At 36.0% G+C, this 59,700-nt stretch overlaps 2 protein-coding genes across 3 annotated transcripts; both read right to left on the bottom strand.

The window, feature by feature from the left end:
- Positions 1 to 4,157: 4,157 nt before the first annotated feature.
- On the bottom strand, positions 4,158 to 18,389 carry itih3a.1 (inter-alpha-trypsin inhibitor heavy chain 3a, tandem duplicate 1). 2 transcript variants are annotated; one of them, XM_016520350.1, is made up of 22 exons: positions 18,242 to 18,389; positions 17,158 to 17,190; positions 16,473 to 16,496; positions 15,547 to 15,701; positions 15,352 to 15,456; positions 15,102 to 15,264; positions 14,106 to 14,216; positions 13,827 to 13,955; positions 13,517 to 13,633; positions 13,250 to 13,418; positions 12,809 to 12,934; positions 11,345 to 11,526; positions 10,607 to 10,795; positions 10,046 to 10,185; positions 9,686 to 9,843; positions 9,539 to 9,565; positions 9,011 to 9,064; positions 8,800 to 8,913; positions 6,529 to 6,730; positions 6,226 to 6,398; positions 4,746 to 4,857; positions 4,158 to 4,670 (listed from the first exon to the last, which is right to left on the bottom strand). In XM_016520350.1, exons 1-22 carry the CDS (start codon positions 18,335 to 18,337, stop codon positions 4,532 to 4,534), a joined length of 2,718 nt encoding a protein of 905 aa, XP_016375836.1. In that variant the 5' UTR covers positions 18,338 to 18,389; the 3' UTR covers positions 4,158 to 4,531. The 2 variants fall into 2 exon arrangements, with proteins under 2 accessions (XP_016375836.1, XP_016375837.1); XM_016520351.1 differs by lacking the exons at positions 16,473 to 16,496; positions 17,158 to 17,190.
- Positions 18,390 to 18,608: 219 nt separating this feature from the next.
- Positions 18,609 to 31,525, bottom strand: itih3a.2 (inter-alpha-trypsin inhibitor heavy chain 3a, tandem duplicate 2). The gene is made up of 20 exons (XM_016520352.1): positions 31,332 to 31,525; positions 27,547 to 27,713; positions 27,326 to 27,430; positions 27,046 to 27,208; positions 26,832 to 26,942; positions 25,739 to 25,867; positions 25,539 to 25,655; positions 25,293 to 25,461; positions 24,985 to 25,101; positions 23,634 to 23,815; positions 23,353 to 23,538; positions 23,132 to 23,271; positions 22,896 to 23,053; positions 21,444 to 21,470; positions 21,233 to 21,325; positions 21,015 to 21,128; positions 20,714 to 20,915; positions 20,398 to 20,570; positions 19,046 to 19,157; positions 18,609 to 18,949 (listed from the first exon to the last, which is right to left on the bottom strand). The coding sequence occupies exons 1-20, from the start codon at positions 31,443 to 31,445 to the stop codon at positions 18,811 to 18,813; spliced, it is 2,718 nt and encodes a 905-aa protein (XP_016375838.1). The 5' UTR covers positions 31,446 to 31,525; the 3' UTR covers positions 18,609 to 18,810.
- Between the last annotated feature and the right edge of the window lie 28,175 nt (positions 31,526 to 59,700).

The following is a 59,700-nucleotide window of genomic DNA, read 5'->3' as shown; positions in this document are numbered from 1 at the left end:
GCATTTTGAGAATCCTGGACGAAATCACTTGCCTGTGATCAAAGATAGTGAGATCTGATGTTGTGGAATATAGCCAAATTCGTGATAAATTACTATTGATGCAGTCAAAAACTCTCCAGCTGCTTTGCAACCAGAAGCTTTAACTTCACTTTGGCTCCCAGAAACTAAGCAAAGTACTAGCGATGTTACAACAATGGGTAAATCTGATAAAAGACAGACAAATTCATCCAAATAAAATAAAATGTTTTATATATTTATATTTTATATATTTTATGTTTTATATATTGGCCCCAAACAAGCCAATTGAACATCAGTGCTCAATGTACATACTGTACACATACAGTAGGATTGCAGAACTTGCCCTAAGCATGTAGGCCTATGTCAAGCTGTGTGTGTGTGTGTGTGAGAGAGAGAGTACACATTTCAGCTTATGAATGTTTTTTTTTCTGTCTGTTGTAAGTGTTTGTTGCACATTTTGATGCCTGGATGACAGGGGTAGAGGGCTCCCACTTAAAGCACTGTGGCTTCCCCACTCAAATGTAGATGCAGAGAGTGTTCTCCATGGTGGGTTTGAACAAAACCAAAGCTAGGAACAGTTTGGCTCTGGACAGAACGCTATCATCTATCATGACTGTGAAAATGGCTGGCTTAGACAGACAGTGCTTTAAGTGGGACCCCCCTACCCCCGTCATCAAGACGTCAAAATGTGCAACAAACACTTACAACAGAAAAAAAAAACATTCATAAGCTAAAATGTGCTCTCTCTCTCTCTCTCTCTCTCTCTCACACACACACACACACACACACACACACACACACACAGCTTAACATACATCCGCAGGGCAAGTTCTGCAACCCTACTGTATGTGTACAGTACGTACATTGAATACTGCTATTCAGCTGGCTCGTTTGTGGCCAAATTACTTTTTATTTTTGATACATTTGTATTTTTAAAATACATAAACCTATTTATTTTATTTGGATGAATTTTTCTTTTTTTTTTTTTAATCAGATTTACCAGTTGTTATCATTTCTATTTGTTCAGGTCAATTATGAACAATAGGTAAAATTGAACTGTTAGCGAAAACTTGAGAGAATTGGCTGCTGCAAATATTTGAATGGCCCCTCCCCTAATGTAACAGTCATTATATAGATCAGTGGTTCAGACAGGTTTTTGTTTTCAGACACAATTTGGTTTGCTAATTTGTATTTTATCTTCCAAAAAATAAAATAAAATAAAATAAAATAAATGCACGGAGTGGAATATACAGTATTGAAAACCTTCGAAACATCGAATTCTGATGACACCCGCTGGTCAAAGATATCGAGGATGCATTGAGTGCAGACCTCGAGCCGTTAGAAATCCCAGAAGACACTGCGGCCGGCCGGTGTACGGAAGCCTGCAATCTATAAAATCGCTCTCGCAAATTCTTGACGGCTCTTGAAAGTAAACATTTATCGTTTTGTTTTGCTTAATTTTAATAAAGTTATTAGATCCGGAGAAAGTCTGCAGTATTTTTATTGGCATATTAAAATGAATCTTAACATAGTCATAGTTAAACATATAACGCTGTAAAATAGCATTTGTTTGTAATGTTATGTTATATTTATTGTTCATTGGCCGCTGCTTATGCTGTGACTATGCGGTCAGTTAAGCAAGAACGCAGCACATCTCAATTCTCATAAGGGTGCGTTCTGTGTCCTCGCGAGTTCGTTCTTCCAAGGAAGTTTGGCAAGACCGGTCTCCACGAGAACGCAAGTCCGTTCTTTGCATTCTCGAAATTGAGAAACAGCCAATATCTCTGTCTATCGTCGACACATGATACGACGCAACCCAGCATGGGGAGGTTATCGCGGGGCCCCCCAACACGCGGGCCCCCCCAGCAGTGCGTGCCCGTCCGCTACTCCACTGCCACCAGACAGGATAGGAAATAATTTTGGGTGTCAAAGATTAAAATCTATGCAAATAGTTCAGTAGATTTATTAATAGACTTGTATTTAAAAAAAAAAAAATCTGCATTTAGGAATTCATTGTTTTTGTTTCCTAAAGTTTAATCAGTTTACAAAGAAATCTGTGGTCTACGAAACACTTGAAGATACACCCTAATGATATTTTGGAACCATATTTGTCAAGTTTCAAGACATGGCTGGATGTATAGCTGTCCAATTAAATTAAGATTTAAATGAATATTATAATTAATAGAATACAAATAATACTTCCCCACAGACACACTTAATAACTCTAATGAATGACTATATTTACTTAGTTGTCAGATTTATTAATAGACTTGCATTTAAAAAAAAAAAATCTGCATTTAGGAATTCATTGTTTTTGTTTCCTAAAGTTTAATCAGTTTACAAAGAAATCTGTGGTCTACGAAACACTTGAAGATACACCCTAATGATATTTTGGAACCATATTTGTCAAGTTTCAAGACATGGCTGGATGTGTAGCTGTCCAATTAAATTAAGATTTAAAGCCAATATCTCTGTCTATCGTCGACACATGATACGACGCAACCCAGCATGGGGAGGTTATCGCGGGGCCCCCCAACACGCGGGCCCCCCCAGCAGTGCGTGCCCGTCCGCTACTCCACTGCCACCAGACAGGATAGGAAATAATTTTGGGTGTCAAAGATTAAAATCTATGCAAATAGTTCAGTAGATTTATTAATAGACTTTATATTTAAAAAAAAAAAATCTGCATTTAGGAATTCATTGTTTTTGTTTCCTAAAGTTTAATCAGTTTACAAAGAAATCTGTGGTCTACAAAACACTTGAAGATACACCCTAATGATATTTTGGAACCATATTTGTCAAGTTTCAAGACATGGCTGGATGTATAGCTGTCCAATTAAATTAAGATTTAAATGAATATTATAATTAATAGAATACAAATAATACTTCCCCACAGACACACTTAATAACTCTAATGAATGACTATATTTACTTAGTTGTCACACCACAGAATTATGTCAAATGAAATTGTGAAGGCAATAAAAGGTGTCCAGCTGTTCATGTTTAAATGGCTGTACTCATGGGCTGTGTGCTGTTCTGACTGTATCTAATGAGAAGCTGTGGTCACTGTGAGCACAGGGAGCCACTGACTGCAAGTTTGTAAAGCTGAGAGAATGATCCGCTTCACTGACGACACACAGATCAAGCACTCACTTACATGAACATCTGCTCCTTAATTTGGCCAAGAACATGTTTACTGAGATCTGACGTTTGTGAGAGAAGTGTTTCTTATACACCATTCAGACTTAGTTTTCTTTGAATCATTTGCCACAGTTTAGTCATCATTTTAGTTTGAGTTAGTGGCTAGATTAGTGTTGTCTTCAAAGTGTTTTTTTTTTTTGTTCATTTTGTATTTATGTTAGTTCTGTGTGTGCGAGTGACTGTCAGGTGTCTTTGTAAGGTATCATGTTTATTTGTGGTAAAGGTTTTTTTATGCTAGCTTTAAGGGCTTTGTTAGCTTTGAGTTATGTGATCTTCCCTGGAAAAATCTGTCAACTGCAGTCATACAAAATGAGCCAAATGTATTTTTATTATAAAAATTGTGAGGATTGTTGATGAGGACTAGCACCAGCAATATAAACATTGCACAAGTTTTCCTTTCTCTATTGATGATAGTTTTTAATATTTTAGTTTTAATTGATTTTGAATAGTATAGAATTTTATATTTGACATTATTATTATTATTAACTCTGTATTGACATTAATGCTCTACTTCCAAATTCATAAAGGAAATGACAAAAGTATCCAGTACAGGGTCATTTAATTTCACATTGCATTTATATTTCAATCTTTTGTTTGCTAATTTAATCATTTTCAGTTTCATGTTTAAATGTATATCTGCAATTGCATGTTTTAAGTTTCAAGCAGTGTTGTCATTACTCTAGTATTTCTGACTTAGAAAATTCTTGAAAATTCAAAACCATTTAAAAATAAAATCAGTATCTTCTCATATATCCTTATGTCTGCTCTGAGGTAAGTTATATAATAATAACAATAATATTTCTAAGACTCAGAAATATATCACTATTGTAATAAAACAAGTAGTATTATGTATTTACTGTACTCATTATTTTTCTTTACACTCTGTATTAAAATTACAATACTTATGTTTAATAATTACCTTCACTTGAAAGAGTTAGACCTTCAAGCTTTTATTTGGGTGGAAAGTTTATACAAATCTATAGTGCAATGCTGTAATAATCTCTTCACAAATTGTTGGAAATTATGCGAATGTGACAAAGCATAAGTGGCGCACGTTGAAAATGCTTGTTAAACTCACTGCACATTCAGAGATTGAGTGTCCTGCATTTACCTGCAAGCCACTGTATTGATGCATTGAGTATTTAAAATCAATATTTGGACAACACTAGTTCTATGTAAAGACTAATGGCTTGATCATTTTGATGATGACATGTTCATATTTTCATCTCTCAAGTCTTTCTTTTATTAACTGTTTGATTACAACTGTATTAGTCATTACAGTCATTGTTTTGTCTGGCTTTCAGGCTCATTGTTAGATTGTCTTGAAGAGACCGGAGACGATGTAGTCTGTGTGAACTCCATCGAGGAGCCCGGTGCCGTTATTGTGAATGAACCAGCAGGGCACTTTTTCTCCGTTCTTCACATCCTGTCTGAAATCTTTCTGCCAACCCCTGTTGACACAGAAGAACGCAGTTTAAGGTAACATCGACCTTTCATGTGCAAACTGTGTAGTGTCTTAAATTCACCTGGTAACTACAAGCTCGTGTTCCTTCACAAACATTATGGCATCTGGTTTGTTTGGATCCTTTCCTGGAAACGGTTCACTTACTTCAAACTCCAATCCATGGTAGAACTGACCTAAAGAGAGTTGAACACAGTTCAGAGCACAACTATCACAGACTGTGCTGATTAATAATAATAATCCATAAAAGCAATATTTCAAACTCATCAAGAGTTACGTTGACAGCATTTGTGACTTAATGTTGATAACCACAAAAACGTTTCCACTTGTCCATCCTTTGGGTTACGGTGGGAGACACATTGACCAATTTGTAAACGTTAAAATACTCCGTTTCTGATGTAAAAAACATGAGAAAAAAAATCACTTAATCTTTTCTGTGTAAAGTTATATCCAGTTTTATAGATGTGTTGCCATGGGAACCAAACCCTACAATACCATAAAGCCTAAAACAACTGCAAAACCAATTAAACAGCATTAGAACTCAAATAATAAACATGCTTTAACAGAACAAACAATGTAAGTGCTTTTATAAAATTATAAGCTTCATATTTGTGATTTTTAAATCTTCCAAAAATCGGCCCAATTCACTTCCATTGTAAGTGCTTCGCTGTAGCCTTGATTTAGATTTTTGTTTTTAAAGAAGAGAAGGGATGTGTTGATCTTCTGAATTTTCTATTCATCAAAGAAACCTGAAAAAAAAATTCTACTCCGCTGTTTTCAACATAATAATAATAATTATAATAAATGTTTTTGAGCAGAAAGTCAGAATATTAGAATGATTTCTAAAGGATCATGTGACTGGAGTAATGATGCTAAAAATTCAGCTTTGAAATCACAGGAATAAATTACAATTTAAAGCATATTCAAATAGAAAACAGCTATTTTAAATAGTAAAAATATTTCACAATTGTACTGTTTTTGCTGTACTTTGGATCAAATAAATGTAGGCTTGGTGAGCAGAAAACACTTCTTTAAAAACATCTGGTAACACTTTATTTAAGGGTCTCTTAACTAGTTGGTTATTATTAGCATGCATATTACTAGAATATATTAGTCATTTATTAGTACTAATTAAGCACAAATTAATGCCTTATTCTACATGACCTTATTCTACAACCCTAATCCTACCCAATACCTAAACTTAACAACTACCTTACTAACTATTAATAAGCAGCAAATTAGGAATTTATTGAGGGAAAGTTGTAGTTAATAGTGAATAAGTGTTCCCTACTCTAAAGTGTTACCAAACATATTAATCTTACTGTGCAAAAAACGTTTGACTGGTAGTGTAAATATTGCATAGTATCATAAAATCCCCTCAAAAATTCTAAATAATAATCAAAAAAGAAAAAAAAAAAGTTACATTTCAAGGCTTCAGTCACTTTTGACTGCAAAGGTACCAAGTGTGACCCAAAAAATGAAGAGGCCCAGAGGGTTAACATTACATAATGTATATAGTGTGGTAAGTTCTTCAGACATTTTACCAAGCAGGCCGTGGACATTGCTTGAAAAGAGGTGACTGTCCAAGGTGTAGAACCCGAGGTAGTCTTGATGATACGGGTGTTTCTGCCAGACTTTGTGCAGGATAATAAGAAACTTGACTGAGTTCCTTAGGGTCACGGTTAAACTGCGATCTTTGACCACCTGCAGATCCATGCTGGAGAAAGAAGGACAATGTTCTGTCAGGACGATGAGTCTTTCCCCTGTTCCCTTTTGAAATGGTTATTTCAGTTAGCTCATAATGATGTAATAGGAATAAAGTGAAACAATGATATCCTGCATCTTACTTGGGCCCTTTAACTGTTGCAGTATCAGTCCAGAAGAATTTTGCCTGTTTTCCCTTTTCAGAGACTAAGATCTCCTTTGTGCTCACCATCAATCTGATACCAAACTTCTCATGAATAATCCCAAAGCGGCCAAAATAGGTGTGCATCTTGTTTCCTGGGATGACTTTCTTATCTCCAATGGTTTGGCCATTGACCACAATACCTGTGGAACACCACCATATGTGTGATTTCAAATACAAGTCATTATAAGCCATTTATAAGCTATTTATAAGTTGGTTTCTCTGAAATGTTTAGGCACAACATTCCAAAATTCTTGTTTCAATAGAAATGGGAATCTTATTTCCAATTGAAATGTGAAAAACACATATAAAATATAAAAACTACTTACAAAGCCAGCAAACTGATCTACTATTTAAGCTTCTTCTTTTTCTTCTGAGGCTAAATTTGGATTTCCTCCTAGAGTTTTCAAGCTATAACCACCAAAAGTGGATCAGACCTGCAGACCGGTCTGATTCGGGTTGCTGTATCTTTTCTAACTGATCTGACCTATGGTTTTCACTCACTCTAAACTGTAGTAGAAGGGCTAATATCATAAGAATGCACAAAACTTTACTGTGAAGGATAGAATGATTATCTCCCTGCTTTGCTTTATAAGAAATATTTCAGTGTTTAGAGTTCCGAATGTCCTGTATTGTCAAATTCTGTATAGTACTACTACTCATAATTTTAACACCAGGCATGCATCAAAAGGATGTTTTTTACTTCCTGTTCCCTGCAAAGCAATGGACTGTGATGTATAGAGGAATACAAATATGGAATGGTTTGTCATAGGATATGACACATTTTTTAACACATAAAATGAGTTTTAAAAAATCTTTGAAAAAAATATTTAATGGCACAATATATTGTAAATTGTTGATTTGGATATTTTGAATGAATTTTGGGTTTGTATGTTTTATTGTTGTTGATTAATATAGTTTTGTATTTTTTACTTGGGACCCCAAAAAGAGTAGCCACTACCTAGGTAGTGGCTAATGAGGATACAAATAAACAAATGTTAGCAACATGCTAAATCGTGTTAAAACATGTTCGCAATGTGTTAAAACATGCTAACAATGTGCTAAATCATGCTAGCAACATGCTAAAACATGTTAAAACATGGAAGCAATGTGATAAATAATCATGTTATAACATGGTGGCAACATGCTAAATCACATTAACAATATGGTAAAACATGTTAAAACATGGTAGCAATGTGATAAATCATACTAACCACATGGTAAAACATGCTTAATCATGCTAGCATCATGATAAAACATGTTAAAACATGGTAGCAATGGGATAAATCATGTTAACAACATGGTAAAGCATTCTAAAACATGGTAGTAATGTCATAAATCATGCTAGCAACATGCTAAAACATGTTAAAACATGGAAGCAATGTGATAAATAATCATGTTATAACATGGTGGCAACATGCTAAATCACGCTAACAATATGGTAAAACATGTTAAAACATGGAAGCAATGTGATAAATAATCATGTTATAACATGGTGGCAACATGCTAAATCACGCTAACAATATGGTAAAACATGTTAAAACATGGAAGCAATGTGATAAATAATCATGTTATAACATGGTGGCAACATGCTAAATCACGCTAACAATATGGTAAAACATGTTAAAACATGGTAGAAATGTGATAAATCATACTAACCACATGTTAAAATATGCTAAATCATGCTAGCATTATGATAAAACATGTTTAAACATGGTACCAATGTGATAAATCATGTTAACAACATGGTAAAACATGCTAAAACGTGGCAGTAATGTAATAAATCATGCTGACAACATGCTAAAACATGCTTAATCATGCTAATAACATTATAAAACATGTTAAAATGTGGTAGCAACGTGATAAATCATGCCAACAACATGGTAAAATATGTTCAAACATGCTGACGTGTTAAATCATACTAACAACCTCTTAAAACATTCTAGCAATGTGCTAATCATTCTAATTTTCAGGCTTCAAGCATTTCAAAGTTATTTCAAACTTTTAAACAAGGCTTTGTCAAGCCAACATCAAAGTTTGTTTACAAACTTTACTCATCTAGTTAAATCTGTCATCCTGTTGGATTGAATGAATCTGCTATGTCAGTAGGGGCAACCGTTATTTTCATGTTTGCCTATGTTCTTGTGAAGCTATGCCTATAATGTTGAATACCACTGGACCTTTCTGATGAAATATAGCAAGTTGTTCTCACCTGTAAGTGGGTCTCTAACAAGGTTGAAGATGGTACCAGGTTTGTCATCAATGTTGAAGCACAGAGCATCATTCTGATCGGGCAGCTCAATGATGAAGTGTGGATCTCCATCAACTGTTACATTGGCAAATTGTTAGAACAGCACTGCTGATGTGACTTATGAAGCTTTACCTACCTTTCACATTGCTAGTGCAGAGAGTTTTATATTTACCATAATATATGGGTGCAGAGTACATCGGGTAGCTGGCCGCTATGGCTGTGTAACCTGCAAATAAGACAATGATTGAACTAAAATAAATGCAACGGAATAGCTCATTTGGTTTGACATAATGTCAAATATGAAAAAAGTAAATGAAACTCTCATTCACATTACTTCGTTAAGTCGTGACGTATCAAATACTGTTTCCAGGTACAAATCTCAAGTAGGAATTCTACCTCAACAGCCATTCATGAGCACTATTCATTTATAGTGCACCTTAAAGCTAAGCTACATTCTCCCTGGGCCACGGCGTCAAGGACACTACTATTTTAACGATTTATAATACGTTAATCACTGTCTGGCCAACTAAGATTTTGTTATGAAGATAAAGATTGGGATCATGAGTTTTGGTAATAGTACAGCGGCGTGTTCATGAATTAGCAAATTTATCGTTTGCTTTTGGATCTTAGGAGCAAAAACTGGGACCTGTGACTTCACACTTTAATAACCAGATTAATACGTGCCAGTGTAACGGCTTACCATATTTTTGGACTTTTCCTCGTTCCTCTGTGAATCAATGTTGATAAAAAGAGTGAGTGTCATATAGCTGGTTAAACGTAAAGTTTTTTTAATTTTTTTTTTATTTTCCATTTCCATGAGCTCTTGCAAACTTCAGTTTAGACATACCTTCAGTCAGCTTGTCAGCAATAAACATGTCATTTTTGGTCTCATCTTCAGGTTTAGTGACGACCATGGAGGTAAGCGGTGTAACAAAGTTGTACTTTAACGAAAGGCGCAGAGCTTCGTCAGTGGCATTTCCTTTCTCCTCTGGTGTACCCTTGTCTCTGTCAGAAAATATTTTGTATTATAATTGGATTTGATTCAAATCTTTTGGTTAAAAGAATATGAATGAATTCAGACCCAATTAAAATCAGTCAAATTAATTCAGGCAAATTATATTTATACTAGTCATTTTCACATTGAATTAAAACTATGTAGAGGACTATTTATCCTTGAAAGTTTTAGATCAAGCTTTTTCAAACAGACTTCTTATCCAGTAGCTCCTGGATGGTCAGATACGCCCAGAGACGCTCAGTAAAGTCCCCAAAGATATACTCTTCATCAGGAAATATGGTTTCCCACTTCTGAGTATTTGCTTGACCTTTCAGCTCAAAGTTATTTTCGAACTGTTTCGAAACAAACAAAGTGGGATTAGATTTACAAGTCCCCAAAACCAATGATGTAAATTCACTAAGAATGATTTTACACAACTGAACAATATTAATGGATTCACTGGTGATGTAATTTTTCTATTGTTAAAATACTCTCTCTTATCCAGCTTAACATGCAGCAGCAACTGGAAGTAAGGCTGATATGGCAACAATGCCTCAACCAATGGTGTGAGTTTGGGGCAGAGCTATCTGTTTGACCAACCAATGGCTAGAGGCACAGAAATGACACTAAATTATTTGTAATCCTAAAGGCATTTTATTTATTTAATTAAAAAAAATTTTCTTTCACACTGACCAATGTCCACATTTATAATTGCTTATCAATACTGGAGCTATGAACTATGATTATGTGTGACATGATAGAGTATTTACTCACCCCTTGTGCGAACACTTCAATTGCGAAGTTGTCTATTTCATTTAAGTCATTAAGTCGGCCAGCGACCATGATCTCAGAGCCATTGAATAGCTGTTTAAAGTGGCTTCTTGTCAGTGAGTTAACCGTGTTGTCTGGATAGTGAAACTGCACGTCTGAGAGTAGAGGACTTGACACTTCTTCATAAAATCCCTTGGTAACAAACCATTAGCAAACCATTAGCAGTATTTTCTTGAAAGACAGCATTACTAAAAAGATCAACATATTATTTAAAGTATAATCACAATTACACTAGATCATTACCAGGATTGGTTATGGATGTACATTTCCCAATTCAATTCCAATTCACAAGGTTTTGAGTTGATTTAATCATTTAATTTAATTTAATCATTACACCTGGGTATATTTCTATGGAAGTTTGTTTCCTCCATGGGATTTATCAAATTTTTTTTCTCACAATTGTGAGGAAAAAAAGCAGAGTTGCGCTATGTTAACTCGCAGTTGCAGGTTTATAACTTTTTTTTCTCAGAATAGTGAGGGAAAAAGTCACAATTACCCTATTTTGTTCATTGTGTGTGTGCTTTTTATCCCACAGCTGAAACAGGCTTCTATATTTCAGTTATAATGTCCATTTTGTTTTTTGAAATTCTCTGTCAGCTATTCTGTAAATTATTACTATAAATAAATTACTTCGCTCATTTACAAGGAATCAATATTTTGCAAAGACCTCAGTTTCGCTACCTTTAGCTGAAGTGGGGCATCCGAGTCCTCATAAATCCTGCGAACCAAGCCATTGTTCTGCTTGCTCAAAGTATCCAAAAACCCATAGTTTGCATCGTTACCAAAAGCCAAACTGAACAAAGTGATATTCCCATCAATGGTGTGACGAATGTTCTCTTGGATCTCAGGAAGAGTTCTCGGATCTAAAAATGAATAAGATTTATGATTCCATCACAGACAACAACAAAAAGTACAACAGCCATGAATAACTGATAGATTAATCAAGTCTGCTCTTGAGCTAAACCTTTCTGAGTTCTCGTTGCTGTTCTTTAATAAGATAATGGAAATGACACTAGGGCTGTTTCCTGCATGTTTCTTTAGGGATACTTCTAGGCAATGTTTTTCCTTAAAGGGGTCATATGATGCCCATTTTCCACAAGTTGATATGATTCTTTAGGGTCTTAATGAAAAGTCTGTAACATAGTTTGGTTAAAATTTCTCAATGGTAGTGTAAAAACGTGTAAAAAATTGTAGTTTTTTTACCCTGTCAAAAACAGCTCTTTTCAGATCAAGCCGTTTTTGTAGCATTTTCCTTTAAATGTTAATGAGCTCTGCTGACCCCGCCCCTCTCTTCCGAGCTGCTCTCTGAGGGACTGTTTACTTTAGCCGCATTCATCGTGAAACTTGCTAATTAGCACATTATTAGGAAAGGCGATTTGCAAAGATTCATTACAAAACATTATACTCACTTCTTCTGTAGATGAGGCTGGATCATGAATGATTCGCGCGAACATAGACGCATTTAGGCAGATCGGGGGCGCATTCCCTTCAGAAACAAACGAAACCCACTGCGAGTTCAGCGGCTCAGATGTCAGGAGTAAATGACAACTGCTATGTTCATTATTACATCCAAGAACAGAACACTTCAATCGCTTGTTAGGAGTCATTCTTGTCTACATCTGCTTCGGCAGTGAAACAATGGCGGACTGATGACAACTCACTCAGGGCGGGTCTAAGGTAAGACGCCAGTCCAGTCTGTGCTGAAACGCTACTGTCAAACAAACTCTCGTGGGAGTAGCCTGTCTGTGTGACATCATATACTCACTTCTTCTGTAGATGAGGCTGGATCATGAATGATTCGCGCGAACATAAGACGCATTTAGGCAGATCGGGGGAGCATTCCCTTTAGAAACAAATGTAAGCCATTGTGAGTTCAGCAGCTCAGATGTCAGAAGTAAATGACAACTGCTGTGACATCACACAGACAAGCATCTGAGATCGGCTCGATTTGAGAAAGGGGAAAACATTTAACCAGATTAAAAAAAAAACACTGGGTGGATTTTTATCATTATAGGGTGGTTGTGTACACACACTGCCAACACACATTTCAGTTCAAACAACTTGTAAAAGTGCATGTAGCATCCTATGACCCCTTTAAGGAAAATCATGCAAAGTATAAAGTTGTTGGTACATGCATATACATACAAGTGTTTGGTTCCCCATCGGTCAGCAAAATGATCATCAGTACCATGTTCTTTGGGGCTGTATTGTTACGCTGCTCTTCATACAACATCTTCACACCATGCATGACAGCATCATGCAATTCAGTACCTGAGGCAAAAACAAAAGTGCTCATGTGACAATTTTTGGTATTTGATTACTGATAAATTAAAAAAAAGTTATTTTGTCATAACTTGCTAGTAAACACGTTATGTCTGCTTAATGTAAACTACACTGAGTGACTTTTGCTGTGCTCATTGCATAGGAGCTTTGGGGATTCTTTCACCAATTTTTAAAGGAGGAATTCATGTGCTTTGTACTGTTTTGCTTTATATAATATTATATATTTATATACTATACAGTTAATCATTTATAATTTGTTCAGTGATAAATTCACTTCCTTGTATATTTCATATTCATACTTACCAGCAATAACTTCAATTGTTTTGACATATTCCTGGGCTGCTTTCACATTTTCTGGTGTTGCTTTGCTTAAATGTGGCCGCCATACAACAAAGGTGGTTGAAAATACAATGATGGCAAAGTAGTCCTCCTCTGGGAGTTCACCCAGAATGGTCACTAGAGCCTCTTTAGTCTCATTTCAACAACAAACACAGACCAAAGTATGTCCAAAGTACTGACAATATGAAATTGAAAACAGTCTTTTCTCATTTAACAGACATCATAACTCACCTGTGCCATTTTATTTCCCACCATAGAGTAGCTGTTGTCTATCACAAAAACGACCATTTTTGGTACTCTTGGAAGATTAGCCGGTGCGAAAAAATGCACAAAGTATCCGTTTACAATCTGTAGATGATAAAAATTTTATTTACGTCGTACTCTTTGTGCTTTTCCAATAAATAATTTGTAGAATGGTTGAACAAATTCAAACGTTAACATATAGCATGTTAACTAGCAGGCCACAGAAAAGCATTCTTTTCATTTGTTCATTTGTCATGTCTTTATCAGGCATGTCTTTATCATCCTAATGATATCTGACCTGGATATCGCCTATGTCATGAGCACGGTTGACATCATACTTAATGAAGAAATCTCCATCAATGAGTGTCCCGTCACACTCGGTGCATTTCCTCTGTTGATCCAGTGTTGGAGAGAAGGACACATGAGCCTGAACAAAGATCAAATTGTTATCATTATCATCACCATTATTATTCTCTAACGGAGATCCTTCTTAGTTACTAGCATTATTTAGCATACTAATAGTGCTTTATACTGGTATATTGTAAGTGGTATCCGTCCATGCAAAGAAAACTGTCACCTTCTTGTCAGTGACAGTTTTCTCCACTAGAGGAAGCAGTTCATTGGTGATGAATGTACCGTAGGCCTCCACAAACGCAATTCCCTGAGGTTCATAAATGTCTGCTACAATCTGTGGGTGGGAGACAAGACAGATTATGGTTATTTTATTTACTTTTTTTTTTTCATTTAATATGCACAATATGAATTCAAGCCAACAAGTAATTCATTGTTTTGATAAGAGGTGTTCATAGTATGAGAGTAATTATTACTGTTAAAATTCTAAATATTGTTATATTTTTTATTGAGGAAAGATGTTTTAACAAAGACATGCATTACAGATCTACACAGTAACATTGTAAATGTTTAAATTTTGAAAGGAATAGTTCACCCCAAAAAATGAAAATTTGCTGAAAATTCTCAGCCTCAGACCATCCAAGATGTAGATGAGTTTGTTTCTTCATCAGAACAGATTTGGAGAAATTCAGCATTGCATCACTTGCTCACCAATGGATCCTCTGCAGTGAATGGGTGCCGTCAGAATGAGAGTCCAAACAGCTGAAATCAATTTACGTATCGTGAGGAGAAAAGCTGCTTGTTTCTAATAAATAAATCCATCAAGAGGTTTTTTAACTTCAGACCATTGCTTCTGGCTAAAATACTGTCCATAATATTGCTTTCTCAAGTGTATCAGCTGTTTGGACTCTCATTCTGACGGCACCCATTCACTGCAGAGGATCCATTGGTGAGCAAATGATGCAATGCTGAATTTGTCCAAATCTGTTCCAATGACGAAACAAACAAACACAACATCTTGGATGGCCTGACGGAGATTAAATAGTTAAATTATGGGTGAACTATTCTTTTACCATAAAGATTTTAAGTTGAAATTTTAATGTAAAAATTAAAATACCACCATTAGTTTTTCACCTTTTTCACTTATTGACAAATGATTTTTTGTATTAAATGTGGCTTCTCAATTATGATGTTATAAAATCTGCTGTGGTTAATAATGAACCTCAAAGTGCTGGATCAGCTGTTTGGGTTTGACTCTGATCATGAGCTCATATTTGCCAAAATGTCGCTCAAGAAGTTCCTCATGGGTGAGAATAAATATGACACTGCTGTCTGCTGCGACATTCACAGTAACAGAAAACTTCTCCATTTTTCTACCCGAAGCCCTGGAACACCAGAACACCAGATAGTTAGTAGTACATTAACAACAAACTGTTTAAAGTTCACTTGACTTCCTGTTTTCCTCTTCTCACTTGACTAAACCAGCAGTCTGGCCAGATGACACGGCCTTCTGATACTGCTGCTTGGCCTGCTCTTTTTCTTTCACCACACCTGTGTATGTCTTGCCATCAATCTCCCTGAAAATCCAAAAAAAAAAAAAGTCACAACATGCTGCAATCATTTCCGCAACTTGACTTTTAAACTCAATCAGATGGAAAAGGACTGACATGCTGAAGTTGGTGATGAAGGAGGTCTTGGGTAACTCCACCTCAAAAGACACTTCCTGTGAGACGTTGGCCTTATTGAGAGCTTTAGTGGTCATGACAGTGTGGGCGAAACGTGATGTCACCTTGCAGTCCACCTTCATGCTCTGCACCTCAATCTGAAAGACAGAGAGAATAAAAACATACAGAGGCAAATAAAGAGTGTCACTGATCTATTGCTGTCTAAATGATATATAAAAATTTGGTTACACTTTACATTAAGGTGTCCTTGTTACAGTGTAATTATACATTTAAGTACTAATTAATATTAATGAACTACACGTTCTATATGGTTAAGATTAGGGTTTGGCTTAGGGTTACTTGCATGTAATTATGCATAATTTATTGTTATTATAATAGTAAGTACATGTCAAATATGTAACAAGAACACCTTAAAATAAAGTGTTACCAAAACTTCTTGTAACAAAATCATTTTCAAACCTTTTCAAAACCTGCAAAGTTTTGGAACGCTCAAGCTCAATAAATCATTAATCCTCCACAACAGGTGAAAGGGTAAAATATGACAAACATTTTGCAGCCGTGATTACTTCTATTGACTGTGGTCATTTCAGGACAGATGTTGAGCTTGTTAAGATCAGCGTCAAATACAGTACGTCAAACAACCAATAATTTAAATTAACTCATTTTATTCAGGTAAAATATATTAATATGAATTAAAACACATTTAAATGTGTTTACATTTATAATACATATATTTAATAAAATAAAAAAAAATATGTTTAAATGAACTAAATCGTTAGCCAACAAGTTTTTTAAGGATCAGATAAGGTAAAACTAACCCAAGAATCGCCCATATTAATTTCTAATAAACTTTTAAATCACAACGTCTTGACAGACAAACTTGTGTGAAATGTAACTAGAGTTCCCACCTCACCACTGCTCACACTTCGCTTCTGTAAGGAAACAATGAAAGATTTTTTTAGATGGCGACAAGATTTAGATGTAAAAAGATTGTGTGTATTAAAGCTAACCGACAAAAATAGCCCGTGTTGCATATTATTTGACACTTTTCTAATTCTTAAATATAATTTCAATACTGTTCATCAGTGATTTTCAACCATTTTGACTTGAAAGGTCTCCGTGTGAGTTATTTTTTTTTACATAAATATATTAACCTAAAGGGATAGTTCACCCAAAAATGGAATTTTGTCATCATTTACTCACCCTCATGTTGTTCCAAACCTATATAAGTTTCTTTCTTATGTTGAACATAAAAGAAGATATTTTGAAGAGTGCTGGTAATCAAACAATTGATGGTCCCCATGATATTTTTTTTTTTACCTACTATGGAAGTCAATGGAGACCAACATCTGTTTGGTTCTTCAAAATTCTTCTTTTGTGTTTAGCATAAGTTAACTTATACAGGTTTGGAACAATATGAGGGTGAGTAAATGATGGCAAACGTTTCATTTTTGGGTGAACCATTCCTTTAAGTATCAGGCCCCCTTGGAAGTTTGCTGAGGCCCCCCAGAGGGCCCTGGCCCCCTTGGTTGAGAACCACTGCTTTACATAATCAATTGGCATAGCAGACTTTTAGCAACATTGTTGCAATACCTTTAAGATTCTGGTCATGCTGGTATCACTGACCTGGAGGGACATAAGAGGATGCATTACTGTATTAAGACACATGCACAGATACACCCAAAAGGGGTGCTTTTGGCCTGCTTTTGGACTGGATAAGTGCCCTTTTTGCAAGATATTTATTTATTTTATACTTTAGTTTTTATTTAAATTTGGCCCGTGGCATAAATTCTCAACTATGGTGTGTCTGACACAACTGCATGTATGTTCGAATTCTGCAAGACTGTACAAGATTAGGTAATAGCCTTCCATTAAGCAAACAACAACAAATATCAGCAGGATTGCAAATGTGATATACATTTTATACAACAGCTGAAATAAACAATAGGTTTATTATATTAACTGACCATTTCTAGACACAACACTGTCAATCTTGACTATTCTTGCGCTATTTTATCAAATAAAATAGTTCCAAACAAAGCAGAAAATTTGTGTCTCCTTGAAACACATAGTGGTGTTTTGTTCTTGGATGAATTGGGTGAGTCAATGTTTCAGTGACTCATTTATAAATTACGTGGTTACTTTGATCTTGAATGAATCAGTCGGTTTGAACAAATCGTTTGAATAAATGATTCTGCGATTCACTTATTCAGTTGGCGATTTTAGTTTACATGTAATATAATTCATTTTTCTCAATATGTTATATTTAAACATTACTCTCATAACATTATGCAGTTGTAATTGCAGTGTAATTAGATTTTGATAAATGTAAAACACCGATTTCATTTTAATGGTATAACAGCCTCATAGTTTATAGTGTCAACTGGTGTAAGTAGGTGTAAAAGTTTAACAGTATATAACTTTAGATTTATAAATAATTATGAGAGGGCTGTTTTTTTTACTTGAATACCTGCCCCCAAAATGTATGTGCAAGGCCCTGACTGTAACGATAAATCTATGATGGTTAAACTATGATGGATATTTTCCTATTTTTGATATTGTATTGACAATGAAGACATACTGTAGCTCAGAATGTTAGTGATCACTGAGTTAATGCCTATAAGCCACTTCATTAGTGCAGCAAAACATGAGTAAATGACAACAAAACCAGACCTACCCATTGCTCATTTCCCTTTGAGACGACCAGGGTCTCAAAAGACCCTGAAGGAAAACATATGCACACAAATACGCAGAATATCCACCCTGCAGACATGATGCACCGTCTACTCTATCACACTCAGGACTTTTGAACACTCTAAAACCACTGTACACTTTGTAACAGAGCAAATATTTATTTGAGTGGGAGTGGGGATTTGTGATCTTTGTTCCTAAATTATTGATCAGTACTGAACATTTGCACCATCGTATTTTTTGTGCATATATTGTTCTTGCTCAACTCATTTTTTTTTTTATCGATGAATTATTGTTCATGTTGGTCTTTGGATGTAAAGATGGAGGATGGAAACACAAGACATTTTTGGACAGGCAGTTTATTTTGTAGTCACTGAATGCCAGTATAGATATATATGTAAAAAACCTACTATCATTAACAGCTTTTTAAACCAGCTTTGTCAGATTTCGCATTATATCCAAATAAACCCATCACATCTTATATACTTAAGACTAAATGAAAGCTAACATGTACTTTGTGTGTAGTGCAAAGGTCGGTTGAGTGACAGAGGTTGTCTATATTGTTTTGAAGAGACCAGAGACGATGTAGTCTGTGTGAACTCCATCGAGGAGCCCGGTGCCGTTATTGTGAATGAACCAGCAGGGCACTTTTTCTCCATTCTTCACGTCCTGTCTGAAATCTCTCTTCCAGCCCCTGGAGTTGTGTGGGATTTAATTAAAATCTGAATGAATTTTCTGTCTCTCTTGAGGTGCGAATTCAGCAATGCATTTTATGTTCGTCTTCATTCACCTGGTAACCGTGAGCTTGTTTCCTTTCACAAACATGTTGGCATCTTGTTTATCAGGGTCCTTTCCTGGAAACAAGTCACTGACCTCAAAGTTCACGCCATGGTAGAACTGACCTGCAGTAAAAAAAAGAGTCCAAATTAAAGAGATAGTTCACCCAAAGATGGAAATTTGCTGTTAATTTGATTACCCTCAGGCCATCAAAGATGTAGTTTTTTTTTAGCTGAAATCATGGTCCTTGGTGATTGATGAGTCAAAAAAAAAAAAAAAGTAACACAAGCAACACAAAATTAATACCTGTGGATCCTAATGATATATTGAAGTCTTATGAAGTGAGATGATCTGTCTGTGCAAGAAACTGAACATAATCTACTACGTTATTACCTGTAATCTATAACCTCAGGTAAACCAGGAACCAGTTCTTTTAAGTGAAAGAATTCACCCAACCGAATTGAAACGTGCAATATATCATCTAGAGCCGAAGTGACGGTAGCCTTTGATTTGCAGTTTATGAATCACCAAGGACAACGGTTTCAGCTATAAATCTTCTTTACTGTTCTACTGATGAAAAAGAGTCACCTGAGTCACTCTGATGGACTGAGGGTGAGTAAATGATGATTTTTGGGTGATCTATCCCTTTAAAGTCAGGATAACAGTAAATGAGCTGGGTGGTGTGAAAGTGGTGTGAGGTTGCAGGATTTTTGAAAGTTCCAAGTTCTTATACATTCAAACTTCACTCTGATACCGGTTCATCATAAACATTTTCCCAACTTTTACATTTCGATTATCTTTGCTGTCATCTGACACTAGAATTTAATCTTTAAATATGCTAATAATTTAAGTGTTCCATATAAACTATTTCAAATCTCAACTTGAATATTTTCATACTGTACAATATAATGTTGAGGTTTCCAAATTTATTTAGACAAGATAATAGAGAATTTTAATATTGGCCATTTATCAGTTATTGGTCATAGTTATTGGGTAGCATTGGTATTGCTCCCGGAAAGTTACTGTCCTGCAAACGTCAGTTCCAACTCTGCTCCAACAAACTGCCTGTAATTATCAAGTAACCCTGAACACCTTGATGAACTGATTCAGTTGTGTTTGATTGGGGTTGGAGCTGAAATCTGCAGGACGGTACAGTAAGCTCTCTTCAGGAACAGGTTTTGTAGAGAGTACATAGTGCACATGTATAGTACGTCATTTGTCACACAACTAACGAGTTGTGAAATGTTTGGAAAGACAAACAAACTTGAATGTGGGGATGATCAAAGATTCATATAGGATAATTAAAAAAGTCATAACAAAGTTGTATCTATGTACAGTTTTTCTGCTAAGAACATCTCATTTTACCAAGCAGGCCGTGGACATTGCTTGAAAAGAGGTGACTGTCCAAGGTGTAGAACCCGAGGTAGTCTTGATGATACGGGTGCATCTTCCATATTTTGTGCAGGATAATAAGAAACTTGACTGAGTTCCTTAGGGTCACCGTTAAACTGCGATCTTTGATCACCTGCAGATCCATGCTGGAGAAAGCAAAATATGGAGGATTGTGCTACAAATCGAATTCTCATAGAAGAAGGTGAATTAAAATTCTGCCATAATTTCTTTTCTAAACCCATATGCTAAACTAAGCACTGTTTAATATAAATGTATTTATTTCACTTACTTCAGTCCTTCTAAAGTCTTGTTGTTAGTCCATGAGAAGTTTGCATGTTTTCCCCTTTCAGACACTAAGATCTCCTTTGTGCTCACCATCAATCTGATACCAAACTTCTCATTAACAATCCCAAAGCGCCCAAAATAGGTGTGCATCTTGTTTCCTGGAATGATCTTCTTATCTCCAATGATCTGGCCATTCACTACAATGCCTGAATATGATTAAATATGAGAAGAAAGAGAATAAACCTAGTCACAATTACCCGCATCTAAACTTTTTTTCTTGTTTTTTTTTTGACAGAATGAATCACCTGTAGGTGGGTCTCTAACAAGGTTGAAGATGGTACCAGGTTTGTGATCAATGTTGAAGCACAGAGCATCGTTCTGATCTGGCAGCTCAATGATGAAGTGTGGATCTCCATCAACTCCAAGACAACAAGAGACAAACTCATGAGTAACATCAGACATTTTTCTTTACTTTAAAAGTTCTCTTTAAAATTTATTCAAATTACAAAAAATCTCTTCTCACCAAAATAGGAAGAGATCAAATTTTGGGGTTTTAGTCCTTGGACTTGGTAAACACTGCCAGCCTTTTGAGGTGGAGCATAGAGGGCACTTAAATCTTCAAGTAGTTGTGAGATAGCGATACAGAGTGTTCATTCCAGAGATTTTGTAACACAAGTAAGATAAGACACTTCTTAATGTTCACAATGATGATGCACCAGTCAAATTCCTCTTACCAGGTTCTGTTGTGTCCTCTCGCTGATCTGTGAATCAAAAGAACACGTGTCACATGTGTGTTAATGTGTCACATTAGCCCCTCTTCAGTTGGTCACATTTTTGGGCCATCAGCATAATAATTATAAAATTAAAGTCCAAAGAACTCATAATTTGAATATTGCTTTTTACATTGAATTATATTGTCATTGGCTTCTACAAAATACAATGGATGTGCAGTTCAACTTGTGGGAGTTGAAGGTGTATCGGTTTTTATCAGCCCACGAGGAAACAAAGGTAGGTTTACTAGGTACTAGGCTGGTACATTGAAAAGGTTCTAGAAAGAATTAGTTTCTGGATTTGTTGAAGTTGGTGAGATTTGTCGAGGGCAAATTTGGAAATGACTGTGTCATCAAATTTTGATTTACCTACCTGTGAGCTGCATATACTTGTCTAAAGTTTAGAACACCTCCATTTTCTGAATTAGAAAAAGAGGCGAATCACCGTCAGTGGACTACTGGAAAAGGGACTTTTAAAAAGTTCTAATTGTTTATGTGTTGTATGCTTTATTTCAAAGTACACTGAGACATTAAACTGCATAATTCGAATCCGAGTGTGTGACAGATGCATGAGGTCAAAATTCCCCTGCATGGATTTCACATCAGATTCAAGTATGTAAATCTTTGAAGGTAAACACACCAATAAACCTGCTTAGTTTGAAAGTGACCTCTAGTAACTAGTGCTTCATGAATCTCTACATCATTGATAATGGACAATGGACCTCCACTGCCCTTTGTAGTGCAACCGTGACCTCCCTAGTAAAAAAGTATATTTAAAATACATTATTACATACTAAGTATAGTTCAAATCTATTAACATATTTACTGACATGTTGCTCAAGACTTACTGATATAAAAATCATAATGAAACTTTATTTGGAGTACTACTTGTGCACAATGCACATTTCTAAATATTAAGCCTAAAATGTGTTTTAATGTCACTATTGATGATGATTGCATGATCTTTGAATGATATCTGTCTTTAAATGCAAGACATTTAAAGTGTACCTGAAGTATACTTGCAATAGTTCCACTTTAGCACAATCAAATATACTTCAGTATATCTTTAGTTGGACGTTAGCTCTACTTCCACACAATTAAACTGCATTAAGTACAAAATTAGTTGTAGATTTAAGTATGCCAGTTTAGTATACCAAAAGTACAATTGCAGGGTATTTTTATTAAGTACATAAATACGTAAATGTATTTGTAGTAGATTTAGCATGAAACAAATGTATTTCAAATACATTTTAGTATATTTATTTTTCAGGTCTGGCTTTGTGAGACAGTCTTATCAGGTTAATATCTTTACGTAAAAAAGCAGAAGAAAGAAAGTCATACAGGTTTGAAACAAAATGAGGGTAAGTAAATGATGACAGAATTTTCATCTCTTTAAAATGTAAAAACTACAAGTACCTTCAGTCAGCTTGTCAGCAATGAGTGTTTCATCTTCATCTTCGGTCTCTGGTTTGGTGACCACCATGGAGGTAAGCGGCGTGACAAAGTTATATCTTAGAGAAAGGTCTAGAGCTTGAGCTGTGGTGTTCTCCTTGTCTTCTGGTGAGCATTTCTCTCTGTTAACACGTTATTGGAAACTGTATTCTTTTTGTCATTCTCAGGTAATATTAGAAATATTGGAGTGCATGTTTGACCTTTTATCCAAGAGCTGCTGGATGGTCAGGTATGCCCACAGTCGCTCTATGAAATCCCCAAAGATGTACTCCTGATCAGGAAACACACTGTCCCACTCTTCAGCAATCGCTACACCCTCAAACACAAACTGGTCTCCCAACTGAAATCAGGTGTATGCCACTAATGAAACAGTACAATCAAACTGATTTTTATTTAATAACTAATAGTTTGCTTTGCTTACCCCATTTGCTGATACTTCAGTCTGAAAGGTGTTGGTCTCAAGTTCTTGTAGACGTCCAGCTACAACAATCTCAGAGCCTTTGAAGAACTGTCTAAAGTGACTTTGTGTCAAGTCAGTTACAGCATTGCCAGGATAATTGAGATTCACCTCTAAGAGAAGTGGGGTAGCCACCTCATCATAAAAACCCTGTAGAGATAGAAAATCATTCAGGACCTGGATGCAATCTGGATCAGGTTACATTTATTAAATATATACCAGTATATTTTATTGTCTGAGAATACCTGTAGTTGAAGGGCAGCATCGGAGGCCTCATAGACTCTTCGAGCGAGTCCATCGTTCTGCTTGGCCAATGTGTCAAGAAGGCTGTAGTCCACATCATAGCCAAAGCCCAAACAAAAGAGACTCATGCTTCCATTAATAGCATTCTGGACATTTTCTTGGATTTTGGATAGATCTCGCTGGCCTTAAACACACATTATTCATTGCAGATTGTTAAATCAGTATAAATTAAGGTTTGGGATGGATTTTATAAAGCAGAAGTTTTCAAACTTTTTATTGCCATGGACCTGCAATATAATGATCCCCTTATAAGGGATACCTTTCTTAAAATAAAAAAGGCAATTATAAATTGTCTTAAACGGTTTAAAAAAGTTACTAAACATGATGTTGTAAAGGAACATTATAACCTTTTTATTAGTGCTTAGATGACCTGATTTTATATTACAACATTTAGCTGGTGACTTTATATGTATAGTACTTATTTTTTATGCATTTAGCATTTTATATACTTTGGCTCTCAGAGTCCAGGATGTTGATTTCTGTTTGACTAGTTAAAGGGATAGTTCACCCAAAAATGAAAAATCATTTACTTCCCTTTAGTTGTTCCAAACCTGCAAGGGTTTGTTTGTTCTGTTGAACACAGAACAAATATATTTTGAAGAATGTAACCAAACAGTTTCTGGTCCCCAATGACTTCCATAGTATTTTATTTTTTATTTTTTCTGTACTGTGAATGTCAATGGGGACCTGAAATAGCTTGGTTACCCACATTCTTCAAAACATCTGCCATTATGTTTAACAGAAGAAAGAAACTCATAAAGGTTTGGAACAACTAGGGTGAGTAAATGATGACAGAATTTTAATTTCTCAACAGCTTACAATGTAAAAAAAAATGAAATAAATTAAAACAATGGTGTGTAGCCAAATATTTTTCAACTAAATAGCTTTTAAAAATACACATATTGAAGAATAAAAACAAATTTCAAGCAAAAAACAAATTGTGTCTTCAATATGTAACTGCAGAAGGCTTAAGTTTTAAGAGAAGCAAACAGTGTTTCTCTTTTTTTTAACATTACTACTAATCACATAATAAGCATTAATGATATTATAAACAGTGCTAGGTCTGTTTAGGCTGCATTTAGACTTTTATTATTACATATTAGATGTTTAGTCCTGTCTGCTTACAATGCCTTAAAAAATTTGCATCACACAAGTATCATGTAAATTTATTTCGCAAAGGTGTATTCTAAAGCATATTGAATGCCCAGCGAAGACAACATTAAATGATTAATAATTATTACCAAAGAAGAAGTATTTTAAAACAGTTTTGTTTTCTGCAAAGCCAATACACACCAGAACTGGGTCGCCCATCAGTGAGTAGAATGATCATGGACATGTCTGGGAAAGAGTGACTTTTTTCTGTGGTAAGCATGTCCACCGCAAACAAAAGGCCCTTGTTTATATCAGTCACTAATGGAAAATATGAGAGAATGTTTAATACAGAATCAGTAAAACATAGAACCAGTAATTTACTGCAAAACAAAGACTCGTTGTGGTTTATTTGAGAACAATGGCTCAATATGTCAGAGTGCTTACAGCTAGGCTATGATTTCAACCTTGTGCCGGGTTTAGAGTCCTTTTGTTTCACTTCATATACTTACTGTGTCTCGCTTCAATAGTCTTGACAAATTCTTTCGCTTCTGTCACATTCTCTGGTGTAGCTTTGCTAAGAAATGGTCTCCACGACTCTATAGTGTCATCAAACGTGACTAGCCCAAAGTAATCATCTTCATGCAGTTCACTTAATATAGTCATCAGAGCTTCTCGAGTCTACCAACAGATAATCAGCAGATGATTGAAATGTACAAACTAGGAGGAGAGTATAGGAAGGTGTTTATCTGACTCACTTGTTTCATCTTCTCTCCCTCCATGGAGCCACTTCGGTCTATCACAAATACCACATTTTTAGGCATTTGTGGCAAATCATCTGGGGCAAAAAAGTGTACAAAGTAGCCATTTATTATCTGAAACAGAAACACGAGAACATTCGAATAAGGCATGATTAGTAAGAAATTCATTGTGAGAAGAGGCTTTGTTGATACTGTACCTGAATTTCACCTATATCCTGTGGGTGGTTCACATCATATCTGATGAATAAATCTCCATCAACTAATGTTTCTTCGCAGTCTGAGCATGTCTTTTGCTGATCCAGTGTAGGAGAGAAGTACACATGTGCCTGAGGAGGATCATAGAGGATCAATGTTACAAGCAACAAGGAAGTGTTTCTTCAAGTAGTTACAAATTTGTATTTTTTTTAAACTAATGTGCTTTTAGGCTCTTTATTGGTAAAGTGAGATGCTTAATGATTAAACTTTTATCACTAGATCAAAATACTTATTTCTGGAAACTGTTGCCTGGTTAGGACACAGTGTAAGGTGGAGCTAGTCAATGAAACTAAACTAGTTTCCAGGTAATTGCAATAGTTTAAAATAAACTATAGTTTTTTTGTATGAAATTAAGTTTCAGGTTTCAGATATAAATTCGAAATTATGATAAATTTAGTCACAGTTATAAAGCTATGTTATAAAATACTCACAAGTAAAGTTGCAATTATGAGAAATAAAAAAAACTAAATTGGTTAGATATGAAGTCACAATTTGAGAAATAATCCACGACTGTCAATCACAGTAGTCAATTGTGAAGTCTCTATTACAAGACATGCAACTTTTTTTGCAATTACAAGAAATCGTTACAATTAAAATAAAGTCACAAAAGTTGCCACTGCCTTTTTATTTAAATCATGTATGTATGTATGTATGCATGTATGTATTTATTTTATTTAGTTTGGTTTGGCTTTTTGTTTTGTTTTATTAAGGTATAAACAGGCGTCCATATCAATTAACCAGTGGGTAATTGAGATTAAACTATACTTTTTTGTAAGAAATTAAGTTTCAGGTTTGAGATATAAATGTGCAATTACAAGAAATTAAGTCGCAGTTACCAGATATAAAGAAATGCTCAGACTTGTGACACAAAGGAGCAATTTTAAGAAATAAAAACAAAACATATGAAATCACAATTTGAGAAATAATATGATCGTCACAGTAGTCATTTGTGAAATATTAAGTCGCAATTGCAAGATATAAACTCGCAACTTAATCAACCAATGTTAGGGGATTGTTGGAAACTTTAATTTTAACCTTTTTATCAGTGACAGTTTTCTTCACTAGAGGGAGCAGTTCATTGGTGATGAATGTACCGTTGACGTCCACAAACGCAATTCCGTTAGGTTCATAGATATCTACCACAATCTGTGGATGAGAGACATGACCGATATATCATAACTTCTAATATTTAAGTATTTCAACTGAATATGTGCAATGAAAGAGTTTGAGAAAGAAACTAATGATGAACCTCAAAATTCTGAACCAGCTGTTTCGGTCGGACACCTATCATGATCTCATAGCTGCCAAGACGCCGTTGCAGAAGCTCTTCGTAAGTAAGAGTGAATGTGACGCGGCTCTGGGGTGCGATGTTCACGGACACAGAAAACGTCTCCATGTTCCTTCCCGAAGCCCTGAAAAGCAAAAACAACAAAAACAATCTAATTTCTGGTAAGTGAGATTAGCAAATACTGAAAAGCAAATGTGTACTCTGTCAGCATTCCAGAGCTTTGCCATTGACATGTACTTACTTAACCAGGCCAGCAGTTAGGCCAGATGACACAGCGCTCTCATACTGCTGCCTGGCCTGCTCTTTTTCCTTCACCTCGCTGACATATATCCTGCCCTCAATCTCTCTAAAAAAACAAACACAAAATATTTCATGAGGCACTAGTTGGTTTTGGGCATGCTAGAAAAAGATTGTGAGTGTAATATATATATTTATAGCTTGTGCAAAGAAAGGAGGACTAACATGCTAAAGTTGGTGATGAAGGCTGTTTTGGGTAAGTCCACCTCAAAGAACACTTCCTGTGATGCATTGGCTGTGTTCAAGGCTTTGGTGGTCATGACAGTGTGAGCAAAACGAGATGCGACCTTGCAGTCCACTCGCATACTTTGCACTTCTATCTGAGAGAGAGACTGATAGATAGTAAGAGAAAGTTAGAATCCACTGAACAGTAATAGTTATATTGAACTTATATTTAATATATGCATATTGTCAAAGCGCCAGAACAAATGAATTTCTTTTATAACTTATGGATGATATCTTCAACATCCTAAAAGATTTCAGTGCTGTATGTTAAATTTATAGTTTTTAACTGTAGTTATGACAACTCTCAGGATAGATTGTAAAATCTTTATTAACGTAAATAAAATGTGCATAGGTTTGGTTTTGGCGGACTATATCTGCTACACTGCTGCAGCACAGCAAGTAAACTTGTTTCTGCTAAATGCTCGGATCTTAAAATGAAAAGGAAACATGTTGCTGCTGCTAGAGAAAGGAAGATCCTCGTAGGAGATCTAGGCAGGTGGTGCTGGGGAGGAGGAGGCTAAGATGAGGACGCGCATTGCGCACAGACATAGAATTCATTGAATACGTCCTGGTTATATAGGTAAACGGTAATGAGTACATGAATCCGATTGGCTGGAAACATTGAATTGAATGAACCAGTTAGAATGCAAGTAGAGTTTCTAATATAACTATTAATTTTTATGACTTTGCAAAGCCATGCTCACCACTTCTTGCTTGTATAATTCAAAATAGTGTCTACTAGAGGCATGTGATTTAAGACCAAGAGGTGATTAGGCCTTTTTACACCAAGATGAATGTTCAGTGTCAAAATTCAGTAAAAATTCATGAAAATTCACACGCTTACATGCTTATTCACATGTGTACACTTTTCCAATGCATTGCAAAAGCTGGCCATAAAATTCACACTTATGGTCATGTGCCCAGACCTGCAGCTGTTACATAAAACTAATACTTGGTGGCATTCATGAACAGACTGTTTTGCTAAGCGATTATAAATAGGAATAATTCGGAACCAGCTCTCTTGTCTCTGTACTCTTGATCAACACCATAGCAAATACAAAAATTTGAATGGCGGTTTGAAAACATCTGTCCACCATATTTTTAATGCATAAACAGACATGGCCATTCTTAACTTTTGACATTCAACATTTGACATGTTCAAAAGAGTATGTCAGTCACTTTTTTGAGGGAAAAACTTTTGATAACGTTGATTTGTTTAATTTTCTAATCACATTTTGCTTAACAGTCAATATACATCAACAGAGTTAGAACAGGTTAGAAATTTCACATGATTTTAGCGTGTTTAAAATTACATGGAACTTCCGTGGAACACTAATGGAGAAACTATCCAAGAAATTTGGTGTTCAAGGCATTCTACATTCACTCTACAGTGAAAGTGAAAGTGGATGGGGCCCAGGGGCTGTCAAGCTCTAAAATCACCATCAAAACTTGGTAAAGTAGTCCATACAAATTGTGCACTACGTATATTTAGAATATACTTATATGGTAACTTTATACGAGGGAACAACTTAAGTATATGACAGATATGACAAGTAAATGACACTTGTTTGTCGGGACTCCTTGTTGAATGTCCTCCTTGTTCTCGGTTTTCCTGTGGATTATTAAAGACTGTTTTTCAAGTACTCCTCGTTTCCTCGTTCCTTGCTCCTCGAATGTGAATTGTGACAGCCACCAAGCAAAGCTAACATATTTGATGATGACCAGGTCAGGTAGTGACTATCTGATGTCCAGCAGGCAAGTGTGAAAGATGTTCGGGACAGTTGATTGATCTGTCACTGCTCCGATGGGGCCACTGGTGCGTCCTCAGCCAGCCTCATACTCACCGTCCCACAGCGACACCCCATAAGCACCACCACATTCACTAATTCATACAATATGCATCTATGTAACTGAAAGCATTCTGAAAGACTGCTTATGTGATATCAACATGTCAATTTATTATAAGCATATATAATAAATATAATATAAGCCTCCTCCTGGATATCCGTCCTCCTCCGGAACCTCCTCCCAAGTTCCCACCCACGCCTCCCTCTGTTGTTGCTATGGTGCGAGGACGCACCTTCCAGGAGGGGGCGTTATGTCAGGATTATGGACTATTCTGTGTGTGTTTTTGCCCCTGTGATTATGAAAACACCGAAAGAGTGTAGTTTGAGTTTGCTTTCGTTTCATATCTCCTTTAGTGATTCACATTCAATGCTGCGCAAGAGTTGCGCAATAGCACTGGTCATCAACAGAAACACAGCGTGATTTTCAAAAAGTAGGTGCTTCGCAACATGAACGGGTTGAATTTATGAATGAACGTGCGAAAGTTCTGTTACAAAACGATGTTGTTACGTATCCTCACGCTTTTTTAAGTGGGTATACAGAAATCCTTCACCTTTCCTAGTGGGTATACGGCGTATACCTGCGTATCACGTAGCTACACCACTGTATACAGTATCTCACAGAAGTGAGTACACCCCTCACATTTTTGTAAATATTTTATTATATCTTTTCATGTGACAACACTGAAGAAATGATAAAATACAATTTTTTTTGGTGGGGTTCTCCTGGTACAATTCACATTCCAGGGCCTAAATTTCACGTTATTGGGGTCGCTTCAACCTTCTGCCATAAAAATCAACCGGCGGCAATCGCGGATTTGGCAACACTGGTCCGCAAACTAAGTTTCATATAACTCCTCCCCGAACTTCCCGCTGCCCTGTATCTTGGTCTCTCATTGGCTGTAGGTCATCGCCGATGTGTTTTTCAGTCAGAACTCATTTCACACAGCGTGATTGTGAATTGCCGACAGCTCCAGATATTTAGCAAGCCAAATATTTCACGGGTGTCTGCGATTTCCTCAGATCGCGTCTTTGATAATTGTGTGATTGTCACTCGCGTGAACGAGCACCGATTTGCCTCCGATTTCGGGCATTTGTCGGTGATTTCGCAAAACCTGTCGGCGAGTGAAAAATCGGGTTAAAATTGTGCAGTGTGAACACGGCATTAGGGCTGCACGATAAATCGCATGTGATTGTCATGCATAGAACCTTGCCTGTTTTATGACCACGCCTTTAAATAAAAGCTTTGCAGATGGATCCGCACGTCTCACGTCTCGTTCGCCCCGTAACATATATATATGAAATGTAATGGGTTACAGATTACAAGGTACTCTATTTAAAATTTAATAACTAGTGTAAATGTTTTAATTACTTTATTAAATCAATGTAATTGATTGCATTTGATTACATTTTTGATTACTTTTCTAAATTTCTAACTAATGTTTTCAACTCATAATCAGTTAATAAACTCTCAGACAGATTGTAGCCTAAAGCTTTCAGTGGCAATGTAGGTCGATGTAACTGGCAGACGTGGTGCGCTGCAAATTCAAACAAGCAAACCAATCAAAAGCATCACTTTACTAAACTGCCTTTAAATGGCAGAAGGCATTGTGCAGATTACAGATTAGAAGCAGGCAAGGCAACAAATGAATCTTATTCAACATATCCTAGCTTTTTACAGAAGATATTCAGATGTAACCCCCTTTGTAATCATTCACATTTTCATAAGTAACTGTTATTTAATTACACAAATTTTTTTTCTCAGTAACGATAGATAGATAGATAGATAGATAGATAAATATTGGAAGAATTAAAGGAAACAAATGACACTCGCCAGTGTTGTGCTCTTGATATAGCCTTGAGAAACTAAAAAAACCTTACCTGTTTTGCTGAATTATTGTTTTGATCTCTGATGGGCATAGTGTCTTGAGCTTTAGCAGTAAGAATCACACAAATAGACACACACATCCACAGCATGACTTTAACTGCAGACATGGTGAAGCCTGGTCCGAACTGACTTCAACGCTGGGTGTAAATGTTTTTAAATGAGAGTGAAATGAAGAGAGCGAGAGACGGATGAATGACCGCCTGTGTGTGTTGTCCAGGCACTTTAAGGGTTGCCAAAGGGGTGTGTGCGTGTGTCCAATAATCTAGTACATTCTCCACTGCCTACCCACTCCACCCAGAACAGACATCCATCCGTCTGTCCATCCGTATATATATATATATATATATATACTCTGTCTGTCTGCATCATGTCTGTCCACCTACAGTGGCAAGAAAAAGTATGTGAACCTATTAGAGTTGATTGGTTTCCTGTGTTAATTGGTCATAAAATGGCATCTGATCTACATCAAAGTCACAAGTATAGACAAACAAAATGTACTTAAGCTAAAAACACACAAACAACTATAATTGTCTTTATAGAACACATCCCATTAAACATTCACAGTGCTATGGGAAAAAGTAAGTGAACTTGAGTCCCTTGTTTGTCCTGAGCAGTTAAACTGCCCACTTGTCTTCAGAAATATCCTTCAGGTCCTGCACATTCTTTGGTTTTCCAAACTCTAACTTATACATTTTGTATATTTTAGTTTTCCCAGCAGTTGGGTGTAAAGTAAAAATGTAAAGTAAAATATAAAAAATGTCTGTTAATGCATTTAAAAAAAGTTTATACTCTATATTTTATAATTATCTGTGAAACAAGCATTTTACCATCACAGAGTTTTGCAAGTTCTGATGTGGGAATGCTGATGTGCTTTGCCTCTAAAGTGCTTTCTTTTTCATGAAAGTACAGATGCTTTTTGTGGTGTGATGAGAAACTCTTTAGACCCTCTGTTTGCTTGAATAACTAACACATAACCTCTCATTTATCAGAGGTAACTCCTCTATACTGTATGTACTAAGAGAGAGAGTTAATGTGCCATAAGTTGTGCCCGAGAGCAGCCAAATGACAAGCAATCAAGCTGCTGAGAGAAATAGAGAGACGAGAGTGATCAAGTGTGTCAATGAGCCTGTTCATGGTTTTCTGGACTCCAGTGTGTCATGTCTGGTCAGCATTGCTAAGGCGCTAGAGTGTTTGCATGTGTTTTGGTTTTCTCACCACTCCCTCTTTAACAAGACTGAAGTCAGATATGATGTCATTCTTCAAAAGGTAAACATTCAGTCAGCACTGAAGCAACACAACCCAGGGATGGCTGCAAACGTGCCCTCACTGTGCATCCAAAATGATTGCAAGGAATACCTCTATAGCTCTCATCTCATTCCTGTCATATAGGTAAACATTCAGTCAGCACTGAAGCAACACAACCCAGGGATGGCTGCAAACGTGCCCTCACTGTGCTGGGTGAGTTTTATTTAAGTCAACTATTAAATTAAACAAAACTAAAAAAAAAATATATATTATATTGCTGCCTTAAAATGGGCTGGAAAAAAAAAAAAAACACACACACAGAATTATTAAAGGCAACAGCAATAATCAAAAGATGAACATTTATTATCAATCAAGAAAACAAGGACAAAATACAAATGGAATTTATTTGGGTGAATACAGCATAGTTTACAATATTACATACATTTGTTTTCTCACCACTCCCTCTTTAACAAGACTGAAGTCAGATATGATGTCATTCTTCAAAAGGTAAACATTCAGTCAGCACTGAAGCAACACAACCCAGGGATGGCTGCAAACGTGCCCTCACTGTGCATCCAAAATGATTGCAAGGAATACCTCTATAGCTCTCATCTCATTCCTGTCATATAGCAACCAGCATATAGGTCAGAGTTTTTAAAAGGGAATCTACCTTAAAAAAAAAAAAAAGCGCACAGAACACATGCTCGGTTATTTTGAGCGAGCTGGCTGGGTTAATGTTTTTACCCAACATGCTGGGTTGTTTTATTTAAGTCAACTATTAAATTAAACAAAACTAAAAAAAAAAAAAATATTATATTGCTGCCTTAAAATGGGCTGGAAATTAAAAATCACACACAGAATTACTAGAGGCAACAGCAATAATCAAAAGATGAACATTTATTATCAATCAAGAAAACAAGGACAAAATACAAATGGAATTTATTTGGGTGAATACAGCATAGTTTACAATATTACATACATTTAAACTAGTTCAACAAGCATTTTAGAAATAAAGTAGCATTGAAAGTAACATTTTCATTTCCGTTCTCTGTAATCACTTTTTACTGAAATAGTGCTAATTCGTGTGCTGGTGTGTCGCCAAAATCTGAGTCGGTGAAGGGCTGCTGTTCGTGGGGGAACTGCGAAGAGAACTGCTCTCTCCTGTGGACTTAAAAAGCATGTGCTCTGACAAGCTCAACTCAGCGGTTGGGTAGAAAAAAATAACCCAGCATTAAAAATGACCCAGCAACTTAGTTGCAGAAAAACTACCCAGCACCTGGGTAAAAAATATTAAAAACAACTCAATAAAATGACCCAACAAGCTGAACCCAGCATTTGGTTTAAAAAAAAAAAAGAAAATAACCCAGCAACTGGGTAAAAATATATTAAAAACAACCCAATAAAATTACCCAACAAGCTGAACCCAGCATTTTGGTTAAAAAAATTAACCCAACAAACAAGCTCAACTCAGCGGTTGGGTAGAAAAAAATAACCCAGCATTAAAAATGACCCAGCAACTTAGTTGCAGAAAAACTACCCAGCACCTGGGTAAAAAATATTAAAAACAACTCAATAAAATGACCCAACAAGCTGAACCAAGCATTTTGGTTAAAAAAAATAACCTAGCAACTGGGTAAAAATATTAAAAACAACCCAATAAAATGACCCAACAAGCTGAACCAAGCATTTTGGTTAAAAAAAATAACCTAGCAACTGGGTAAAAATATTAAAAACAACCCAATAAAATGACCCAACAAGCTGAACCAAGCATTTTGGTTAAAAAAAATAACCTAGCAACTGGGTAAAAATATTAAAAACAACCCAATAAAATGACCCAACAAGCTGAACCAAGCATTTTGGTTAAAAAAAATAACCTAGCAACTGGGTAAAAATATTAAAAACAACCCAATAAAATGACCCAACAAGCTGAACCAAGCATTTTGGTTAAAAAAAATAACCTAGCAACTGGGTAAAAATATTAAAAACAACCCAATAAAATGACCCAACAAGCTGAACCCAGCATTTGGTTTAAAAAAAAAAAAAAAAAACGGCAACTGGGTAAAAATATTAGAAACAACCCAATAAAATGACCCACCGTGCTGAACCCAGCATTTGGGTTAAAAATTTTTTTACTGCACTTTGTTATTCTTCTAGTTATTTCCCTATGGTGGCTAATGAACCAGAAGTCACGCACATTACCAGAAAATGGCTTACTTCCGCTTTAAGGAATAAGGTGGATATGACAAACAAATTAACAAACTAACTAACTAAACAAATATGGCATTCAAACTTATTTTGGATAATTTCTATAATGATCAGTTATTTTGTTTGTATGCACTCCACAAGTTTGTACTAAGACCTTTGTAACTTTATAAAAGTGGTATGCTGATAATACAATTTATCTGTATGAAATTATTCATTAAAAAATTTGCCTGAAAACTGCAAAAAAATAGGGGGTGATCATTTGGACCCCCCTTTTCATCCATGCTCTACCTTGTCTCTAAACTTTATTTTGGGGCTTCTGTTCGTCTTCATGGCTTCTGGCATATTTGACCCCAGTAAGAGCGTTCTGAATCAGTGTTTAGTCAGTAATGCATGTGAAATCTATGGGCTGGAATGAAGCTGTGTGCTTTGCACGTTTAGTTCTGTCCCGTGGCTCCTGCAGTCTCGCTGGCACATACTGGGCAGGGCTGAGGATGTGCTGTCAGAATCTCCACTGAGGAGGTGGCATCATCACAGAAACAGACAACATCATCGCTATGGAAACAATGCAGACCAGAAGGAGTTTGGTCCGGATGAATATAGGATTTGGACATGTTAGGGGCCTTTCTCACATGAAGTGTTCATGTGCTTTTTGTTGCTTGTAGCGCAAGATTCTCAAAATACAGTTCAGTTCGATGGTCAGTGTTTTTTTATTGGATACTAGTTAGATATATATCGAATTTTATTGGATACTAGTAGATATATTTGTATGAGTGCTGAACCCTCTAAAGTGCGTTTTGCCTCTTTAGCTGTGATTAGATGGCTGAAGTGTATTTCCTTGAGGGAGAGGGCAGAGGAATTGACCCAGATCATGTCGGAAGTTCAGGAGTTGAGCTGTATTTGAAGGAGTCTGAAAGGCCAGAGGGAGATCGGGGCTGCTGAGGCCTGTTAACTCAGAACAGATGTGCTTCTTAAAGCAGTGAAAGAGAGGGAGAGATATGTAGATAGATAGATAGATAGCGCGTACATAGAGGTATAGAACTCAATATAGAACTCAATTTGACCTGTTTTACAGTGCTGCTTTGCATCGTGAAGTGCTATGAAACTGATAGTATGTGTCATTTTTTTCTAGATAAACTCCACTGTGAAGTCTTCCTTCATGTCATGGATGTCTCATCACGGTCCAGTGAAGGTTCCAGCATTAAACACTAGATGGCAGTAGAGTCACAGCATTGATCTAGAGGTGTTATCCACAAGATGGCAGGCAGCACAAGTTGGAATGATAGATTTGAAATTTGTAAATATGTGTCTTAGTTTTATTAATAGGTTAAATGACATTTTGTGCCCTTTTTTAAATTTCTTTTTTTATTTATTAATAATAATTAAAGACAATGTATAGAACATCTGTTTTAGGAATTAAAAGCATTACATAGACATTAAATAGTAGAAAAAAATAATAATTATTATAGTTAAATAATTATGATGATGATGATGATGATAATAATAATAATAATAACAATAATGCATTTTAGCATAATATTTCATTTTAGTATAATATTTCATTGTGGCAGGACAATTATATTCCATCTGACATTAAATATATTTTTTTCTTTATATATTTATTATTGTTACATATTCTTCACAGTGTTTATATACGTTTTATATTACTACTTGAATACTGGCTTGAAAATAAAAATGCATCCAGCTCAGATGAATTCGTGGGGTGTATAATTATGTAGATTAGGCTTGTTCACAAAAAAAATAAAAAAATAAAAATAAAAACCTTAAATCTTTTTTTGTATTATTGTGGTGTCAAAAAACAACAACAACAAAAAAAAAACATGACCTTAAGTGACTCCATTTTTATTCTATATTATCCAATTGTATGCTTTAACTAATATACTGTATACTATAAATTGTACACTGTATGTCTAAATTTGAAAGTGCAATCATTTGAATTTACTCTAAATCACAGCATAAACACAATCTAAGATTGATTTGGCATATTCTTAGCATCTCTGATGTCAAACTATTATATATACATTTACATGCAGTTGTATGTAATCATCAGAATAGTAAGAGTGATTGATCTTTTTTCCTCACACAAAATACACCTGAAGTAGTCATATTGTGCAGCACTCACTGATAAATTATGTCCCGGAAAAGCATTCATGTTAATTAGGAGAGAAAGGGGCTGGTTAGTAGACTTTTTTCAAATGTTGTTCCATACAGTTCATGTTGGCCTTTTACAAAAAAAAAAAGGGGTACAAAAAACCACCTGTCATAAAAATATCAAACCATTTTGTTATCCAAGAAATACTGTAACCAGTAAATTTTATAATATTTCAACATATAAAACAACCAAAAATGATGTAAAATACCCTTGTCTTGAGAACGAGCGTACCTTCATTGTATAGTTGAGCCTTGTTCGAATGTATGCCAGTGTGCTATTATTTTATTCACCTGCTTATCCAAAATCTATTACAAAAATATGATATTATAATTTTATTTTGAAGAACAGAATACACAAATTGCTGTAATTTAAATGTTGACCTTAGTGTTTGAAACCAGCACATATCACTGCTAGAGAGAAGAAGACTTGTGCAAACTGACTTTAGAATCAAAACTTTAACTGGATATAGCTTTTGTAACAATTCTTTGTGGCAACTAGTCTTTTAGTTTTTTTTAAATCTTGTTCTATCCTGCTAGTTTTGTAATGTTACTCCAGTCTTTTAGATTTAAAGCTGTGCTAGTCTGTCAATACTTCAGTGCTGCTCTAGTCTGGCAGTATATTAATATGTAGTCTTGTCTGTCTGTGTTTATAGTTTCTTGTCTGTATTTACTGTTGCACTAATCTTGGTATTTTAATGTTGCTCTTGTCTGACAGTATATTAATACTGGTTTTAAAGCATTTTACTCTTGCTCTTGTTGTTATTTTATTATCACGCTAGTCTGATGGTATATTAATACTGCTCTAGCATTTTGTCCCTGTTAGTGTAATAATGTCACTATAGTCAGTTGTCAGTATTTTAATGTCACTCTTGTTTGTTAGTATTTTGTTGTCACTCTAGTCTGTCAGTATTTTAATGTCACTTAATGTCACTCTAGTTTGTCAATGTTGCTCTAGTCTGACAATATATTAATATTACTCTTAGCATTTTCTTATTGTTAGTATTTTAATGTCACTCTAGTCTGTCAGTATTTTAATGTCGCTCTTGTGTGTCAGTATCTTACGATGCAATATTTTGATTTTCGCTCTAGTTTGTCAGTATCTTAATGTCGCTCTAGTCTGTCAATATCTTAATGTCTATCAGTATATTAATGTTGCTTCAGTCTGTCAATATCTTAATGTCACTCTAGTATGACAGTATTTTTATGTAGCTCTAGTATGTCAGCGTTTTAATGTGGCTCTAGTCTGTCAAAATCTTAATGTCATTGTTGTCTGTCAGTATCTTAAAGTTGCTCTAGTATGTGAGCATTTTAATGCCTCTCTAGTATGTCAATATCTTAATGTCATTCTAGGATGTCAGTATTTTAATGTCACTCTAGTCTGTCAATATTTTAATGTCTATTAGTATATTTATGTTGCTCTAGTCTGCCAATATCTTAACGTCACTGTAGTATGACAGAATTGTTATGTTGCACTAGTATGTCAGTGTTTTAATGCTGTTCCAGTCTGTCAATATCTTAATGTCGCTCTAGTATGACAGTGTTTATGTAGCTCTAGTATGTCTGCGTTTTAATGGCGCTCTAGTCTGTCAAAATCTTAATGCAGTACTTGTCTGTCAGTATCTTAATATCGCTCTAGTATGTCAATGTTTTATTGCCATTCTTGTCTGTCAATATTTTAATGTCATTCTTGTCTGTCAGTATTTTAACGTCTCTGTAAATTTGTCAAAGTTTTAATATCGCTCTAGTCCGATTTATACAGTATTTCTCTTATAGCTTTTTGCTCCTATTAATATTTCAAAGTTAAAACGTCGCTCATGTCTGCCGGTGCTTTGTCTCAGTCTAGTCTGAGTATATTAATGTTGCTCTAACCTGCCAGTATAAACGTTGCTCTAGTCTGTCAGTACTTTGTGTCATGCTTGTCTGCACATGTCATATGTAACAGGATCTGTTTCATTATCATTCAACCGGTTGAAGTACTGAATGTAATGAAAAATCTAAACACAGCGTGTCACTGAACATGACCTATGACCTAATTTCTCTTGAACTGTATCTAATGGTCCTGACCATAACCCTAATGGTTCCATCTCCACTCTGATCTCCATGTCCAGGTCTCGTTCTCCACCCTCACCCCTCGGCGTCCCGCCACGATCCCCTCACACCCCTCCTGTGCTGTACCTTTGTCCCTGTTTGAATATTTCACATTGCTGTTGCCGCTGGTGCGTGATGCAGGACTGAGCTCTCATTGTGTACACGCGTGTGGGAGCGCTGGTATGCGGGCCCTTGGCGTGTGGTGCGACGGGGCATGCGTGTGGCCGCTGACGCCAGTCTGCCCGCCTGTGCCCGCCTGTCTGTCTCAGCACGCCGCTGTTTGGACACACCTGATCGAGGCTGGAATCACCCACATGGCCGCCTGGGTTTTATCTCTTTCTCGTCTCCTTCGTTCTCCGGTCCTACATTGACTCCTTCGACCTCTGTCCTTGTTTCTCCCCCTGCTCCTTAGTGCGCTCTTTGTATTTTACTGTCTCCCTCTTTCACTAAAGAGTTCACTAAAGAAAGAGTTCATTTATTTCTCGCGTCTCTTTCTGAGCCTTGTGAATCGTATCATGTGATTTTGGGCTTCATTCAATTAGATTTGCTTGAATTGCTTAGGCTAGTACCTTAACTTACGTTTATTTTCAAATAGACTCATGGAATATCTTAAAACTTGAGATTTAGAGCTTTAGGTTATGAACTGTCCAAGATTTATAGTATCTTGATTTATGTTTGGTGCCCCAGAGTAACATTTTCTAAAGACATTTAAATATGAACTCTCTTTTTCCCAATATAATAATTTGTGTTGCTCCATCTATATGCTTCATTCATGATTGATTGTACGTGTGTAGATTTGAGGTCTTTCTAACTTCAATATATTGATCTAGCTCCATTTGGAACAAGTTTACTTATGTGGCAAACAGTGAGACACATCTACAGTCGGATCTTGTGTGTGTGATCAAGTTACTATTCATCTGAAATATTACTCAAATATGTCTTTTACCCTTTCGACTTTTCATTATCAGATTAAACATCTGATCAGTAAAAATGCATGCTGTGTCCAAATGTACTTTATATACCTACTGTGTAGGATTTTTGGAGATTGTCTGTACCTTAGATCTCCATTTACTTTAACTGTATGGCCCGCAGTAAATGCTGACAGAATTTTTGTGACACTTTAATTTGATAGTACACTTTAGACATTCTACTAACTATAAATAACTTTACAAATACATAATAACTACTATTCATTAGAGTGTTAGTAGATTATATGCTTAATATCTGCTAACACTTTATTTTGATGCTCCTACAACACACATTCTACTGACCATAAGCAACTTTGCAAGTACATGTCAACTTATTGTACTAATCCAAAGCTTTTTCTTTCTTACTGGTCTGCATAACACAAAATGAATATGAGCAGAACTTGACATCCACTCAATGGTGTCAGTGATGTTGAATGAAACATCTTGTACCTCTCAGATGACCCTGGCGAGAAAGGTTAGAGCGTGCTGTTGCAATCTGTTCGTCGTTCCTGTCTCTCTCCGCTCACACCTCACTACACCAGGGCAGCTCTGCCAGTTTTGCACATTTTTTAGTTTTATGTGATGATAAGATTCTGTACATATTTCAGACTTATCTTATTGATTTGTTTGTTTGTTTTCACATGCTGGGAGTCTTGTCCCTGTACTGTCATGCCTGTTAAATCACAATTCCATCTGAGAAAGGGAGACAAAGTGGTGCCCCATGTTTATCAGAACCATGGAGTTGAATTCCAGATGGCGTGATAAGGAGAGAAACAAGCAAACAAAAACTCAAAAATAGAAAGTATGAAAGTAAAAGAGAGGGCAGACAGGCTGACGATGGGAGCCCTGGTGCACTCTGGGAAAATTGTTCGGGAGTGTGCTGGTTGCCGCTCCTTTGATTTGCTCAGACGGAGCAGATTAAAGTTTGTCATTTCAAATTCATCCTCAAACTCAAACTGAATCAACATGATGTTTTTTTTAAGCAATATATGGCAATTAAAAGTGAAGCATTCTTTAACGTAGCCTCTGCTTTTCATTCGTTGGTCTCCTGGATTTGAAACTGTGTAAGAGTCAATGACATGAGTTTTATTTGTCCATTATAATTCACAGTTCACTCTAGACCTATTCAATTATTAGGAAAATAATGCATACAATGACTCGAATACACTTCATGCATAAATGTATATGCTGTACAAATTAACTCTAGTTAGCAAGGATGCATTAAATTGATGAACAATTAAATTTACGATAAATTATTTTTAAACATTACAAAATCATACCAACACCAAACGTCTGAACAGGAGTGTACATGTCAAGGTAGTGTAACAAAGGTCTTGATCTCATAAAATTAGAAGAAACTAAAAAATATATATCCCCAAGTATATCCCCAAACTTTATTTATAATTTTTTAAAGTAGCAGGAACATGTTAAAATATTTTTCACATTTGAAAAACCCTTGCCTGCCAAATCCAAGTCAGCATAACCAATACACCAGAAACAAAATAAAATAAGAAATGATATCACAGACAGGACCCTGTAGACCCTCCTTGCTGTGTCAAGGTCAGATCATGACATTGTTTACTCAGTGACTACATTAATTAGTTCAGGATGTCAAGTGTCAAGTGTCATTACTCAAAGAAAAATGCATTTTAAAAATCTTAAAATGTTTCAAAACTCTTTAGAAGATTGTGCATTGGATAATATAATTATATGTAAAACTTTAAATATTAAAATTATACATTTGCATATATTAAAGATGACATTTGACATTTTTCAGTCATTAAATCAAAACGTGGTGAAAACAGTGTATTTAAAAATATATACGAACATGAATACAAAGAGCACATTTCTTAAAACTTGCTTTGCATTCAACTCTTAAAGTCTTACACAACCTTTGTTGTCATTGACCCATGAGTTATCGATTTTGCAGAGGTCTGAAGTGGGATTTGCCTTTATTTAAAGGTTTTTAAGGTATTTAAAGGTTAGGCCGTCCACTAAATAGCCCCGTCTCATGCTGCAGTAGTATGACGAGCTCGCTTCCACAAAGAAAACAGGACATACACTCCAGCTAAAACCAGCATAATCCCTGCTCTGAAGGAGAGAAAATAAGGTAACGTTTTTGAATGGCGCACAGCTCTCCCATCTGTTTCACTTTTGATGGGTTATGATGACCCGGACATGACCTTTCGGTTCGCTCTCCACGTCCTGCCCTGTTGCCGGTCACCTGACCACAAGGAGTGATTGCACGAAACAAACCAAATACAAGAACTAATTATTTGCGCTTGATGAATTTGCCGGCCCTTTGGCAAATTTAGATTGTGGAAGACGTTTATGAAAGGGGCAAATCCACAAGGATCCAAAATCAACACTGACCCAAAACCCTGAACTTGTTAGAAATGCCCCCCAAACTTTTCCTGTCAGAGATTAGCCGAACGTGTGAGAGCAAGGAAAGCTAAAAAAGTCAGCATAATCGTTATGCAGAGTGGCCTTGAGAGCCGTTTTTCTCTGACCTGTGTGTTCCCGGGTCATATCAATCCCGGGCCAATAGTACCATTTTAAGTGTGTCACATCCTGTTTTAGGTGGCGTGTAGGAAGAGAGGCCGTTCAGATTTGAAACCGCATGTCTGGCCAACAGGATCAGAGGATAAGACTGTTTGTTTGCTCTCGCTTGTTCAGAAAGGGTAGGGGAGCTCGGCCCTCGCTGTTTTAGAAATGCTTCCCTCTGCCACACACACACACACACACACACCCCAAAACACACTGACTGGAACCTCCCTGACCTCCATCTCACCCAGGATCCCTGGGAAAAAGCAGACAGCCAGAGTGAACATTCAGACACGAAATCACAACCAGACCAGTCATTGAGCACAAGAGCCTTCATCCAGGCCAAACCACCCAGGGAGTCGGCCCCCTCGTGCCCAGAGAGAGAACCCTGCCCTGGGGCAACACGCTCAGCAGCAGCCCTTGTGTCCACATGGAGGAGGGAGATTATTGCTGGAGACGGCGATGAAAAGTGACACTTACATGATTATGAAAACATGTTTTGAAGAGCATCACTGTTTGTCAGTAGCAGTCAATAATAGCATTGTGAGTCCAGAGAGGATGACGTGAAATCACAAAGAGGATTCTGGGAACGCTGCTCCATATAGGTCAGACTGGGTTGCTTTTTCCTCTGCGTCTGACTACTGATTTTTGCGTTGTCCGTGGCTGGTTTGAGATCCCATGATCGAGGTCAGGTAAAGGGGACAAGAGGAATGGACACGCGGACACACTCAACACACGCCACCCTATTCCCGACCCCTGCCTTATCTCCCACAAGCCCCTAGGTGCAGAAGCCTGGCACCAGACAGTTATTCCAGCCCTCGGGCGGCAGAACAACTACAGGTCACACAGTCAGAGAGAAACAGAGATGCTGAGGAAGAAAGAGGTTAAGGTTTGTGTTTGCGAAATGCTAGATTTCATATGAATGTGAAGCTTTTTTCCATAAATTCCATGTGGAATTTTGTCTGGAAACCGGCATTGTAATGCCATAACATATGTTTTATTCTTGAGGGATGTGTATTTTGCAGTTTCAGTGGTTTGACACTTGGATTTTATGTTTTGCCAACACAAAACAGTCTCTTTATTCACTGACAGGAGATTTTCTGCCCCTTTAAATGTTTAGCATTTGTTTTGAGTGTAGATTTTTTCTCCTTTAAATATGCTAATTAAACAACATATACATAGCAAGACCAATCCCCATTGCTTTTCCTCTGTCTGTTGTTCCTCTTTATATCTTTTTGCATGCAGTTCTGTTCTTTAAAATACAAAGTAGACCATTTTTTTTTTCATGATCAGTAAATTAATTAGTTGTGCTGTTTTCGTTTTTAATTCGTGTCCTAAGCTCATGAAAAGAGCACAAGGAAGCGGAGAGAAGACTCTTTGATTGGATTAAATTTTCCTACCTTTGTAAACATTGTGACCTGAGTTTTTGACGCGCAATTTTTCGCGCGTTTAATGACTGTTTTCGTACCCTTTCAACACGCGCGTCTTCATAACAAGGGGAGTGGAGATGAAGGCCTTATTTAAAGTTGCCTTTGAGTCTTTGTGTGCCGCATAGGGTGTGTTTTGCTCTGTTTTGTTCTGCTAAATTCTCTGTCTGTTTGCTCTAAGAAGAGCCCCGAGCGATTAGTAATATTTCGACTGAAGGAGAACATTTTACCCTCCTCCAGGTTGGTTGATTCTGTTAATTGTGTGGAAGTGTGTGTGTGTGCATGAGTTTGTTTGTGTTCATGGATTTACTGTGCTTATGAGTCAGACTGGTTTACTAAAGTACAGGTAATAAACACGGTAAATCACTGCAACTTTCTATGCATTTAATAGGCTCACAACACATACTGCTGGTCTCAGGCTCAGAAATACAACTGTACAGTAAAATAAGTAAAATTTACGAATGTTTGTGACTCCCCCACCCCACCCCAAAATCAAGTACTTACAAAAGTATTTAACATGATAGCCCTAATTACAGTAACCAAAAGTGTTAGTAAAAATAGGGTATCTATTTTTCCAAAATACAGTTATCGTTACTTTATTTAAATTGTTGTAACAAAATTAAATAAAGTGTTTGAACACTGTTTTAATGAGAATTATTAGGGCTGCACAATAAATCAAAATAAGTGTGATTATCAAATTGCAAATGCTGTGATTTAATTAAATAAATATGCGTGTTTCAGAGTGAAGCGTGGCACTGTGTTCATTTCCACGTGAGCAGCTCATGATCCACCTGCTATAAATGCTTTATATATGCTCTGAGTTTGGTTTGGGAATGCAAAATGTGCCAACTTTTTGCATGTCCCATACTTAATACTATTATTATTATTATTATTATTATTAGCCACATAATTTTGGCCAAATTGTGCAGCCCTACAAACAAGCACAGCAAACCTGGAATTTTTCAAATCGCAATTTAATTTTCCCCCCTAATCGTGCAGCCCTATGAACTATTTTGTGACTGTCAGGGGAGTTGAATTGTTCTGATTAGCTTGTGATGATTTTTATATATTTTTCTCCACATCCTTAGACTAGTATTACAGTAAATTATCACAATTCTTGCGTGGCGTTAACCACTGAAATACTGAAGTGTGAGGTAAATGATTTGTGTTTCTTAGCATGTTTTGGGACGTGTGTTTCTGTGGATGGACGGTCAGGAGTGAAGTAGCATGGCCTGAAACGGAACAGGAGAACAGGAGAACTGAGGAGAACAGGGTCTATCAGGAGAGAGGGTCTATCAGCACAGGCATCAATGGAAATCTGAGTGGGGGCCATTAAGCAGAAGGAACAGTAGCGGAGTGGGGGGATGAGACCGGGAAAGAGGGAGAGAGAGAAAGAGGGAGAGGGACAGGGAAAGGATTGTTCAGAACAGACTGACTGTCCTTTTAGTCTTATCTCTCACAGCTTCTTTTACAGAAAACCAAGGAGCGAGCGAGAGAGAAGGGAAAAAGAAAAAAGAACACTTTCTCTCCCTGCTATTTCCCTTTCTCTGATTTCTCCTCTGTCCGTCTTACTCCAATTCATTTTGTCCATTTCTCAGTCTTTTCCTCCTCACCTCTTTTTGCTTCTCTGAGCCGTGTTGTATACTGTATCTTCTCAGAGCTAAATCTCGCCTCTGTTATAAGAATATTTAACGGAGAGTCTGTTGCAACCGAAAATAACCTGTCCTTCAGTTTGCAGAAATCTGAACAGAAACTGCATTGACAATAATGTACCTACGAATGAAATCTGTAGTGCAAGGCATTCAGGAGTGTTTAAAATAGTAAGTGTGAAACTCAGATTTTTACAAAAATATTTCCTACATACAAAAAAAAGTATGCATTTTGAGCTGTAAAATCTTCCGAAATGCCTTATTAACAGTAAGACTATTCTAGTATGAACTTCTGGTTATCCATTTCTGGTGTAAACAGTACTTTTGTAAATAGGCCTTTCTGTTATTCTTGAATGAAAGAAAGAAAGAAAGAATGAATAAATAAATAAATAAATCCTGTTCTTTTTACAAAACAATCCTGGCAGCTGTGGTAGTCAATAAATAAATAAATGCATTTTTGCAACAAAAAAAAAAACATATTTAACACTTAAAAATGTACTTTTATAATGCAACTTCAAAGAAGTATACTTATGTTGATGTACTGACTAACTAACAAGTACATGTAAAGTAGTTGATTAACTATCATGTTATTTGATATTACATTTAAAGTTAATGTTTTTAAATGTACTAAACTGCAACTTCATGATTACAAATATGTAATTACAAAAATGTTTACATGCATGACATACGTTTCAGTCGGAATTACATTAAAGTATATTTGGTAACACTTTAGAGTAGGGAACACTTATTCACTATTAACTATGACTTTTCCCTCAATAAATTCATAATTTGCTGCTTATTAATAGTTAGTAAGGTAGTTGTTAGGATTAGGTATTGGGTAAGATTAGGGATGTAGAATAAGGTCATGTAGAATAAGGCATTAATATGTGCTTAATTTGTACTAATAAATAGCTAATATTCTAGTAATATGCATGCTAATGAGCAACTAGTTAAGATACACTAAAATAAAGTATTACCGTATATTTTAGTTTAAAATAAATGCTTGTCTGTGCATTCAACAATGAACCATATTTCAAAGACAACAGAATATAACTATGATATTATACACAAATTTATGAGTTTGCATGCGTTTATCAGTAAAAATGTTTGTCAGTTGAGTTGTAAAGTTGTCTAAATTGTACTTTTTTTTTCAGTCACGTGATGTGGAGCTTGTGTTTATCCTGAAATATTCCTGCAACATCTGATCTGCTGCCTTTTCTCAAAAGGCTTTGTTTGTTCAGCATGGATTCATTCAATACCTGCTCAACCCCACAGCATGTTACCTATTCAGATATTTTACAACGAATATCTGCCTGAAAGAGGGTTTAAGCTGTAATAACATCAGCAGTTTAGACTTGCAGACTAATGCAGACACCCATTAATATCTTTATTTCGTGTCCTAAATGAAGCTTTTCTCTTTAGTTACTCACAAGCCAATTTGAGATGTTTTACTTTTTTAGTTGGACTTGCTAAGGCAAGCTTCACTATTAAACAGACACATTTTTTTTTCTCTTGCTGCTTTATCTCAGAGTATTTATTAAATGGTTATGCTCAAATCTTAATTTTCATTAGAACATCAGCATTTGTGAGATTTACGGTACCCTGTTTAAAATGCTCCAATTTTTATTGTCATTCGATAATAGTGATTTGTGTTTATTTATTGATTTATTTAAAAGTGAGAAGTTGAAGTTTGACTTTGTAAGATTACCTCCATGTTATTGATGGTGTTTTGCATTATCATTCATTTTATAATTTAATTTAATTGAGTTATTTACTAATTCCATTAGAAGTACAATGTGGTTTATTTTTTAAATATCATATTCATTACCCGCACAACCATTTTTGCTACAAACATAAATCATACCCCAAATCATGCAGCTTGTTGGACTATTAATATTCTATTTATTTAGACTTATGATTTTGACCTTGCAGATGGAAAAAATCTGAATGTCATAGAGGCATATTCATGGGCTTGTTTGACTTAAGCCAAAAAATACTTATTATAGAAACATTATACTCTAAAAGAATATACTTTAGTGTAAAATGAATGTAATGTTTTCCAACACTCAAAGTGCCCGTATTATGCTTTTTCAAATATTACCTTTTATGTTGTGTGTAACATAGCTTTTTTGTGAATATTAAAGGCCTGCAAAGTTTCATCATCAGACTTGGGCTCAGATTGATATGGTACACTCTAAAAATGCTGGGTTGTTTTAACCCAACTTTGGGTCAAATATGGACTAACCCAACTGTTGGGTTACATTTTTCAATTACATTTTTAACCCAAAAGTTGGGTTAGTCCATATTTGACCCAAAGTTGGGTTAAAACAACCCAACATTTTTTAGAGTGTAAAATCAATGCCATCATTACTGTACTTACAGTGTAACCAATAACAACAGACTGGCCATCTGACCAATCAGATCAGCATACACTCTAAAAAATGCTGGGTTAAATATAACCCAGTGCTGGGTTAAAACAACCCAATAGCTGGGTCAAAACAACCCAATAGCTGGGTTTGTCCCTTTTTAACCCAGCGCTGGGTTATATTTAACCCAGCATTTTTTAGAGTGTATGCTCGCGGAAAGGAGGGTTTTAGAGAGACTGAATCTTTGAACGAATCATTTCAGACTCTTTGAGAAATGAGGTGATGTGCAATGTAAATTATGAGAGAAAGGAAGTGTTTTTGACCTTGGATGCATGTAAACCTGTTGTAGGAGACAAAAAAAACCTAGAACCTTTAAAATAGCAGGCATCACTTTATTTTAAGGACCAATTCTCACTATTAACTAGTTGCTTATTAGCATGCATATTACTAGCATATTGGCTGTTTATTAGTACTGTACTTATAAAGCACATATTAATATTCTGCATGACCATATTCTAGGTCCCTTAATCCACCCCATACCTAAACTTAACAACCTTGCTAACTATTAATAAGCAGAAAATTAGCAGTTTGTTCAGGGAAAACTCTTAGTTAATAGTGTGTATGTCCCTATTATGCTATTTGGTAATACTTTAGAATAGGGAACTATTCTAAAGTGTCACCAAATAGCATAATAGGGACACTTGTATTTACAATTAAATGGAAAAGTTTATGTGACCCTGGACCACAAAACCAGTCTTAAGTGTAATTTTTCAAAATTGAGTCGAGATGCAACTATTTGAATATCTGGAATCTGAGGGTGCAAAAAAATCCAGAAAATGGCCTTTAAAGTTGTCCAAATGAAGTCCTTAGCAATGCATATTACTAATCAAAAATTAAGTTTTGATATATTTATGGTTGGAAATTTACTAAATATCTTCATGGAACATGATCTTTACTTAATATCCTAATGATTTTTGGCATAAAAGAAAAATATATAATTTTGACCCATACAATGTATTTTTGGCTATTGCTACAAATATACCCCAGCGACTTAAGACTGGTTTTGTGCTCCAGGGTCACATATAGTTTCAGTTTATTTTAAACGCAATCAGTTGAGTGCCTTTTGACTCACTTAAGTATAGGACTTCAGTACATCTTTATATATGATTTCATAATATGAAATATTATTAAGGTTTAGTGCCGAATGTACTGACAAGCATTTATGGTAAATTAAATATACTTTAACGTCATTTCTACTGAACATTTTTGTCATGTATTTGAATTGCATTTTCTTGAAATTTAGTACATTTAAAATATATTAACTTTTAAATATAATTTCAAATAACACACTACATTTAAAGTAATTATCAAATACTTTTAGTTTACACATGCTTTAATACGTGGGCTTGCACACACGTTTTCGGTCACACTTTATTTTAAGGTCCAATTCTCTCTATTAACACACCATTAACTACGATAATAATTTCCTAATTTGCTGCTTATTAATAATTACTAAGGTAGTTGTTAAGTTTAGGTATTGGGTAGGATTACGGATGTAGAATATGGTCATGCAGAATATGTGCTTTATAAACAGTCAATATGTTAATAACAGGCATGCTAATAAGCAACTAGTTAGTAGTGAGAATTAATCCCTATACTAAAGTGTTGCTTTAGCAAATGTAAAAATGTAGCGTTTGTTTTGCAGTCCGCCACAGTGTCATCCTCATGTTCACGCGCAGTCTGTGTGTAGGTACATCGGCGTAGCATGTTCTATGGCTGATAGAGAGGAAATGGGAGGTGTGTGTGTGTGTGTGTGTGTGTGTATGTGTGTGTGTGAGAGGGTGGGGATAATTAGATATCAAAGGCAAGGGTGGGGAGGGAGGCAGAGGTCTTCTCTGGTGCTAAAGCACTTATTAATGAGATAGGCCTTATCTGTCCTCCTCGGAGGAATTCTGCCTTTGATCGGCCCCACTTTGGACTTAATACATTTTTGATTGATAGGCGGAGATGACAGAAGAAAGAGGTGAGGAGAAGAGAGAGAGAAAGAGAGGGCAGTGCAGTAAAGATGGAGATGCAGTTGTTTCAATGCCCTTCATTTGACAGAATAACCAGTGAAATGGGATCATGGGAAGGCATTAATTGTACTGGAAGGAAGAGAGATGTTGAGTGAGCCGCCACCGATGACTCACAGACCACACAAGAGCGCGACGAGGTTGATGGCTAGCAGGAGGAATTCTGGGAAGTTATCGAAGGTGGGCATGGTAATAGATAACACGCGGCTCTCAATAACACACAAACACCACATACAGACAGACAGGCGATGTGTCACCTTCACTTCCTGCGACCGAACGTGGCCATTAAAGCCACGCGACTCCATGTCGTGTGTCTCTGTCAGGAAGAAAGGAGAAAGAAGGACGAGAGAGGAGGGAAGGATAAAATGAGAGAAGCTATAACTGCAACTCTGTCACTGTCCATTACTTACATTCATCATAAACTTACGCTCACACACTTCCATTTAAGACATTCTACTCATAGACAGGTTATATCCACCACACACACGACATTCTTCATGAAGACAGGATATCGATCAACTTGACGACATTTCAGGAGGCCAAATCAATTGTTACAATAATATAGAAGTGGAAGGCAGGTTTAAACTTCCTGTGGAAGAAAGAATGAAAGCTCATTTATTCAGAAGTCAATGTGACATACAGTAGAAGCTACCAAACTATTAACCAACTAATCTGACATACTTAACTGAGCAAAGTTCGTCTTTATAAAATGTAAAATGTTGTGGAAATGTGAAACATAATTCTAATGCATTTTTTGTTTGTTTCAGATAAACCAGATTTTATCTGATTTATTTAGATTTTTTTTTCTAGCCAGAATCTTTTTTAATTGGGGTGCATGACTATTTCTCTGTCCCTATTGATCCCTATTGAAATTTGTATCTTTTAACCCGTGTAAAAAAAAATCAAACTAAGATGACTCTCATGAGACTCTCTCATTTGACAACAAAAGAGTATTGTCTCAAATTAATGTGTACTACCATTCAAATATGTTTTTAAGAGATTAATACTTTTTATTCAACAAGGATGCATGTCATATATCAGAAGAAAACTTTTAAATTTTCACAAAATATCTCTATTTCAAACAAATGCTGTTCTTTTGAACTTTCTGTTCAGCAGGGAATCCTGAAAAAAGTATCTAATAAGAACTGCCATACTATTTATATTAATAATTGAGTACCAATAATAACTGTGGACGAATTCAGCATATTATAATGATTTCTGAAGGTCCATGTGACACTGAAGACTTCAGCTTCAGCTTTACCTTCACTGGAATAAAATATGTTGACATTTAATAATTATTTCACAATATTACTGTTTTTATTGTATTTTTAATCAAACAAATGCAACACTGGCGAGCATAAAAGATTTCTCTCAAAAACATAAACATTTTACCAGTGGCAAACTTTTGAACAGTTGGATGGTTAATAAAACCGAATACAAATGCATTACAAGCAATCATTATAAATTAATAATAATAGTCACTATAAACAATTTAGCAGTTCATTAGCTTAACTTGTGGACTGTTTACAGCTGCCAAACAATGTAACAGTCTTAATAATTTTTAGCAGCTTATGGTATTAATATTGAATGTGCATGTGTGGGAGTAATGTTTGAGACACGGCTTGTCCAAACAGGATTTAGAGCCAAGACTAACCATTTCATAATAAACCACTTAACTCCACTTGCCGTTACAACATGTGGGCATTTGACATGTAAATCTCCAATGGCACCAGTTCTGCCTATTCAGTTTGTTTGTAGGTTAATTTTCACGGTCTAATCTTTACAGTCTGCCCTGAGAGGTTGATAAATGTTGAGACTTATTGAGTTTGCTCTAAGGTAATCGAACTCCAGCAAGACCTTCAATGCCCGGTTCAAATATGGATCCTTCTGAAAGTCGTCTAGAAGTTTCTCATGTAGGGTGGTTTGCAGTGAAACTACAGAGTTTGTACCACCATTGATAAATTCCATTTGACTTATTTTCTTAATGCTGCAACGAGTATACAAGTATGCAGTCAAAGGAAGATGATGACAAAAGAAAAGAGGAGGGCAAAAGAAACAGAGAAGGGGGGTCAAATCCCATTTCAGCGACATGAGTGGTACTCCAGAGATGGAGGACAGACAGGAAAAGAGCTATAAAGTATGGAGCGACAGCACACACATCACACAGACAGGCCTGCCGCCTGCTCGGCTGATAACACAGCCCGTCTCACACCTCTCTCGCCCTATCAACATCATCCGTCATCCACCCACAAAACCCCCCGCCACCCCAAGCCACCTCCACCCAGCCCTGCCCAGCCACACCTGCTGTATGGTCCCATCTCCATCTGATAGGACTGTCATCAACCAGAGAGAAAGATCTTCAGACGCCATGTGTATCATCGATAATATAAACTCTCTCAGATGGGACGTCTGTGTTGCCGTGCACTCAGTCTTGTGTGGCAGGCAAACTCATCTTTCTCTCTGCATTTGTAAACTGCTGAGAATGTACTATTGGAAGTGTCTCACCTTGTAGAGAACTTCTTGGAAATCTGCAGAGCTTTCTGGAGAGTTCTACAGGTTGGTCATTTTAAGGAAACAAAGACAAATGTGTTGTAGAATTGCAAAAGTATTCCTTTTATTAGTCATTTGTTTTTAATAATTTCATTTGAAAATGTTATTGCTGAGCTTTCAATAATTAATATTTTATCACCTCAGGCCCAAACTACCTCTCATTAATATCCTTCAGTATTAGTGTGTCTGCAGGTTTGGGCAAAATGTAGAATTATCTGTGGGTTGTTCTGTCATTCTCTCTTATCATTATGTTGGTTTGAGAAAGCCAACACACTGTTATACTATTTAAACTCAATATTCTTCTTCTTCTGAGACAAAAATTTCTGACTTTGTCACCAAACTCGGCAGAGCGTGTTCACTTGAGCGGACAAATGCATACAAGATCACATTAAAATATAAGATATATTGGCGAATATAATCACTGACAGTCATTTATGTCTCAAGTGAACATAAATTGTTGAGAAATAAATCAGAAGTGGATCTTTATTATGGATTTGTGCATTAAAGTGACCGCATTTACCAGCTGCTGTCTGTCTTTAATGATAAATCATCGCAAAAGAGAAAATCACTCATTACTGTTCTTGGATGCATAATTTTTGTTGCTTTAACAAGAATCAATCTATATTTAAAGAGGCCATATAATACTATTTTCAAAGATCATTATTTTGTGTATTGGGTGTAATACACTTGCTTTAATGTGAATATGCTTTAATGTTCAATAAAACACATTATTTTCTCACACTGTACATTATTATAGCTCCTCTATGCCCAGTCCTTCTAAAATGCGTAGATTTCTACAAAGCCCCTCCTTCTGAATAGCTCAGTGTGCACTAATTTGCAAGCTGAGACAGTCCGTTGTGATTGGTCGAACATCTCAAGCGTGTGTCCGAAATGTAACGCCCCTTACCATAATTGCAAAGTAATTATAAAGACAGTTAATAATGTTGTCACTTTTACCATCAGTTCAAGCCCGAGTCAGGATCTGAAAATGCAGATGACCATGCCTATTGGTTGGCCTAACCACAACTTCACCAAACTCCACATTTGAACAGTCAATAGCAAATAATAAAACATACTTACGGGCTCTGATTCAGAAGCGCCAGATTGTCCTAGTAAAGTTGGAATTGTCTCTTTTGTTTTAGAAAAGGCCTTGTCCTCTCCCAGGTTCAGGAAACCGTCCTCTGTAAAATGCACTGCACACACTCAAAAGCCCACATAAAAAGCGTTTGCTTTCGCATAGAAACACACAGCGTCTCCACATCATGGTGGCAACAACACTACTGTGATACCTGAAACCACACCTTCTTTCTTTGCGTATACATTTGGGTGGCATTATGCAAATATTGCTGCATAGTGACATAGGCATGAACACCCGAATACCTACGAACCTGAAACTTGCTTTTTGTGCTATTATTTCTAATTGCTCATTGTGAAATTTAACTGGTATCTACAATCTGTTGCCATAATAAGCTTATTTCTTAGAATAGAAAATTACAAATGTCTATAGTATATAAAATAGATACCTGTTGTACTTTTTTCTGGTGGTTCCATCTCAAAAATGCTGAACAGACATGTGATCTGGCTTTTTTTTTGCCTCAAGCTGCCCGTGTTGGCTTTCTCAAGCCAACATCAAAGTTTGTTCACAAACTTTAGCCTCTAGTTCTGTCTGACATTTTATTGTTCTTTCTGTCTTTCTGTCATTCTGTTAGACAGATAGACAAATATAGACAGACAAACTGAATGCTTGCTTACTGTGCCCAAGAGCATAATATATTTAAACCATATGTATTACTAACAAAAAACTATGCCTTTAACCACAGGTCGAGAGCTGTAGTTCCAACCACGTAAGTTTGCGACGCTGTTTGCGAATGTTCGTTTGAACTATGGTTTCGGGAAACACCAAATCGTTGAACTATGTTAGTAACAACGGAATTTGCGACCACAGTTGGCTAATGATGCTTTTGAGGAAAAGCACCCAGGATTGTCTGTCTTTCTGTTTGTTGTTCTATCATTCTGTCTGTCAGTCTATCACCCTATATCTCTGTTGTTCTGTCTGTCATTCTATCTATCTGTCTGTCATTCTTTCTGGTGTTCTATCCTTCTTTATGTCTCTCCGTCTCTGTCTGTTGTTTTATTGTTCTGACTTTCTGTCATTCATATAAGGTGTATACATATTTTTTTGTTAAACCAACTTAAATTTTTTTCTTAACTTTTGCTTTTCTAGTTAAAAAAAACCCGGCTATAAAGTCTTTGTATTTCAATTCACCTTACGTATCCTTGCATAAAAATTCTGATTTAATTTCTGCATGCTGTTTGCTGCCTCAATTCAAATTCTAAACTAAATGTCAAAAGTGTAAAATTGATTTAAAAGTAGCATAATTCACACACTTCAACACCCAAACAAACAAAAAAACGCATATATGTATTAGACATTTTGGAAAATTTGATAATGCCTTCAGGCACCAATAAGTTGTAGCACTCTAACATCCTTTTGAAACATTCACCACATTAAAATCCAAAAAAATTCTGCAGACTTTCCCCCACAGTCAGCACAGAAAATGTGGAAAAAGAGTGTTCATATTCCATCTGGGCCACATATAACCCACATGTAATATTTTAACCACAGTCATAACAAATACTGCAGTTAGTCTGTCACATGAGGGTCTTGTTCATAAACTAAATGTGATCATGTTTAAGGTACCTTCTGGTGTGCAGTTATGAAAGTTTTTTTTTTTTTTAAGTTCCTATGCTAAAATGTAATTTGCACATGTGCATCAAACTCCTGGCGTCCCTTTGTCAGAAATGACAATTAGACGAAAATATATCCAAAGAGAAGCAAATGACCCTTCAAGGCCACCATTGTTCTCTCATCACTCTGGGTTTTGTTTGCGTATCTCGCCCGACTCGTGTGTCCTTGTTGCTCTTGTGTGCGAGTTTGTGCTCGTGTGTGTGAGGGAAGTAATTATGCAAATGATGGTTGAAGTCCCAGTGAGGTACAATGTTGATATGAACACCCCGTTACCCACATGTGCCTGTGTATTTACACACGCACACATTTCATCCCTCCGACTGACCTGTGACCCTGCAGTTGCACAACTCTCTCAGTTTTGGAAAGACAGGTTCAGAGGACGGATGACAAAAGGCCCAACAATGACTGTCATTGTGGCTTTTCCTGCTCCGTTTTATCTGTCTGCAGGGAAGACCCAGAACCCAGGGTATAAAAATACTTAAATATTGAATGAAAGGGAAAGAGTGCTGTCAGACTCTTTATTTAAGCTGTCTGAAGAACTGCCTGATGGACCGCAGTCTTTTTTGTCTGTCTCACGGCCTCTCTCACTGTTTTATGAATCCGTTTTTTGAGTTCTGGATGTTTTCCCTTATTATTAGCCATTCTATTTTCTGCAAAAAAGAAGTGTCACTTTCATTCAGATTCAGAAGATTGACAAGTGAAGCTTGAGGAGTTTTAAATGAGTGTAATGAGTTTCAGTCCGCTTCAGTCATCAACCTTCGGCACAAAAAAAAAAAAAAAAACACTGTGCAAGTGGATGTGAATGCAGACTCTTCTAGCATTCATAATGCAAGTGGATGTTTTTTCAACTATGACCACTTTTGGCCCTGTGTACTATTAGAAAATGAACCTTTAGTGATGAAAGTGTGCTTTATTAAATTTATTAACAATATCCAAAAGTGGAAATTCATTCATGACAGTATTCCCCGCCCCATGAAATTAATGAAAATTCCCAACACAGTGTCATCTCCATAATGTATATTCTGTATGTTCTGTGATAGAAATAATAGCTCCTAAATTTGACAGTTAGTTTTTTTTTTCTGTATCCTAAATGCATACAATGAAATAATATTTTCTCTCTTTTTGCATAATTTGACAAAAAATACAGTTTGCCTGAATTTGCCTGGAATTACAGTTTGCCTGAAAGCTTGCTATTATTACTTTATTAAAGTCATTTTTTTAAATGAATTTAATTTAATATAACAATTTACTATATATCAGTTTAATATGTAATTTTGCCATTTAATATTTAACTGTACACAGTAATATTTATAATAATTTTTTACAGTTTATTTACCTTTTTGTTTTACTCTTTGTTTATATTATCAAAAATTTTAATATGTAATAATTCAAATTTATCACAAATTTTCAGGCATTTGAAACATAGCAAAAGTAAATGACAAAATAAAACATTTCCAAGTCAGTTTTAATGTGACCATGATGTAACAAAAATTAAAAAAAAAAATTCTGAAAAAAAAAAAAAACTATTCTTACATTGATAATTCTAGTTAAATGTTTATCAACAACAAATGTATTTATTTATTCACTTACTTAATTGCATAAAAAATCAGGGACATAAAAGTGCCTGAAGTTAAAGAAGAAACTTCTTGCATGTTTATATTCACTGTAGCGAAATGAATAATAACAACCAATTTCATAGCAGAAACGTTTGAAGTTAACCCTGTTGCTTCTTTTTGAGGTTTCTTACCACCACAGTAATGTAAGCACGCATTTAAAACTGAGAATAAAATACAACAGCGGGACCGCATGCTTGCAGTGCATTTGCCAGAATATATTTCTGGCCTAAATTTCATCTCTTCGGGCAACAATTTCAGTTTATTATCTGTCCAATGTAACGCTACTTTTAACCAGCTAATGTAGCCAGTTTAAAAGTTTTCATTTATGTGACATTGTTATTACATTTTCAGAATAACAACATTAGCCAGTAGCAGCGGTGGGTTGACACATGTATAATCTGGCTATAGTTGTGGTTATTACTGTGATCCAGTGGTGTAGACTTATTTATGTTATTGTGGTTTTACAACCGAAGGGAATGCAAACGACTTAGCGGACTAAACGGATTACATTACACAGTCATTTCTCCCTTTCTCCTCCGTCTCTCCATCTATGCCATACCTGCCCGTCTCTCTCTCTCTCTGCTTCTTTCTCTATGCCTGGGGAGGGAATTGGGCTGGTTGTGCATGTTCAGTAACAGGAGAGCCTATTGAAGGAGCCGTGCTGCTAATTTGCCATGGCCATGTTCCCCCTGAGTGAAGGAGATCTGCCTCACCACACACACACACACACACACACACACACACACACTAACATGAAAGCAAGAAGTTGATATTGAGAAACTGACATTTAGCAGAGTTTAATATTGAGTTATATAATGTGATTTTGAGCCAATTAGATTTCACAGTGGGTGGAGCTACACAGCATGAAATCAGGCGGCCAACAAAACGTTTTGTCACTTTTCTTGAGCGAAAGCTTTTTTTCGATTCATGATAAGCAGCATGCTTGTTTATATGGAAGCCTGTTTATAGCACCACAGGACAAAATAAATAAAAAATAAATAAATAAAGGTAATTGTTTCTTATTTCACTTTTTTAGCGTTTAGAGTTTATATCTTCTAATTTCGAGTATATAGGCCCTACCTCACAATTCTGAGAAAAAAACTTCTGAATTGCGAGATATAAACTCGCAATTCTGACTTTATCTCACAATTTTGAGTTTACATCTCACAATTCAGACTTTTTTTCCTCATAATTGCACGTTTATTTCCCACAGTTGTGATTTTATAGGTCTTTTGGTAATTCTGACTTTATTTCCTGCAATTCTGAGTTCAATTCATATCTCGTAATTCTAAGTCTAAACTGCGAGATACAAAGTTAACGAGTTTATAACTTTCAGATGCAAGAACTCATAATTCTGAGAAGAAAAGTCCAAATTTTGAGAAATAAAAAATCAGAATTGTGAGATAAAAAATGTGCAAGCTTCCATATATTTAGAATTACTGTAGTGTTTACATTTTATACTTGGTAGAATAATTGTTGTGATTAATTTTATATTAATAATGAATATTACAAACAATATCGATAATAAATTTAATAATCTATTAAACTGTATCATATTGCTGTTTGCTGCTATTTTATAAATGCATTAAGCAGATCAAGACCTTGCATTGCACTGTTTTTATCACAATTAAGGGGGTTTCAGGAGACACTGAGACAAAAGAAAAGAAGGGGCACAAAGCGGTTCCTTCCTTTATGTCCCATTTTCTTCACTTCCTGTTGAACTCTGGAATAAGACTGGAGCAAAAGCGATGACGGTGGGAATCTAGTGGACTCTAATTTGAGCCCTGACCCCTCCGTTAGCTCTAACGGCTCCAGACACAACACATTCTGTGTGTGCAGCTCAGACCGCATGAGTTGGGAAAAGGAAACAGAGGTCACTAATTACTCAGAGAGCAGAAGCTCAATGATTTACAAGAAGGTGGGAAATACTAATGTTGGCAGTTTGGGTAAAAAAAAAAAAAAGAACCTTTCAGTATTGGTAAGTACTGTTTAACCAAGCGGAATTATGATTTATAATAAATTGCAAATTGTGCAAGCGGGCCTAATTAGCTTTTGATATTTAAAGAAAGACATTCATAACAGGGAAGCATTTTTGCTATGGTTAAGTTAAAGGTTAAAGGGGTGTTATTATGCATTAAATGAAGGGGAGTTGAAATATTAATATAAATTAAATAATTTAAAAGTTAATTGTCATGAATACTGTTCCTCGTCTTTTTACTGTAAATGCTTCAACTTCATCAGTGTGTCAGCAGCACTATGAGATAAAGAACTGAAAATGTGTGAAACTAACAATACGGTAATGTCGCACATTCTAAAGTGACACTATTATCTTAGACGTGATTGATGAGTTGGGAGCCCTTGATGGAGACACCTATGAAGCTGTGAAAGTGCTCACGTGAGAAAACATGTGGCATGTGGGTGAATGCCTGACGTCTGTCAAAGTACGTGCTGTATTGCCACACTTCTGCAGTTGTGAAATGCCTCTAAAATATCCTGGTTATGCACTCTCCACGGACCGGTTGAAAGAGTGTGTGTGTGTGTGTGTGTTTGTGTGTACCTGGTATTTATCACGTTATGGGGACCAAATGTCCCCACAAGGATACACTCTAAAAATGCTCGGTTGTTTCAACCCAATTTTGGGTCAAATATGGACTAACCCAACTGTTGGGTTAAATTTTGGTTACATTTTTAAATTAACTTTTTAACCCAACAGT

Source organism: Sinocyclocheilus rhinocerous, unplaced genomic scaffold, assembly GCF_001515625.1.
Source record: "Sinocyclocheilus rhinocerous isolate Xijiao unplaced genomic scaffold, SAMN03320098_v1.1 scaffold269, whole genome shotgun sequence".
NCBI lineage: Eukaryota > Metazoa > Chordata > Actinopteri > Cypriniformes > Cyprinidae > Sinocyclocheilus > Sinocyclocheilus rhinocerous.
This window is presented reverse-complemented; position numbering and strand designations above follow the sequence as displayed.

Coding starts and splice junctions, on each gene's coding strand:
- itih3a.1 (XM_016520350.1), bottom strand. CDS start 18,337: ATGTCTGCAGGGTGGATATTCTGCGTATTTGTGTGCATATGTTTTCCT. Junction 9,844..10,045: donor CAGGAGCTACTGGATAAGAA/GTCTGTTTGAAA, acceptor ATTTTCTGACAG/AGACAAGGGTACACCAGAGG. Junction 8,914..9,010: donor CTCTGCACCCATATATTATG/GTAAATATAAAA, acceptor CCAATGTAACAG/TTGATGGAGATCCACACTTC.
- itih3a.2 (XM_016520352.1), bottom strand. CDS start 31,445: ATGTCTGCAGTTAAAGTCATGCTGTGGATGTGTGTGTCTATTTGTGTG. Junction 23,054..23,131: donor CAGCAGCTCTTGGATAAAAG/GTCAAACATGCA, acceptor ACGTGTTAACAG/AGAGAAATGCTCACCAGAAG. Junction 21,471..22,895: donor TGCTGACAAGCTGACTGAAG/GTACTTGTAGTT, acceptor TTTGATTCACAG/ATCAGCGAGAGGACACAACA.